This window comes from Manacus candei, unplaced genomic scaffold, assembly GCF_025592945.1.
Source record: "Manacus candei isolate 608988 ecotype Guabito, Panama unplaced genomic scaffold, ASM2559294v1 h1tg000041l, whole genome shotgun sequence".
NCBI lineage: Eukaryota > Metazoa > Chordata > Aves > Passeriformes > Pipridae > Manacus > Manacus candei.
In genome coordinates, this window is record NW_026138089.1 from 3,187,320 (window position 1) to 3,254,703 (window position 67,384).

A 67,384-nucleotide genomic window follows, 5' to 3' on the forward strand; every position below is an offset into this window, starting at 1 on the left:
ACAACCACCCCCCCCCGCGCGCCGCCATTTTGTCTCCTCCTCCAGACACCTCCGAACCCCCCCCGGCCGGGCCCGGGGCCCCTCACCGGCCCCGCTCGCCCCCTCTCGGGCCCGCAGCCACCCACCTCCACTCCGCGCTCCTCACGCCGCTCCCCCTGCCGCCCCGGGCCGCGCCGGGAGTGCGGGACCCGCCGGCAGGGAGCCCGCGGCCCGCTCCTGCAGCGGAGCCCTGGCGCGGCCTAGCTGCGGCCTCCTCGCGGCCTGCGCCGCGGCCTGCGCGGGCAGGGGGAGGCCTGGGCCGGGCGGGCGGCGGGGCCCGGCCCGTGGCTCTTACCTTGCGGGTGGCGGGCGGCGGCGCTCCCTCGGCGCGGCCTCTCTCAGCGCGACTGGGCCGAGCGCGGCGGCGGCGGCGGCGGCTGCGGCGGGGCGGGCGGGCGGGCGGGAGGGGAGGGAGGGGCCGAGCTCGGAGCTGAGTGGAAGCGGCCAAGCTCCCCGGGCCGGGCCCGCCGTCAGCACGTCACGTCACTGCCCGAGAGAGCCCAGGAGCAGGCGGAAGGGAGCGCGCCGCCGCCGCCGCCTCGGGCCGCCCGCCCGCCCGCGGGGGCCGGGGCGGCCGGGCGGGCCGGGGGCCTGTGTGCGGGGCGGGCGAGGCGGCGGTCGGGGCGACGGGGCGGGGGCGGCGCGGCGGCGCTCGGTCCCGCGGCTCCTCCTGCCGCCGCCTCCGCCGCGGCTCGGCCGCGCTGCGCCGCCCGGGGCTCGGCGTGCGCCCCCCGGAGCGCGGCGGTGCCCCGGGACCCCCGCCCCGCCCGGACCCTCCATGCCGGGCCAGTCCCCCCCGCGCTCCGCCAGGCCTGCGGCCCGGCCCGGCCCCGCCGTGCGTTCCGGGGACTCCGCGGCCCCGCCGCGGGGTTGGACTCGGGGCTACGCGGCGGGGAGCGGGTTCTTAGGGTGCGGGCTTTTAGGGTGCAGGTTTTTAGGGTGCGGGGGCTCTGCGCTGGGGCGGACGCGGGCCGAGGGCCGCGGGTTGCGCGGCCTCGGGTCACCCTGGCGCGGGGCGCGGCCGCCGACGGGAATTACTGGGAACAAAAAGGACAGCGGGAAGCAGCGGGGCACGGTGCTGGACCCCCAGTCCCCACGCAGAACGGGGCCCCTCCACGCATGGCGGGACGGCGCTGGCACTCACATAACAGCAGTACCAGGGCAGGGGGTGTCGCATTTTGTGGGCCATAGAAAATTGGAATTTATGTGGCGTCGAAACCCAAGCCCTTCCTAGAAGTGTTTTCTCATCCTTGTCATGAAAGTTAATCAAAATTAATTTTTTTTTTTTTTTAAGGAAAGAGTTGCTGTTCATCCATGAAAGATGCATCCTAAAGTTTTTGAGGCATTAGAAATTACGTAACCTCATGGAGATGAGGAGGTACCTTCAGATTGGTTGGTGTTCTTGTGTAGGGCTCGAGGAGGCTTTCTTGAGGGGTGTTATTAACATTTAAGTAAACTGGGAGGAAGTTGGCTGTTGCACTTATCAAATGATGCAAATGTGACTTATCTGGCTGAGAACAGCAAATGTGTGGTGTTTATGTTGCCAATGAACCTCCGTTTCAGCTTTGACTCCACTTTCATTTTACACACTGGACTTCTCTATCTTAACACACAGGCGTAAAATGTAATTTGGGCAATGCCTGTAGTTTATTTCAGTGTAGTGTTTGATAAACATGCACCCTGCAAGCTTTACCCAGGTGGGTTGACTGTGGCTGGATGTCACTCCCCTTCTCAGCTGGACAGGGGAGAGAAAGTATAACAAAGGTTCATGAGTTGAGATGAGGACCAGAAGAGATCAGTCACCAAATACCTAAGGGCAAAACAGACTCAGATTGGGGATGTTAATTGAATTTATTACTAACAATCAGAGCAGGATAATGAGAAGTAAAGTAAATTTTAAAAACACCTTCCCCCTACCCCTCCCTCCTTCCCAAGTTCTACCTCTTCCCCCTCCAGTGGCTCAGGGAGAGAGGGAATGAGAGTTACAGTCCGTTCATCACAGGTTGTTTCTGCCACTGCTCAGGGAGAGGAGACCTTCCCCTGCTCTAGCACGGTGTCCCTGCCATGGGAGACAGTTCTCCATGAACTTCTCCACAGGTTGCAGGGGAATCTCAGCTCTGGCATCTGGAGCACCTCCTCCCCCTCCTTCTCCACTGACCTTGGTGTCTGCAGAGTTGTTCACATGTTCTCACTCTGCTCTTCTCTGGCTGCAATTACATCTAGGAAATAATATTTTTTTCCTTCCTAAATGTTATCCCAGAGGTGTTACTGTCATTCCTGATGAGCTCACCTTGGCCAGCAGGGGGTTCATCCTGGAGTCACCTGGCATTGGCTCTGCTGGATGTGGGGGAAGCTCCTGGCAGCTTCTTACAGAAGCCACCTCTGTAACCCCTCCAACTACCAAAACCTGGCCATGCAAACCCAATACACCGTAATACCAAGACACCATAATACTTCAAAAATTATTTTATTCAGTTCCATGAAGATTGGAGTTAAACTTTTTGTAGAATCAAGCCCAGACCTGTGTTGCACGAGGGAGTCCTAAAATATTTACCTTAAAAAGATTTTCTGAGCTTGACCTTACATGTGATTCTAATGTAAAATAGTCATAAGTAAATATTCTCGTCAGGATGGAAGAGGCTAAAGGAACAAGCAGAGAAAGATGATGGTGGATACATTAGCAACAGCAAGATAAATATAATACAGAAAAATAAAAAAATGGGAAATTTATTTTTTTGTCCTTATCTTTAAGACTGTGAATTTATTCAAAACAGTGGAACAAATTTCCAAGAGAGATTGTGAAGGCTCTGTCTTTGGAGATACTCAAAACCCAACTAAACACAGCCTTGAGCAACTTGCTGTAGCTGACCCTGCTCTGAGCAGGAGGGTTGGATGAGACAATCTGCAGAAGGACCTTCCAACTTGAATAATTCTATGCTTTTTAAGCCAGTTTTTTCAACAAATGTAAAGTGCATAGAAAATTATAATGAACAGCAGGATGTCCTGTAAGCTCTTTGGTTCCAAGGACCTTTTATTCTATTTTTCATTCACATAGGGAATGGAAATTCAGAATACAGGGCACATTGCCCTCAGAGATTCAGCGTATCTAGTTGTCATGTCGTTGCAGGGAAAGACCTCCAGAAAACTGTAATGCCATTAAAAGGCAAATGGCTGGATGTTTTGCAATACCTGAATCTCAACTTCTCGACTGGCTGGCCATTTACCCTGTAAATATATAATGTTTCACCTCAACCTCATCGTTCTTTACCACTCAGGAGCCAGATACCAGCAGATTTTGAGTCATCGGAGTCATTTGAGTAATTTTGTTCTGATGAAGCCATCACCTAAATGTTGTCCCCAGCCACTCTGGTTTCCAATAGGCCACAGACAACCTGGTGTGATCAGAAACAGGGTGACTCCCATGGGTGCAGCTGCCAGGAAGGAAGCTGTGTTTGCAGCTGATATTCACAGCCCTTTCTGCTCCCCCAGCCCACAGAGGTGTCCAAGGGCAGAGCGCACTTGGAAGCTGCAGATACAGTAGGTGTGCTCGCACAACTTTGCAACAACACAGGTTAACTTGCAGGAATGTTTTTGTAACTTGCACCTTTTGAAGAGTTCAGTAGGCAAAGGGTAAAACTATATTGTAACCAATAAGATTTCTGGCCTTGATTAGTGGTTGGATTGTGTCAGTTTTGATACACCAGAGACAGAATACAGCTTGTATATAAGTTTATAGCTTGTATATAAGTTTATAGCTTGTATATAAGTTTATAGCTCAGTTGTTCAGTCCTGTGAACAAAACTGTTGCGTTCCACCTCTAATTTTACCTGTGATCCACTGTTCCTTTATACTTTTCCCTAGAGTTTGTTTTGGTGTCACTCAGCAGTAGGTATCTCTTTCCTCACAAAGGCAAATGAAGCTGGTGGCTTTTGCTGAGTATCCTCTTAAAATTATACTGGAATTTAGCAGTCATAGTTCTGTAGATACCTGCTCATAATTCCATACTCGGACACTTAGTTATCCCATTGGCTATTACAATGTTGCCGTCAGGTTCCATCTAGGTGATAGTAAAAGGAGTTGGTGTGTCTGTCAAGTCATGAAAAACTGGTACAGCTGTAAGTCAGTGAGGCTGATAATCCATTCATCTCATTGACAATGTACTTGAGAATAAATTGTAAAAATTGGTAAAGAGCCATTTTCAGTCACAGTTCCTTCCTGTTTATCTTGTGTCTTATTTAGATCCTTTCTGAGGTATTGGCAACATCTGTAGCAAACACCAGTGTGCGGACTAACGCTCCCAGATTTCTTGAGCTGAAGCTCCTGTTTTGTTAAGCCTGAGGTTATAAGAGGCTAAGTTGAGGGTTGTCAGCTTTATGATGCCTGGTTTAAAGGCCTTTGGGTAGAGATGTGTTTGCTTCTTGATCTACAATGAAATAGTTACTTTATCATCCAGTTACGTGATCCTGTTTTAGCAGCCACTCTTCAACCTTGATGAACCCATCAGGTGGCAGTGAAGGGTCATTTTGAGTTGATTCAAGGTTACTCCACTGTCCAGTAAACATACTGAGCCTGATGAAATGATCTTTTCGTATTCTTCCTATGCAGCCACAGTGATGAAGGGGAATTAGAGACTGGGTAGGAAAGAAAGTGAAGGGAGGTTGTTTTAATTTCTCCCAGAATAGTCCCCTGTTAATATATTCTCATGAAAATGCTTGAATAGTTTTTCTGTCTTCCAGCTTCTATTTGAAACTCATCTATAAAAAGGAAATACTGCCATCTTATCCAAGGATCTAATGTCTTCCATAACATTCTCTTTTAGTTGTTAATAGTATTGCACATGCACCAATGTTTACCCACAGTCATTGGACTAAAAAGGAAGGAGTAAGAAGGATTACCTAACAGTAGTAAAAGTGTTTACTTCATGACTGTAGTAGCTGCTGACTTTCATGCATGGTGTATTTGGGACAGTTACACTGAAAAGGAATCCTTGTAAAAATATGTCCCAAAGCGGAGGAAGTATGAGGGATAAGCAGTCATTCTATTGATAGTTTAATCTGCAGGTCCAAATAGCCCTGGAGTCTTAAAAATGAGTGTAACAAAGGAAAAGCTGTCAGAACAAAGGTCTGTTAGACCTCATAATCTGTTTCTGGACACTAATCAGTAGGAAATGCCTAGTGAGAAGTAAAGCTATGGGGAAAATGTAGAGTGATACACACCTCAAAGTGCACTCCTGCTGGCCTTTGTCAGCAGAGGAGGTGGCTGGTTCATTTACAACAATAAATGTAGATCTAAAAAGGCTTAAGCCATTTCAGAAAGGGTGATATCAGCCAGGTCCCATTTGTCTAAGCCAGCCCATCATGTTAAAAGTCAGTCCTAATCAAAATAATGGAAAAGAAAACATGATTTCTTTGATAAGGAATAAAAGGGTAGTAATATAACCAGAACCAGTACATGTGGGTTAAGGAAAAAAGATCTTGGGAAACACACCAAACTTCATTGCTTGAGTAGGTGAGAAGGTTCAGCACAATTGTGTAGAGGGAGCAGACTTCGGTAACGTGCTTCATACTGCACACACCAAGTCTCCCTTAGTCTCCCAATATCATGTTAAATGGCTTAAAAGTTGATGGACTAACAGTTCTAAAGAAATACGTTAACATTGCAGAAATAACCAAATGGATTATTTGCAGAGTTGGAACCTCAGTTAAGGCCCAACAGTTCCATTGTGGTCTAGAAGTCATAGTAGTGTTGCCACTGATTTTATTTGTGGCTGTGACAAAGTTGTTGGAGTGAGTACATGAGGAAAAGACAATAATGCAGAACCATCACACAGAGTGGATTACTTCATAAATTGAAAAATTTAAATAAGTTGTGTCTTAATGTGTCCAAATGCAGAATTATGTGGCTAGGGTTAATGAATGCAAGTAAGGTACCTAGAAGATACTCCTGAATCCTGGAAAGCAGAGACTTCAGAGAAGAATAAAGGGATGCAATGACAAGACACCTTAAAAAGAGCCTAGTATATGCATGGAGCAAAAAGGGGTAGTGCTGGTTGGGGGTGCTCACAGTGGAGTAGATAGTAGAAATAAGGTGAGTTTTTATCTGCTGGGTCCTGTTTTTTAAAGACATCAAAAACTGGAGAGGCCATGAGGAAGTAGAGAAGGATTCCAAGGCTTGAAAAATCTTTAGCTGCTTAATACCAACAAGAACAAAAAAATAGACATGAATCATATAGTGCTTTACTTGTAATGGGAATTCACTTTTGTCTAGAGAAAGACATAGCTGAAGTTGATAGCTGGTGTTTAAACAAGATGGATTCTATTAAAAAACTTAGACTTGACTTTCTAAATGGTAAAAGGTGATCAGCCACAAGCAAACCATAAGAGAGAGGATGGGTTCTCCTCCCTTCAATGCCTTCAGCTCCAGATTGGTTGGCTTTCTGGCATTTTTGCCCAAGTCCTTTGGTTCACAAAGAAGTGAGAGAAACTTAATGGCTTACACCACAGAGAGGTTCATATTGGGTCATCTGTGGCAATTCTCCCCTGCCCTTTAGAAGTGGAAGGAGGTAGAGGTATCTAGAAGAATATAATTTCTTGAAGTCCTATTTTTTAGAATTCTGATGTTTTCTATCTAAGAATAGTTTCAAATAATTTCTTTTGCTCTGTCAAGACATGCCCAGGTCTAGTTGCAGTGTAATAGACTGTGTAATAGATTTTCTTGTCTCATTTGTAGTCTCTGTAGGGCTGTTCAGAATTTCTCAAGAATTGTCCAGACAGTAATTTGTGTTTGTAAGTTAAACTAGTGTAATTATCTGTACAAACCTGTGGAGACACTGAATTCTGCAGAGTCCTCTACTGTCTATGCTGTGGTGCTTGCTCTCAGCCAGCAGTGCCTGTTTTTCCCCTCTTTCCATTCTCAGATATTACAGAATTGATATTTCCAAATATTGCCAAGCCTTTTACTGGCAGATTGACAGCCTATTCCTGTTTGTTGTTGCTGACTGGTTTAGGGAGGGATCTTTCTATGGCCACCACAAGAGTATCGCTCCCAAGCTGCCATCACTAGTCCTTCATTATCTCTTAGTAACCACTTGGTCCTTCACCAGAAATATCCCAGGCTAGATGGTCTCAAGGGTTTCCATGGAAACATCCAGTGAAGAGTGGGCTGTGACCCACAGAAGGAAATTGTTGGCTTTCAGCCCCTAAAAGGGGTCTGAGAAGGAGGTTCTTTACCTCCTCTCACTTGAGGCAAAAATCATGGTGAAAAAACAGTTGTTGGAACATCCCAACACAGTGCTGGTTATTGCTCTGTGACAGAGGCATGTGGCCACACACAAAATCTCAGTGGGTGAAGCAGAACCCCTTGAAACTCCCTATGGAAAAATGATGACAAGTCATCTGGAATCAACAGGATGTTTTATCCACAGTATAAAGCATTACATCATATTATGGCCAAGGAACCAACATCATGAAATTAAGCAAAATCACAGCATAGGACAGGTGCAGTCAGACAAAAAGTACATGAGGTGCTCCAAGGTGTGAAGCAATGTCTTGGAATTCATAGTGGACAGGGGAATGAGAGATGTATATGATTAATCCTTGTGGGTAGGAGATCACAAGCCTATAAAACTGCCCAGGTCTCACTAGGTGTATGAGGCACCAAGGGGCAAGTGCTTTATAGCCTTGCATTCTCCAAAGGCATGGTTCATGGAATCACAGAATAGTTTGCATTGGAAGGGACCTTAAGAATCATCTAGTTCCAACCCCACTGCCATGGGCAGGGACACCTTCCACTAGACCAGGTTGTTTGGCATTATTGGTGGCAGGCTGCACACAAACAGAGGCTTCCCTGTTCTACATCCTTCTCTGTTAGTTATCTGCCTCAGTAAAGACAGGATAAAATCAGCACAGGACTCCAGGACAGTCACCTGCTGTATCCCCTTCTGCAACTAGAAGTCCTGAGTTTGCTGCAGGACCTGCTCCCACCTGGCGGTATCCTCATCACAGAGCTCAAGCACCAGCTACTGCTGCAGCTTGGTTTGCTGCCCATCACTGTCCCTTGGGAGGCTGTGGAAGGGCTTTGACCCATCCATCTGCACTTTTCCAATCACTGCTGGTCTTCAGGATGCTTCCTGAGAGACCTGAAGAGAGAACTGTCTTGGTGTTGGCAAGAAGCTTCTTACAGTTTCTGAGAAACAAGGCTTGGAAACATGACCTGGGCTGGAAAGAGGGCCAGGCTGCCACAGTGCCTGGCTTTTGGGAGTAGCACCTGGCCTGATGTCTGTCAGAACAAACGGCTGGGCCGCTGAGACGGGCACATTACAACCCACACTAACAAAGGAGCACAAAGCCACCAACTTCAGCCCCTGGAGCTTAGGGGCAAAAGTGCCATACCCCCTCATCTCCAAATCTAGGACAAACTTAAATAACCCAAGTTGTGATGCTTGCTGAACTGCTCATGGATCCAAGCAGCCAAAATGCTTGGGAGCCAAAGGCCTGAGTGCAAAGGAAGATAAATGAAGCCGTAAGAAATACTTTGTTTTGACAAGAAAACTTGTTGCAATGAATGAAGTAATGGAACTAAGACTGATTCTTTTGTAGAAATTGCCATTAAAAATGCATATTAAATAAACCAAAGGTCTTTCAGAGAAGGTTTTCATGGCATTATAAAACATAATTTTCTCAAGTCTCAACATAGATATTGCTGGGATCTGTGCAGTGCTGGAAAATAACATATCGGAGGAAAATCTGTGAAAGAAGTATGGCAACATGTTCATTTAGAGAAATTTCATCATGAAAAGGCTGGGATATTGAATAACAAAGGAGTGGGAAAGGCTAAACAATGAAATATGATCTAAGAATCCTTATTTGTTGCTTGTGTCTGAAAAATGTATTTGGATTTAGATCTTCTAATGGTCCCTACTTACAAAAAAAGGGTATTTTAAAAAACGTGTTCAGATATACCAGGCTGACAACTGACTTACCTGCTTTTTATTCAGATATTATCATGTATCTTAGAGAACTGTGTCCAACGTAAATAACCTTCTGGTTGTTGGGACCCAGAAGAGGAATGCAAAGCTCTTTTGTTTGCTCTACCTGTGCTGTGCTACACAAGATAGTTGTAGAGAAAGATCAGAAGAGGGTCCAGATATTCACAGGCTTTGCCTTTTCTCTTTCAGTTATACAAAGGCGATAGGTTTGAACTGACCTAATAGGTTTAAATCAGTGAAAATGTTGTAAGGCCATTATGAAATCTCTACAGCTCTAGGATAACCTCTCTAATTAAAAATACTAGCAATGTGCAGGGTAGTGTCACTTACTTTGAAGCTGCCTGACATTTTGCATTATACAGGTTTTTAGCTGCTTGTATAACTTTGCCAGCTTTCACAAGTTTGAAACTTTCCCTAAGGGGTATTGGCCTCAAACTGAATTTTTCTGGAAGATTCCAGACACAGTTTTTTCAGCTGCCTCAGATCAAAATGCAGATTATTTGCCCTTGTAGAGAAGAAAAGGAAAGGGAAAGGGAAAGGGAAAGGGAAAGGGAAAGGGAAAGGGAAAGGGAAGAAAGGAAAGGAAAGGAAAGGAAAGGAAAGGAAAGGAAAGGAAAGGAAAGGAAAGGAAAGGAAAGGAAAGGAAAGGAAAGGAAAGGAAAGGAAAGGAAAGGAAAGGAAAGGAAAGGAAAGGAAAGGAAAGGAAAGGAAAGGAAAGGAAAGGAAAGGAAAGGAAAAAAGAAAAGAGAAAAGAAAAGGAAAAAGAAGAAAAAAGAAGAAAAAAGAAGAAAAAGAAAAAGTTGTGGTTTTTTTTTTTTTAATTGAAAAGCTAAATACATAAAAAAAGATTAAAACAGATCTTACATTTAAACAGCAGGGTGGTCCTTGTGTTGGGCAGTAGTCCCTTGCATCCTGTGGAGAACTGGTAAGTTATTTGTCTGCATTAAAATCTTGGAAATATCTTGGTTTACAAGTACTCAGTAGACTTCTTAATAGTTAGTTGTTAAAGGAAGAGTTTCATAGGCAATTTTATTTCTAATGCTTCCTTATTAAGTGCTGTGCAAGCTTAAAGGAATTTTTAATTGGGTAGGAAAGTTAATTATTTATTCTACAATTTCAAATAATATCCTCTTAGTTTAAACTCTCATTCATGAGGGAGGACATGAAAAAAAAAGTCCATGGTTTACTCTATAATTCTGTAAGTTCGCATTTCAGTTGCCTTATTTGTCCATGAATCAAAGATAGGGCCTTCAGAGTTGTTGATGGGTACATGTAATAAAGGTAAAAGGGGTAGTAAATGTTCAATCTGATAACATTGTTGGAAGTCAGCACCGATGGACCTTGAAAAACAAAGAGTAGAGAAGATTCAAAGCACTAAAAGGTATTTCTATTTTCTCTTCTTGGCTAATGGAGTTGCAGATGGCCCTGAGGGTTATCTGCCTCGGTGACTGTATAAGCATTGTGTTTTGAAATAGGACTGTGCCAGCCCCTCCCTGTTTCTCTGGGAGGACATTAAAAAACAACCCATTACACTGAGGAACCAACCTTATTTGGGGGGAGAATTTAGTAGGACAACACTGATTTTTAGGGTTGTATTTGCAGGTTCAAAGCTCTGTTATTTGGTCTCTTTCCAACAAAACTCTTGTGTAGCCACCTTAACTGTGTCCTGAGTGAGCCACAAGGATGCTTTGAAACCAACCCATAGGTGAAAGTTCCTGTGTTAAACTGAAAGCTGAGTTCCCCTGGTACCGTATAAGCCAACCTCTTTTCTAATCTTTACGTACAAATAAATGTGATACAGGATTGGACTCATGGGACTTGAATTAAGAATGGAGCAAAACTAGGAACCAAAGCAAATTAAATTTAAATTTCTAAAACTGAAGGATTCTCTGAAGAAGGCCCACATCTCTCCCTGTCCTCACCTGACTTGTGGTGTGGAGTCTGTACTCAAATGGATGGGAGCTGGTGATCTGCTCCTACCTGGAACAGCTTTTCAGTAGTCCATGAGCTGCCAGGTTGCACTGGTATGTACCCAGAGTCCATTTTCCTGTGACATTATGTGTCAAAACAGACACATTCCCATAAGGCTCAAAATGCTTTCCAAGACAAATGTCAAGCTTTAACTGCAAAAATTAATTCCCAGTGTGAACATACACTGTGGTGGAATAGCAACAGCGTGAAGTAGCAAGTAATGTAAAGGAAGAATTAAGCTTTCAGGAAAATGGAAGTAATTTAAGATCACAGTTTCCAAAACACTTAAAGCACAAGCTCACCTTTACGTGCATAATGGCCCCACTAGTGTTAACAGGACACTGTGTGCCTAAAGACACAGGTACGTGGTTTGCAGGGCTGTGCCAGTGTTTGCTGGCTCAGCATGTTTAATACATGTTAACAGACAACTAGGCAAGAGGCAAGAAGCCAAACCATATGGAGAATGTGAGTACTTGTGATTGCAGTGGAAGGACTAATTACACCCCCATAACTCTTTTTGGTGAGAAGTGTGGCTCCATGTTAGATTTATAAAGGATTATGTTGTATGCAATTACTGCCAAAGCAATAAATGGGACCCAAATTAAAGAAATAAAAATACTTGTTGTTAAACTTTATGTTATCAACAGCATTTTGGCTGTAGCCCAGGAAAAGTACAAAAAATTATGCTATTTCTGTATGCCCAGTGCTAGTCCCCAAGGTAAAAAAAGCTGCTTTAATGAAAACTTTCAAAAGTTGTGGCTTAATTCTGTTGTGTGGTAGTGAGGACGACATTGCAAATGAAATGTTTTCAGATACGTAATGGATTACATAATCAAATAGATGATTAAGCAAAACCAGGAAGAAAAATGAGTTAGAGAACCTTAAGGCGTATTTGTAGGAGAAAACACTTTTCAGATCTTCATTGAAAACTAAATAAACCAAAATAACTAAACATAGAAGGGTGTAATGTTTGGCAGGGGAAGGGGCTTTCCAAATGACATAAGGAATCCAGTCTAGTATGTTGGGTTTCTTTACAAATGCCAACACAGAGGCTCTAAACAAGAGCTGGTGGCCCAATTCATTTGAATCCTTAGGATTGTGTAACACAAGACTTAATTAAGTGAATCTTAATTTTTTTTTCCCAAATGTACTGAAATACTAAAAAAGTGTACTAGGCTTTAGAAAGCAACTGCTTGAACTGGTGTTTTATAAATGCATATCCTGCAATTTCTTAATGAAATTTTCCTCAACACAAGTAAATATCATATATATTAACTTCAGCTAAAATATTTCAGCAGTTTTCACCCATTCTTGGGCATGGTTGTTTTATAAAAGTTATTGAAGAATATGTATTTATTTAAATATTTGAGGTAATTCCTTCAACAAGATGTCTGTTCCTTGGCAACAAAATTCTCTTGCTTACTCATTCTTCATTACATACTGCCCATGTAATTGAGATCTGTTTGTTTTGTTTGGGTTTTAATCTTTTCAAGGCAAGAAAGGGGAAGACTTATTTACATACTTGTATCACTTACATACAGTTTTTGACTGTCACAGCTGATATGTTATTCACCATATACCCAAATCTCTGTAAAAACATTTATTCTACCTGGTTTTAGTCTGGAAAGGTGTGAAACATGCACTTTTACTATGCCAGTGGGATGGACTGGAGATGTATGGAAGATAAGATGAGCATGTACAGATGTAGCTTTACACAAACAAAAGCAGCAACACGAAGACAGGGCACTTTAGTAATTTTAGCATTATGGTAAGTGAACATCAGCCATCAATCCAGCTGTGCCAAAAGAATTGTGGCAATGGAAGAACTGATCAATGAAGAGTGTTGTCCACAGGGTCTGGGATGTCAGTCAAAGGCAACTGAACATGTCATGGATGCACAAGGGCCTTGGCAGGGCCAGGAGGCTGCGGGGGCTGGGAACCAGCAGTCGGTGCTCTGTGGCTGGGCAGGGGGTGATGGTGTTAAGGAAGGGCTGGTGTTTGAAACTTTATAAATGTTTAGCCCCAGCCTGGCAGCAAGAACTGACCCAGAACAGCAGGGGCAGCGTAGCTGGGACTTTACACTGGCAGGAGCACTGATGGGAAACCAGCCTGGGAACAAGGCCGGGGCTGTAGCTTAAACCTTTCCTGCAGGCAGTCTGCGGGCTCATCAACATGACTCAGCATGGAAAAACAGCAGGAACTCTCTTTTGCAGTGAGCTAGAAGGAAGCAGTTTTGAAAGTGCTATAAAACAAATGCCATTAAAACATAGCTTAAAAATTATTTTAAATTTCGTATGTACTAGAACAAAATCGACAAAGATGTTCATGTAAAGTTCATGCTTCATCCCTTCAGAACAAAATCTGAGATTTGGCTGGTAATGGTGTTTCCCAAATACACACTGAAGTCTCAGAAATAATTACTGACACAGCACTTTAACTTTGTACCATTGCACAAGATATCTACTTGTTTGTGTTAAAGCAGCAGGATGTATTCATCATGCTGCCTTCTTAAAATTGAAATAATGCATGGTAGAGCCAAGGTGGTTAAAGGAGCAGTATCTTTTTGGCTTTATAGCTATGATTACAAAACAATTTTTCCCAAATCCTCTCTTTTGAAAGTATACAATGCAACAATTTTTGTTGAGTCTAAGCCTACACATCCTTTTGATATTATATCTTCCTTGGTGTTCTAAAGCTGTTTCTTCAAAGAATGAACCTCAACAAGCATCATGCAGTAGAAGCTCTTACCTTTTCTTCATCACAGAATTGCTCTGTTTAGTTTCTGCTCAACCATTCACTGATCTCTCTAGTGAGGTAGTGTTGTTTATATGCAAGTGTAAGTAATGTAAGTATGTATGTACTTAGAGGAAGCTTCAGTATGAAATTCAGATAGTGACTCCCCACATTTTCATGAAACCAGGGCTTTGAAAGCCAATGTTGATAAAATCAAAGAATAAACTCAAACCTGGTAGTAGTTGTTAACTTGCACTAGTCTGGTAGGTTTCTTACATACCAGAAGTCTTTTGTGAAATACTTTTCGAGGTGATATTCTTTCCTCCCCATAGTGAAGAGGTACCATATTCTGACAGATCATGGGAAGAGGTACAGTTACCTACATGCAGGTGCTGGTGCCACCCTGGGTACCTGCTCTGTCCAGCTACTGCTCCATAATGGGAAAAGTGTGACAGCTGCTGATAGCTTGGCTATCCAGCCCATTTGAAGTGCAACTGCACACCTACCTTCAGGCAGCTAAATCTGACCCATGAAGGGCAAAAAAATAAAAATAAAATCACTCTGAAACAAATAATTGGTAAAGTGAGAGAGCTCACTGTTCATCTGTTACTGTTTTCGTCCTGACCAGGAAAATTCAAATAATTTTCAGCTTCCTTAGTTGTATATGGCATCGCTTTTGCTTGTCATTCAGCTGCATCTCAGCATCACAATTCAGTGACTGCAGAGTGGGTAGTACAGACACACCAGCACATAATATATTTACAGTTACACTGTTCATACCTGGCTCTCCGATGCTGCAGAGTCATGTGCTTCATGTGTTCATTCAAGTCCCAAAATCGCATTATTCATCCCATTACTCTTTACTCATGCCAGCAGTCAAAGCTTTCCAGTTAGAGAAAATGTAACATTTTGGTGGCAAAAAAAGAATTCCACACGTGACCTGCTTCCAGCCCCTAACCCTGGTGTGGCAGGATATGCAGCACACTGTTTATATACATCACAGCTGAGACCTCAGATTGTACCTACCCATGCCCCTAACATCCCTCCTCCTCTTGGAAAGGATCAGGAACAGACTGGGTCAGACCCTGTTCCACAGGCACCACACCACTCCTGGGCAGCGCTGTGTGGCACAGTGTGCACGCACAAGTAACAGCTGTAGGTCCACCACAAGAAGGAAGCAGAGAACAGTCCAGAGTATGAGAAACTGCCTTGGGAGAGGGCTGCAGCTGCTCCAAGAGCCTTGCCCAGCTTGGAAGTGCCCCTGTGAAAGCAGGCTGATGCACAACTCGGTCAGAAGCAGAATTCACTTCCCTGCTGCTACTCTCTCTCTAGTTCCCACCAGTCCCCAGGCACCCCATGAGAAAAACAAAGGGAACAAGGCACTTCGCATTTCTTAGTGTTACTGATATCAGCTTTATCAGGTAGGTATGTGTTATCAACCACAGAGGTATCAAGTCACTTTGTAGACCTAAATTAAGTAATGATCTGGGGCTGTTTAGCTGGAAGGATGAACCAGGATGATACTAGTACTTTGCATGTGTTAACTACCCAAGTGAAGGAGTACATTAAATGCTTTGGAAAGATTATGGCACTTGTATTCTTTAAATTGCAGAACAAGAGATTAAGGCCTAATCTCAAAAATACTGGAATGCCTAAAAACATCTATGGGTGCTTAACCAGTTTCTCAGAAGCATTTCAGCATGTGTGTTTCATTAGACCCACAGATGCAGTGCACCGAGAAAGAACTTTCTGGGCTAGATTTCACCCTGGTGGTGCCATCCAAGCATTCTGTGGTGGCTCACTTTCCCTTTTGTGCTCACCCTCATGGCTCCCACACTAGGTAAGGCTTAAATTAACTCTATTTCCTAGAGTTCAGAGTTACAGAAATTAACTTCCAAAGCATGGAACATGCAGTTCTTGAAACAGGCACATTTAAGACTGTAGACTGGTCAAGTACCAAGAGAGTGAGAGAGAACTACAGCTGACTCTTGCTTTTAAAATGGAGAAGGACTATACAAAAATTAATGTATTTACTCTCAGCACCATGCGAGGTAGATGTACTTTACAAATGGAGAAACCGAGTACAGGAATGTAGACGGAATAAGGGAACACGAAATACAGTGCAAAATCAGGAACAAAACTCAAGCTTTTTCATTGAAGTCCACCACTTTGATGAGTGAAATGGTGTTTACCTTTAGAAAGCCCTTGAAGATATTGAATACAACCGAAACCAAGCTTTGAAAACAAACACCCTTTGTATAAAAATATGGAAAGTAGCATGACTTGCTAAACTAAAATAGCTAGAACTATATATATTAGTACAAATGAAGAAATGAAATCTAAATGGATTAAAGTATTAGCACCCTACAGTAAGTTTATTACATTGTTTTCTCCTGAGGAGTGTGATTCAGGCTAGCTGAGCAAAAGTGGTTTTACACCTTTTTTCCTTATCTTATTCAGAATTCCACCACCACTACCCCACCCTCATCCCAAATCATTCCCTTCTACAGGCTGTTCCAGATATTTCATATTTGCTCAACATAATTTTGAAGTAAGTAGTTTATTCCTGCTGTATAAAGAGCTCCCAGGTCACCCACACAGAGTTCCATGATGACAATTATGTTTCAAATTAATCACATTCTTTTCATAAATCCATACTAAAATAGGCAAAAAACCAGTACTGCCAGTTCAGATCCAGTTTACTTATAGTTTTTCTTTGGGGGTTTAAGAAAACATGTTGTAATATCAGAAGTGACAACATTGCCATCCTAATTACAAGGTGTAATACTGTAGATTCCTAAAATCAGAACCATAGAAACAAAACTAGAAATTTTTTTGCTGTAAACAGCTGTCTAAGCAAAATAAGATGTTGTGCAGAAAAGGTACTAGTTCTCCAAGAAGTATTTGGTTTTTTGCTTTTAATTCTTGTACTGGTTGAACAATCACTGCAGTCTTTTGTTACTCAGAAAAACTGTATGAATTAATGAAAATAAGCAATATTTTATTTCAATACCAGATTTATGGTTTGTGTGTTACACTGGGGCTGGTTTGACTGATATTAAACAGATATGTCTGAAACACAAAATAACATAAATTAGACATGCCATGAGACATGTACAATTAATTTTTACTAAAATGTGGATAATTAAACCCACTTCTACGCCAATTCTTTTACACTTTTAATGGTGATAGTGACTAGTATTTTAGTAAGAGGGTAAAATTCAATAAAATGTACAAGGACAGCCATACAACTCAAAAATACTGTTTGCACAGCTTCCAATTCCACTGTGAAAATACACCCCCTTCAAAATAGAAATAGGCACTTCATCTTTAAAAATGAAGCACTCTTTTGTTCTTCAGTCATCATCAACAGTTGGCTTGATTGTCACTCCTCTTCTGATCTGACCCCAACCAATTAAACTGCAAACAGAAAAACAGTTTATATTACTTTTAATAGTAGGCAGAAATATCCTGGATAAGTCAACATCCTTCTGTTGTTCTTATGCCTTCAGTTCTTACATTTTGCATTTTCTCCACTTGTCTCCCACCCAAAACATCCTATAGGATCTAAGACTGGTTAGTGGAAACACAGAATAGAAAAGGGTGAGAGACAGAAGAGATTTGTAACCAGCTAAGGATGTACCCTTGAACAATAAGATGAAAATCTGAAAGTTATAACTTATGCTGTCCTGGTGGACTGTAAATCTATTCACAACTTGATCTCTTTGCCCTATGCCTGAAGTGCCGCATTACTTTCAAATAGAAATGAAAATGAAAATTCAGACAAGATGAGCAGTAAGAATACAAACAGCTGTAACTCTAAATCAACATGTAACCTGTGATGGTAACTCAACTCTCAGGCAAGTTCTACTATTTATACTCAGTAAAATTAAGGCCTTTTTTATAGGCCACTGTTGCCTCAGAAAAATATGCTTGTAAAAAAATAATTCAGAATATGTCCATTTCCACAGTCAGCAGGCAGTCCATATTATTAATACAACTGTCTTCAACACCTTTCCAGTTTCTGGGAAGGAGATACACATCTCAATTGCATCTCTAACTTGCTAAGCAGTAGAGCCTGTCTTGGGACACCACCAAAGGAACTGAAGTATATTAACTCAGCATTTCCCACTTTTTTGTACCGTATCCATAGGTCATAACTTGTCAATCTTTAAGATAACTCATCCTTGGAACCACTAGTGTATCCCATTTGCTGTTTAACCTCTTTCTATGCCTCTATATATATATATATGCCTCTCTCTCTCTCTCTCTCTCTATTTATATATATATATATATATACTGTCTATTTTATACCTATTTTTTGCCTCTTGCTTTCTCTTCCCAGTTTGCCTTATTTCCCTTTTCTCAACTTCTAGTTTCCTTACATTGTCTCTTTGTCTTTTTGATACAGTATAGGAGTCAACTTTTCATAACTATCTTTACAGCAGGCTGCCATTACTTGCCCACCCCATAATCCAGAGACAGGTAGGCTTTGAGACAAAATATGGTTATGTTTTTCAACTGGGAAGTAACCTACAGAAGCAATAAAAGACATATTAAAATCTGCACAGGCTATCAGTCTATAGCTCAAAAAAAAGAGGCATAATTTCCAATATAGTTTTTCTCTTCCTTTTGCTTTACTTGATTTAATTTGGGTCCTCCTTTTTTTATCCCCCCTCCTGTTCAAGACATTTTATCTTTTGCCTTGGTTTGGCTTGTTTTTCAGGGAAAAATCTCTTCCCTAATTTGTCATCTTGCTGAGACAGCAAGCACTAAGTTCCTGTCTACGCTTTCTTGTTATCTGAAAAAGAAACATGCATCCATGGATATTTAAAGCTCGGTTCCTTTTCATAGAGATTTCTTGTAAAAATGGCTATGCTCTCTTATACTACAAGGGTTGTGCAGAGCCAACAAATCTAAATATCCTTATGTTCTTATTCACGGAGGCTTATGGAACATGTAACAGGTACAGTATCGTAATCATCTAAAAAAAGAGTCTGGCACTATGATTAAAATGAATCATAACCAATTCTGTTCATAATTGTCAGCCTCCAGATGCTTCTGTGTAGTCAGACATTTTATATTTGTAATTTGAATGGGTCAATCCAGTTGAGAATTTATTTCTCTGCTCATAGTACATAAAATGCCTGAACCTTAGAACATCCCTTCTCCATTCCCCCGCTGCTACTTCCAGGTTGCACTGAAAATCACGTCCAGCTCCACGGGTAGAACATCACAGATTGAGGTGTGTATAAAGACAGGCTTTGGCTTAGCATTATTAGAACTTTCAACTCCCTCTGCCAAGATTGCCTGCTGTGAGCTCAATTCACAGCATGGCAGTTTTGGCAACAAACCAGGACCCTGAGGTGTTTCCTTGTCTGTTAACTAATATGTACCCACCCAATCATAATGTTTGTTTAAAAAAAAAGAGGCCACCAATGAAAGGAAGCATTCCATGATAATGGTGCCAATATGTTAGGAGAATCCAGAGGAATTTTTAAAACAGACATGCACTTACCTATTCCAGAAGAAAACCAGATCCATGTATTTTTTTGTTAACAATATAGCAACCAGGTACTCTACCAATTTAGCACCAACTTACCGCCAGTGTTTCTCAACTCTTCGACTCAGGGCAATTTTTTCTCCCACTTCTGTGCATACAGGGTTAGTTAGCACAATCTTCCCCAAATCAGCCTTTACTGCACTGACTCTCCCTCCAGTAGATAAGGATCCTATGTTTACCATTAAAACTTCATTCTTCGATAATTTTTGCACCTGAAGACAGACACACAAAACTCTGAAACATAAGCTTTAGTACTAAAAAAAAAATACCACGGACAGTCTCGAGCATCTTCTGTTACCTTCTTGCCACAAAAAAAGGTATAGCTGAGAAATACTGTAAATATACACACACACAAACCATGCACAGCACTGTCAGTGCATAAAGATTTATATGCAAAAGGACAAACACATAACGATGTTGTACATGTAGTTCTTTGGGTTCTTGGTATGATGTATTCTCTTGGGATTTCTCTATATTTTCTATAAAATATACTGATGATTGCACATACTGTATTAAAAGCACAGTCACAGACATTGCTACAAACTGTGATGTTATACCATTCTTTTAATTAGTTTGTATATTCTCACCTTATGCCTACATACAAAAAAATTATCAAAAATGATTCATTTCACAGGATAAGGCAGCACTGAACCACTTCACTTACTGTGGCATGAGGCAGTTTATAGATTTAAATGCTAACAGGGGAAACTATGATCTTTTAGTTGATTTGTGTAAAACGGATCATGTTACAGAAGTCTGTGCTGTACCTCAAGTTCAGTTTCTTTTCAACTACAGTATTTCAAAAATACTTAGCTTTAAAAAGTTCTTCAGAGAGAAAATCTACAAAAAGCATGTAAGTAGGAAGTAGATCACTATGTGTATTGCACAAATGAACAGGGTGATAGCAAATAGTAGTATGTCTAGAAGAACATTTAGACACATAAATACTTTATGCTACTTTAAATTACTCTGATATGGATTCCTTCTCCTCTGAAAAGCATTCTTGTAATAAAGAAGCAGATTAGTTTAGTGAGAAGCTTATATCAAAGGGGAGACAAAACTGCTATATAAGATGAAAGAAATGTATTCAGTAACGAAACTTAGCACAAGCAGCAAAATCAGGAAAAACAAAAGAGGGGTACAGACCTTTGCAGCTTTCTTGTCTCCTTCAGTGCGCACCCCTAAGAGTCGCCTCAGCAAGAAATAGGAAATTTCTAGCTCGGTAAATATTTCTGGCAGTGCCCCAACTGCACCAAGCACTTGGCCTACCATTCGGTCAGCTCGGCACAGAGTTGGGTCAATCTTAGTGCCAACACCTGCAACACAACAAGGAAAGGCACAAGGAGTAACTGAGAGGTAGCTGTCACTTTTATGTATTAAAATGTTTGAAGGAGATCTAAAATCAGCAAACTGAAAATGTACTGGGAATTCCCTGTAACCTGGACAGCATTTTCAGAATGTCAGCAAGACTGTGAGCTCTGTCTAAACAGATGAAGAAATATTCTACTGTTAAAGCCAGTACAACTAACAGTGCAAATTGATCTGCATTGGCCAGTGACATTCAGGAAAATTATTTATAGTTTAAATATCCAATTTTCACACCAACCCTATCTGTCTCTATATGAATTATTTAAAATTGCTCATAGTATCTTTGTTGATTAACTGAAATTCATTGCTGAATGAAATCAAGTGTTTTCAATAAGCATGAAGGAATAAATCTTTTAATGAGATAATATTCTTACCTATAAGACCTCCTGGAGCAGCATATTGTAGATCATTGTGTTCAGCAAAGAGTGACACAATTTTGGAAAAGATTGGCTTGCACATGAGTTTCCCTTCACTGTCCTTGGATACAATACCAGGCCGCACCTCAATTTCCTGGCCCACCTAATTACAAATGTGAAAAAGGGATTAACTGGCTATTTCACAGGAACACAAAACTAACTAGTCACAGATAAAACTTACATATCCCAAGATCTATTTTTTATACAAGTCCTTTGCTGTGGGCTACTGTAGAACTCCTAGGATTTCTGTTGTACTGTTAACTGCAAATTGAACAATACTTGCAGCCAATGTAACAACTGATTTTCTTTTCAATACAATTTGTAAAATTGCTTTAGGAAAGAATCTTTATCTGCAATAATTCCAACATATAAATTTTAGTTAAATTTTTAAACACTGTATTTAATTTAGAAGTATTTCAGCCCTGAGAGACATTAATTCACTCAATTAACTGATCAGCATCAATACACTGCAAAGCAAAGAAAACACAAGCTGTATAAACGTTCGAAGATGCAGTTTGCCCTCCAGCCTACAAGAGCAACTTTTAAAATTTCCATCTATTGATGGAAAGCAAGCAAAATAAAAAAATTAAAATATACAGAATACTTAAGTGGGGAAGTGAGACCTGTGAGAACCCACACATATTCCTGAGGTACTTGTGGAGTTCTTTTGCTCTTTTCTGCCCTGCAATAATTGATCAAGTAAAAGTGGTAGGACAGGAAAAAAAAAATAGCTCCTTCAATTTTGTAAGTGATTAAATCAGTATAGTTATTAGCAACAGGTTAGATTACAATAACAAAAATATATTTAAAAAATTAAAACAAGTGCTTCTTGTTCTGGTATCTTAAAACTTGAAAGTAAAAATGAGGTACAGACAGGAAGGATAAGTGCCACCTGACTGTATTTGAGTTTTAAAAACCAAATTCACTATATAGATTCATTTTGTACTAAGCATGGAAAAACTCTACTCGTTATTGTAATTAAAAATCTCCAGTCAAGAAAGAGAAAAGGTTACCTTTAAGACACCCTTTAGAATACTGCCACCAGCTACTCCTCCCTTAAGGTCATCAACTTCACAGCCAGGCTTGTTGACATCGAAAGATCTAATTACTGAAAAGAATAGACCATGACCAGATTTATTTTTAATATCAGATTTTTAAATAGTGTCTTTCTTTAGCAACTCTGATTGCTTCTCTATTCTTATGAAAGTATACAATTGTAATATTTATAAAAATGTGTAATGATGAACATTTTATTCCCAATTTTTAGGTATACAGTTGATTTTGTTCTCAAAACCATTTAAGCTGCTCATATACATAAACTTTTGTTTGCCTAGCAGGAAGCAACTTAACCATCAGTATCTAAAAAAGAAAGTAACAATCAACTATATTACAAAACCCCTGCAATATTCACAATGCCAATTGTGAATACCAGAACCTTCATTCAATGTAGTCATAGTGAATACTGTGACCTTGATTTAATGTGGTCAATTTTTAAGCACTCTAAGTATGTTTTGTAGGACTCTATTATAGTTTATTTGGAAAAAAAAGACAAATTAATTCATTGTAGTGGAACTGAATTTCCTAAGACGCTGGAAAAGAACTGAGACTTTGACAATTATATCCAGGGAACAAGAGACTAACACAAAAAATCTGACCAACCTATCTAAAAGATTTTCATGGAAATCATTTAATTATCAAATTCATCAGTTTTTCTGTACTTTTAAAATCAAAATTAAATTCATAACAATGAAAGGAATGTTTTTAAGATACAGATAAATTTCTCATCTCTATTGCATTTTAGTGCTGTCATATGCACAGAATACACACAAACCCAACAGCAATTAAGAGAACAAACAATACAGCTTCCAGAAAATATGCAAGTTTTAAAATAAGAGCGCCCTAAATACTCTTTTAGAATCCACCTCTTTTTAGGGCACTCAGCAAGATGACATTCTAAGTGTAGACACCTTCAGTCAGTGGTTGGCCACAAAAGCCCAGACCTGAGCATTTACATACCAATAAGCCTTGGTTCAGATGTGAAGTCTCGCAAAGGGACTGGGATTTTCTTCACTATGTACTCACAAACTACCTCAATGTTGTATTTCAACTGTGCTGAGATTGGAATTATTGGAGCCCCTTCTGCAACTGTACCTAAAACAAAATCAAGTTCAACATCAAGCTTTAAGAAGAGTATTTACAGCAACACAGCCAAACGATTTGTGATTGTTAAAAACACCAGTGAATTTCATGGCGTGTTTTGTGTGTATTTATCCTTCCCTTCAATGTTTTAACTCAAACTAGCCACACCTTTTCAAGGCATTCTGAACACTGTGACAGATAATTTTCCACTCTAGGGGAAAATTCACTTCCTACATTGTGATCAGAAATATTCTTAAGATTTCCTTGGAGAGATTTGATATCTCAGTGTTTGACACATCTGTACTCATGTTACAGTCAGATTTCATTCTGACAAACTAAGTTTCCTGTCAATTTAATGATCTGTTTTCCCAGTTTTGCAACGCAAGTATGTATTTTAGAAAAATCCTAATTTTATGAAAGGATGCATTTAGTTTTCCAGGTTTGTTAAATTATTACTAGTTTTAATTATATCTGTGTTTCTTGTGCTAACTTCAGTTCTCAAACTCCAAATTTACACATCAAGCCATCTGACAGAGCTGTTATGAACAGTTTTTGCAAGGAAACAATTATGAATTACAAAAGAAGAAAGAGCCATTGGCTACTTCTGAGGGTGACAATCCAGTTTTGCAGCTTGTCACATACCTCAGCTAATGCAGATAAATGGAAAGCAGTGGAAGCTCCCAGGAAAGATGAAACCCAGAGCACTAAAGTTCAGCAGAACTTTACAGACAGAGTAGGATAACACTGCCCAAACTGGATTTACAGAGACAGATGAAAGACCAATCTTTTGTGATTAGATAAAAGAAATTAACACATCTACACCTACAAGGTGCCTCTAGCAAGTATTGCTTCCTTCTTTCCTGTGCTGCACTAAAATTACAGTAAAATCTCTACCAAAGAAACAAGCCAAGAAGAAACCACAAATGCAGTGAAAGCTACTAGATAAGAGCCATTGCTATCGGTTTTGCATCAAGAGCTCTGACCAACAGCATTACCACTCTTGTACTTAATCAGTCTGAAATGGGTAAGAAGCACAACCCCAGTGGTCTAGTTTCCATATTAACAGATTATGTACATTGGCATTGTCTAAGAGAAGCTTTTCTATAAACCTAGAAAATCCACTGTATCCATGTCTCAACAATGAATTTCAACCACTGACTGGATTTCTGCTCTTGAAAACTTACCTTGTACAAATGCAAGGATCTGCTCATACTGTTCTTTAGCCTGGCTCTCCTTCACCAAATCAATCTTATTCTGTAGAATCAAAATGTGCTTCAGTTTCATGATTTCTATAGCAGCTAGATGTTCTGAGGTCTGAGGTTGAGGGCATGACTCATTACCAGCTGAAAGAAGAGAAGTGACTGCAATATAGAAACTATAAAGATAGAAAAAACTTCTACAGTTAGGACATCTACTTTCTACTGCATCTGTATAAAAACAAACAAACAAACAAACAAACAAACAAACAAGACAGTTGTCTCTCAGTAAGCTACATGTGAAGCAACCAAGTCAATAAGCACCTATTCTCCCCCATAACTGCTGGTTGTACCATCGGCACAAGGTATGACAGGTGAGAGGTTGCCAGAGTGGCTCCCTCCTTCCACTTGCTCCCAGAAGAAACACCCATCTACAGTTTCCAAAGATATTAACAGGCTAACTTGTGTCTACTTGACTTATTCCATCCTTTGGCTCTTCAGACATCTCAGTACTGACTGTAGCATAACAGACAATTCACAGTTTAAGAAAAATCTTACAACTTCCTTATCAGTAAAGCCATAAAAATGCCAAGATCCCCAAACTCTGTAATACAATAATTAGATCAACTATGTGAATAGGGTTGCCATCGGTATGGTTTGGATTTCAGCCATCTAAGAAGTCAGCTTTGGCCTGATGTGCCATAATGGTGGTTAATCTCACTTGAAGTTTGGTCTATCGCGCTTTTTAGAGCTAAAGAGGCAGAAGAAAGGACTAATGTTCTAAAGACATACAAAAATCAGAGCTAAAATTGTCTGAATCAAATCTCCTGTACCTTAATTTTGCCTGTATTCCTCTGGGTTTACTGTTTCTACTGTTGTTTGTGGACTCTCCTGGATAGCAAAGACTACATAACATATTTAAAGGAAACTGAACCTGCAGAGAAACTCAAAATGTACTTCCAGCTAATCTATCTCCATAAAAAGATATAAATTTTACTGTACTATACTCAAGGTTTCATCTTACCTAAATAATCTTCCCATGGGGCCAGCTACCAGACTAGTTTAAAACAACCCAGTTTGCTAAAGTACATTGTCTTTGTAGCATCACTTTATTTTCTTTAACACATCCCAACTGCATTCACTTAACTGCTCACCACATCCCAACAGATTTTAAAGCCCATATAAAGTTGCTTCATGATACTAAAAACCAGAGCTCTGCTTTTGTGTAGCAATTGTTACCTATCAACAGTAAAGCTGCATCCATTACTGCTGCACCGTTCAACATTGTAGCCATCAAAATATCATGGCCAGGACAATCCACAAAAGAGACATGCCTGTTGTAGGAGAAGGTGAAAAAGAAGTCCAAAAGCCAATTACCAACGGTTCCTCTGACTGATTTATGTGAGTGAATAGGCAGACACAGAAGTTAAAAGCATCCTTAAAATAGACAGATAAACATTTTGAGACAGATGCTGAGAAGCAATACCTTAAAAGTATTTTCAAGAAGTCCTATTTTCAAGTAGTCCAAAGACTACTGAATGGCTACTGAATACTTTTTCTGAGTTTTTAAGATTCAATACCATATATCCATATTAGGTACTGCTTTAATATTTCACCAATTTACCTGTAAATTAGACTAGAGTTAAATGCACCAGAATAAAAAAACCAAAACCAACCTACCACCATCCACCCAAAACCCAACAAACACACCACATGGGATTTCCCTTATCTCTTTTAAAAGACATCTCCCATTCTCCAATTTTAGGAAATCATGCATCTTTAGTTACATACTTATAACTGCACTTCACTTCGAAGATTTATCTACAGAAACAATGTTACATTTCCAACCTTATGATTTTACTGTGCAGACCATAATAGTTGAGTTGCTATGTTCCTTCCTGAACCTATCCAGTGAAGAATTCTTGTTTCCTAGTAGCATGCCACCAAAAACCAAGGGACTAATTTGCTTCTTTGCTGACAATGTTAAATATCTACTACAAGCAGAAAATCAGTGGGATAAAGAACACAGAGCTTTTAAGGGGTAGTTTTGCAATGGCTGCCTGCCTGCCACAGTTCATCTTGGTAAGCACTCCGTGTATTTTATCATAAGCATGAATTAAGAACCTTGTTGTATCACCCAAGGCAGCTTAGACAACACCTTAGATCAGGGGTGCCCCCACCTCAGAATGTGCTATAACAACCCATTTCAGCTCACAGCCCAATCCTGACTGTTCTCAGTTATGCAAAGGGAAGTAAAGACAATTTATTCCAGTCATTTACAGCTGTTACCTGACTAGCTTGAAGTTCCCTTTGGTGCCAGGAATATCTGTAGGGAACTCATCTGGGGTGCTACTTCCACAGGATCGGTAACACTCTGGTCGAGAACAGCTTGGGTCATCCAGCTTGTAAATCTGTGATGTTTTAGAATTGGAAAAAAGTTTAATTCCTCAAGGGTTAGTTACTTGTAAGCTCACATCCACCCTGAAATACATCTGTAATGTATTTGCTGCAGTAATGACTCACCTTTGCATTAGCATAACCCAGCTTGATTGTGATATTTCTTTCCAGTTCATTTTTAAATCTGACAGTATGAACTCCAGATATAGCTTTGACTACTGTCGACTTTCCATGGGCTACATGACCAATTGTACCTGTGTTTTAAAAGGAAATGTTTGTCAATAAACCATTGTTTAGTTTTGTGCAATGTTCCATTATTATCAACACACAATTACGCCAAATTCTTCACGGCAGGTAAGTCCAGAGCCCCCATCACAAGCACATACAGGGTTTGTCATCATTTTGGTTTTAAACAAACAAAAAAATTGAGCTCCCAATGGACAGACCTTGCATTTTTATGAAACTCGTTTCAATGCTCAATTTCAAGGTAAAATAAACTTTGCTCCCACTCCATTCAGCTGTGTTCCTGAAATAAAATCGGTGCTTTTTAAGTCAAAAGGGTTTGACATGTCTCTAAAACTACTATGTAACTGTTTCAGTAAGAAACTTTAAGGTGTTGCCATATAGGCACCATCTGCTACTGCAGGAGGACCAAAAAGAGTCACATTAATGCACCCCTGTTTTTTATAAGTTTGTTTTTACCTATATTAATTGTTGCTTGTCTGCTGATGACTTCTGGTGAAAGAGGCGTCAACTTGGTCACATCCTGTATAAGGGAGATTTTAGAATTTATTCATCTTGTATATAAGTGTTTAGAAAGTATTATGTGTATTTCCTTAAAAATTATCCAATAGTTCTATTCAGCAAAATCCAAGCAAGCTCCTTGAAATAATTCTAGATATGCATTCCAGCCTTTTATGTGTGTGAAATAAGGCAAAAAGCAAACCAAGTCCTGCCTGTAAATCAGCACAGGCTGCAACCCAAAGCCCTGACCATAAATCGGTATCGGCTGCAGGGTGTCACAGATGGGGTAAACAAAACAAAAAACCTCTAAAGAACCTCCAACAAAAAAAACCCAAACCCTTACATACTCCCAAACCTAAATGACACATACCAGGCAAATCCAAGTTAATTTTCAATGGGTTACATGATGACTTGCACTGATGTTTTAAAACCAAAGCTTTGTCAATAAACAGTTGTTTAATTGGTGTAAGGTCCCATTACAGCCAATATATAATTACAACTATCACTTTGGAGTCCATAGGTCCAGAGACTTCATTATTATCATGGATTTTTAATGGCTATTTTTTTCTCAAATACTGTTATTGCAACTTGAGGTACCAGACAGAAATTCTGCTGTTGTAAATAGTCTGTTGTATGAACCTACTGGTAGCCACAGTCACAGTAAAAAACTTACAAATACATTCTGTGTAGATAAAGAGATAACTCTGAATGAGTTGGTTTGGGTTTTTTTAAAGCTATTTGTCCAAATAATGGACAAGTGTTGAAATCCACTGAACTGTTGCTCTGTACTACTTTTGAAACTGTTAACAGCAACTTTCCATCCTGCTCTGAATTCATATGGATGAGGTGCTCAGTTCAAGGAACAATTCAGGATGGCAAAAGAGTCCTCAGTGCAGGACAAGACATAAATATTTTGCTAAGATACAAAAACATGCACACTAAATCACATATTGTTCACACTGTTACATGCATAATGATCAAATAAACACACCTCTGCAACAATGTAAGCTCACTCCTTTTGTTCTCAAGTTTTACACGAATAAAATGTTCACGTTCAATACAAACCAAGTCTTGAACGCTTAAGACACACAATTAAATGTGTATTTCTTGTATACCGAACTGAAAAGCACTGCCCTGCGATGGGAACGTGACCTGTAGATGGCACCATGTGGCCGGGGAACAAGCATGTCAGCGTGATGCAATTTCTGCCACCAGGAGAACTCTTCCTGTACAATTGTGCACGCAGGGAGAGTTTTTTTGGCAAGACTGGTACAAGGCCATGCTCAGCAATAAGCTGCAGTCAGCTGTAAGCACTCAAGGGCCCAAAAGGGGCAGGTGAGACCGTAAAGGTAATTCCTGCTGACTTCTTAGCTAGTCCTATCTGTGCCTTTTCCAACTGGGAAATGGGATGGTCAACAATGAGAGGAAGTAAAGAAACTTTCTGAGATGACCAACACGTTCACTATAGTACAAAGAGAATTCCCGTGCTAAAACCCGGAGAACATCGAACACTATTACTGTACACACAAATAGTCTGTTCTGGGCGGGCAGCAACAGGATTTTCGAGTAGTTTTGTCAGCACAGAGGTGTAATGAGTGAGACAGACCAGGAGAGACACTTAACAGGCAAGATCACCGCAGGCTGGACTCGATGATCTCAGAGGTCTTTTCCAATCTAACTGATGCTCTGATTTTTTGAACTGATTTTCTTGGTAGATCTTAATAACCAAGAAAATTTGCTTGGCAAAACAACCAAGGCAGGGTTGGCAGCCAATCCCTCGAGCCTGCTGGGGACACACATCAGCAAATTATGGTTCTACTTCGGAGAGAGAAGAGCCTTTAGTACCACAGAACAGGACAGCCCTTAGAAGGGGAAAAGCGCACCCACCACTGAGACATAAAAGGTCTGCTCGCACAGGTGGGACGCCGAGACTCTCACTCGCCTCACCCGGGCGCCCCACACCCACTGCGACCGGCCCGACCTGCTCCCAGCACCGCCGCTCCGACCGCGCCTGCCGCCCCGGCCCGGCCTCGCCGCTCTGCCCCTCGGCCCAGCCCTGCGGTGCTGCCCCCTCGGCCCAGCCCCAGAGCGCTGTCCCTCGGGCTCCCGCGCCCCCTCAGGGCGGCACGGCCGCCGCGGGGCCGGCAGGCGTCTCGGAACCTCTCGGCCCGCACCCCCCCCACCACCCATCCGGAGCGGCCCGGCTGTCCCCGCCGAGCCCCGGCAGCCGCCCCGGCGCCCCGCGGGTCTCACCAGCGTGCCCAGGTCCTGCCGGCTGAGGTGCGGCTGCCCCAGAGTCACTCCCGCCTCGTCCCCCGCCATCTTGGCCCGAGCAGGAAGTGAGGAGTCCCGCGCGGTCGCCTGATCGCCGGCTCCGCTCGGCGCCTCCGCCGCCGCCCCGCAGCCCCCAGCGCCCTCTGGCCCGCAGCACGGCACCGGCCGGCCCGGGGACGGGCACTGGGCTGGGGAAACGACCGCGATCGGCGCTGCGGGGACACGGCCGGAGCCGCCGCGGGGAGGCAGCAGCTCAGGCGCGCCGCTGGGCAGCCCTGGGAAAGGTCCCCGCGGCCGCCCTCGCGCCGGGTGATGCAACCGGGGCCTGCGGCGGGGGCCTGCGCCGCGTGCGGCGGCGCGCGGGGCAGGGAGCGCGCGTGCGCGAGCGGCGGGTAACGGGGGCGCGCGCTTGGGGGGGACCTGCGGCGCGGCCCCGGGAGCGCGCGGCGGGCACGCGCAGCTCGGCCTCGGCTGCCACCGGGAGCGTGCGGGGACCGACATCCCGGGAGAGCCGCGACAGAGCGCCGGGAGCCTGCGAGACGGGAGCGCCTGCCGGCACAGCCCGGCTGGGACCCCGTGCTGGTGCAGCGCGTACGTGAAACAGCACCGTGCGCTCGGGACGGGACCCGGTCCGGCGACAGACGCGCCGGAGGCGGGAAGTTCGCCCGGGGTTTGCGGTCTGCTGTGCGTGTACGCCGGTAGCGCGGGGTTATTCGAGTGTCGGGGGGGTGCGATGCAGAAAGGCACGGGGGGGGAGAACTGAGACACGGTGCTTGCGTGTACGAAATGAGTGTCGGTGTCTGATCGGCTGATCTGCCTCAACAGTGACATGTCACATCCGTGTGTTAGTAATCTCTGCTGCCCATCAGCCTGATAATGGTTTTTGAATTTCAGCCCTTTTTCTTGTTGCTCTCTTTTATAGGCTGGGCACTTATTATTTGGGAGACCACTTGGATATGAGACTGTGCCCCAAGATACGAGCAGCCTGAATGTTTTGTATGAAACAGGTAAAAAAATCACACGTGCTGTGTTCAGAGTTGAGTGTGACATAAATGCTTTAAAAACTGAATGAATAAAATCCCCAATGCAGTGATGAGAGCCAGTTTAGAGGTTCAGCGGAGATTAAAGGCCAAATTCCCTACTCTTCCCTGTGGGAAATTGAATTGACTTCTTCATGGGAACTTCTTTAAGGCATAGAAGATGTGGCTAATAGTATTTTCTCTGTGATCAGGGATACAGGTTTCAGTGCCAGTAACCAGTTATGTCAAATATGTGTGCATTGTGCCAACAACAGGAGCTTTGTCTGCTGGAAACATGTTGGTTCTCAGACTTTGCCCGGGCAACTGCTTGTGTGAAAAAAAACCCAGGTTTGGAGCAGACAACCACGTGATTGAAATGCGATGATGGAAATCTGTGTGAAACTGGTGTGCCTGGTTTAACAGTGCTGGTAACCTCCCACTTCTGTAAATACTACTATTGCCGTCCTTTCCTGGAACAAGAGTTCGGAGTGAGTTCTGCTGGATAGACGCAGAGAACACATTGCCGGTGTTCTTGTTCTGAATAAATGATTAGGAACACTTAAGAAGCCTTACAGCATCTGTAATGGTGTTGGCAGAGACAAAATGTATATTTGTCTTGCAACCCAATCATGTTGCACGTTGGTCTGGAATATCAATTTTCATATCTAATCTTTCCTCAGGCCACATTGTGTTTTCAATTTTGTATAAAATATCTCACTTCTGGGAAAAACAAGATACACGAAGTGTAGTGGGAACATGATGCAATACTTGGTTGTAGTTGCCTCGATGTCCAGGCATGTATAATCACTCTTTTATGAAAATGAACTGAAAACACTAGACTCTGTACTTACTTAGCTGTTTAAATTATGCAGTAATGCAGTGCAGTGTAAAATTATGGAAACAGCTTTTGTCACATTTGCATCAGCCTTTAGAAAGGATTTAATCTTTGCCAAACACCCTGTCAGGAATATGAAAAAAAGTACACAAACTGTTGCTTCTATTTTAACAGTACGATTGCACATTTTACATATTCTGAGGTAGTCTTGTTCCTTTAATTCACTTATTTAGAGATATTTGTAATATAAAGAAAACCCAGAAAAGTCTCAAGACTGCAAATGTCTAATTACTGTAGAACAGCAGAATGGTTTGGGTTGGAAGGGACCTTAAAGATCATCTAGTTCCAATCCCCCTGCCATGGGCAGGAACAGCTTCCACTAGACCAGGTTGCTCAGAGCCCCATCCAACCTGGTCTTCAACACTGGGGCATCCACAGCTTTTCTGGGCAACCTGTTCCAGTGCCTCACCACCCTCACAGTAAAAAATTTCTTCTTAATATCCAATCTAAACCTACCCTCTTTCAGTTTAAAGCCATTCCCCCTTGTCCTGTCACTACATCCCCTTGTGAAAAGGCCCTTTCCCAGCCTTCTTATGGGCCTCCTTTAGGCAGTGGAAACTGCTATAAGGTTTCCCCAGAGCCTTCTCTTCTTCAGGCTGAACAACCCCAACTAAAGTAGGTAAGAACATTTCTAGGAGTTGATATTATGTCAATATATGTCCATTGTACCTATATGTATTAATTAAATAAAGTCTAAAATTATTCAAATTGAATGGTAACTAGTGTATTAATATAACTCAAAAACCTATGCCCAGAATTTTATTCATTGCAATAGTCTCATTTTAGCCAGTGGTAACTACTTAGTAAATGCCTAAATCAGAGGGGTCAGTCCAAATCTCTATGTAAATTAATATTAGCTAAGGTAATGTTGATACCAGTGGTCATTGTCAGAGGCCTAAATTTAATTTTATTCAGGAGACTAGAATTGAGGCATTATTAACATATTTTGATTTTTCATTAGAAGCAAATTGTCCAGTGTGAAAGAGAAGGGGACTTTTTTTGTGCTTTTAAATGTTGAGATGTTTTAAATGTCAAAGCTATTGTGTTTTGGTTTGTTGGTGGTTTTTTTTTTGGTTTTTGGTTTTTTTTTTGTGGCTAGGTTTGAGGTCCTCTTCTGTGGCAGTGTGTAGGAGAGACCTGAAGATCATCTTATGCTTCAGCTTGCCACAAACAGCAGACAGCAAAATGACAGTCAGGTAAAACCTAAACAGTCTTGGTTAGCTTTTTCCACCTTCACTGACATATGAAGGTCAAAAGTCTGAGGAGGGCAGGATGCATTAAGTTTTGGTTGTATCATTTCTGTGTATGAGAAACTTAGTTTCTACTCCAGTTTCATTTTGTTGAAGCATTAGATAGGGGTGAGTACAGGTACATGCTTGGTGCAGCAGGAGACATATCCTGTGAGAATGGGAATGTCTTTCCTTTAGACTTAGGTATAGTAGGAACAGTTGCTGCTTTGGCAGTCAGTCTGTTAAGGGCACTTGTTTCACCCCAAGTGCAGGAGTAACAGGTGGAGATGGGGCAAATTTACTGCATGAGTAAGTGGGTGACATGGGATAGTAAGAAGTTTACCAAGTAGAGAGAGGTCAGGCCATTGGGATGAAGGACTGAATGGGAGCAGGTTGATTGTAGTGAGAGGGAGCAGTGGAAGGGCAGTTGAACAGTGGAAATAGCAGTGTGAAGTCTTTTGTGAAGCACTGCATGGTATAGCTGGTTCATTGTGTGAAGCTGTGAAAGACGTTCAGCTTGGGGGTGGCAGCTATAGAGAAGGTACACTCTTGTTTTATAGATCAAGAATGGGGAGGGGGTGGTAATGAGAGACTGAAAATAGGCTGTGAAGGGAATGGAAACAGCAATAAACAGGGAGAGGATGGCAGCGAGTGGCTTGCTATTTAAAGTGAGTGCCACAGAAGGTGACAAGGAGGTACGTAGAAGGTAGTGAATGGTTTGGGGCTGGCACTGGCAAATGCAAGGACCACGTAGTTCAGTTCACCTCTTACAATGAAGTCAGAGTTTTCCAGGCAAAGGTAAGACAGCAAGAGCAAAGGGGGTGATGTTTGTGCCAAGGCAAAGCCTTGCTAATCCATCCCGTGCAGGGCTGCGGTTCCACTCGAGCTGTGAGCAGGTGTTTCGGCTCAGGGGCTGCTCTGCTGAGCGCCTGTGGCGGACGGCCCGACCCCACGGGCTCCGGTAACCCGGTTTCCAGAGCGGCCGGCAAGGCAGGCTGTGGCTAGCAGGGAGCTGGGATCATCCCGCAGCACCTGCGGCTGGCCGCTGTCCGGGAGGAGCTCAGCCAGCGCCGAGCAAGGGATGCTGCTGCCGGGGGCAGCTGCCCGAGAAACCCGAGAGCTGCGACAGTCTCGGTGAAAGGGACCTGGACTGGAGGCGGAGGGGTGGGAGAGAAGAGCGCAGCCCCGACCCTCCCAACGCGGACGCGTGTGGATGCGCGTCCTTACGGGCCGGACGCGGGTGATGCTGCTCCGTGCCGCTCTCCCCGGCCATGCGCAGCCCCCGCTGGGCTCCGGTGAGGGTCTCCCCTCCTCGGGGCATGCCGGAGCTCCGGCGTCCGGCAGGCCCTGCACGGGGCAGGGCGGGGGCTGGCGAGGGTGCCGGCGGTGCCCGGTGTCGGTGCCGGCCGCGGTCGCGCCCCCCGCCCCAGGTGCGGCGGAAGTGACGGGCGGCGCGGCGCTGCCGGCGGAACATGGCGGCCGCGGCCGTGCGGGGCAGCGCGGAAGGTAAACAAGCGTGAGGGCAGCGGGGACCGCGGGGCAGAGCCCGGGCCGCGCTGCGAGCGCCGGTGGCCCGGCGTGGGGCGGCTCCCACCTCCCCCCGAGCGCGGCCCGCCGGGAGGAGGGAGCCCAGGATCCCCCCTTCCTCCGCCTCCTCCTCCTCCCGGCTTCGCCTCAGCCATTGCCCCTCTCCGCAGCCCCCCGGCGCCTCCCTCCGCCGCCCCCGGCTGTATGGTACGCGGAGCCAGGGCCCCTCTCCGCCGCGCCAGCGGGAGGAGCCGCGTCCTCAGCGTCGCCGCTGCCGAGAGGTGGGTGAAGGATCCGGCGGGTCCTCCTTGGGCGGCCCGGCCGCCCTCCCGGCCGTCAGGGACCCCCGGCCCCGGGCTTGGGGGGGCGGCCGGATGCCCGCGGGCGGCAGGCGGGGGGCAGGTGGGCTGTGGGGGGGGGGTCGGGCACGGCCGCACCGAGAGCTGCCGGGTCCGGGGCGTTCGCAGCCCCCGCCGGGCGCCCCGGGCAGCTGCGGCCGCGCGGCGCCGACTCCGGGCCCGCCTGCCCCGCTCGCTCGGGGGCTCGGCCTGCGAGCTCCGCTCCCTGTCTGCGAGCACACGGGCTGAAGTGGGTCATCTGAGTTCCTGCCCCCAAAATGGCCATTTCTCCTTGATCGCGAAAAAATGTGTCTCTGATCTGAGCGAGCAGGGCTACCCAGGATTGGTACTGGCGCTTTGACCTATTTGGTAAATACTGAAATGTCACTTAAAAAATTAAAGTTCTTGGGTTTTTGTTGTTTGGGGCTTCTCCCCACTCCTTCAAAAGAAGAATAGGGGAACCATAAAGCTATTAGTGGATAAAAGGACAAAACTACTGAAGTTCTGGCTTCCCATGGACTTCTTTGTTATGTGTACTCGTCCTTAAGATGATAACCCAGCTCCAGAGGGTCACCAATGGTGACCACCATTGCCCCAGCTCACATTCAGATCCCCTGAGCATACCACCATGCACCAACATAATTCCTGTCTTTTCCCTCCCAACACCTAGCAAATGTGTTTAATTTCTACCACATGCTCTATAAACTCTCTCACTAACACTCATCTCCTTTCACTTTCCTTAATTATACCCTGTGGCTGGTTTGAATCTACACGTGTTGATTTGCCTTTCAGCAAGCAAAGCAGAACAGATAACCATTGAGCTCACACTGGAGACATCAGACCTTTTTCATTCATCTAGCTGTCAATTTGAGGGATATGTGTAGAAATTAAATATGAGATTTTTGTCTTTCTGAAAAATGTGGTTGGCGTTTGGCAGTGAGGTCAAAAGATGTGTGTCTTGAACAAAGGGCACAATTAATCTCATTTTCTGAGAAGGTGCTAACTTAATTAGCAATAAAGATACAGATAATAACAAAAAGACAAATGTAAGGGATAGTTCAGCAATCTTAATTTAGATTAAAAATGTTTTTACTGCTATAGTTTAAATATTACTTGTAGCTCATTACCTTATTGTGCTAAAAATTTTATGTCGTAAGTCAAAAAAAGATAGGATTAGATTTTTTATTACTAAGAAATACTTAACCTGCCATTTTTGTATATAAAATACATCATGATTTCCTTGATAAGTATCTACAATGAGAAAATCAGTCTTTATTAATATGTTTTTCTTACATTTGAAAAAATTAATCATTTTCTAAGCCACAAATATTATATATGTATATATATAAAAGAGTGTTTTAACTCGGGATAGTGCAGTCCTGTCCACTTAGAGGACAGTGGCAAATCCACAGTTTTCAACGCTACCACCATTGAACTTTTAGGTATTAGTAATACAAGTTTTCCCAGTTAAACACAATTCTCATTTACAAGGAGATATCAAATATTTTACACTGAGGCCCCTGTTCTGGTATCAGTAAATGTAATTGGAAGAGCACTGAGCTGAACTGGCTCTGTGTCTGGGAGCAGGTTTTTCTGTGCAGGTGTAGTGATGCAATAACCTTTTAGCCAGATGGTTTAAGCTGTCTTGGTGTCTGTGAGGTGCAGTTACAGCATCTGCATAATGAACTAATTCAAGGGGAAGCTCATGTACATCTCACTGATGCTAACTCATGAGACAGGCTGGGTTTAGATTCGCTTAGGTGAAGTTAAACTGGTCAAGTAACAACAGCTGATGCGTTTGTCTGAAATGCTTATCAAGCATGTGCTTTCATCAGAATCCTTTTGATAGTCATCCTAAAGCTTGATCTAGGGGCTGAGCTGGGAAGCATATCTTATTCTCTGATGGCTAGTCTTCAAAATAGGGAGTTTCTAACATACTGGTCTTCATCTAAATTGAACACGTGAAAACTGTACTTTTCAACAGTATTTTAAAACAAAATGGTTTTGATTTTTTTGTGTGTGTGCTTATAGCACATGGGTCATTTCTTCTGTGCAGAAAGGCTAAATCGGGTTATAACATATCTATATGATATATATGTATATATATAACTTAGACATACCTGGTTTTAGGAACAGAGAGTAACATCAGCTGAGAAACTATGAATGTGAGAGCACCACCACATCTGCCTGAGTTACGTTTCTCAAAAAGAAAATGGAACAAAGCACTCTCTCCAGTACTGTACTCCATTTAGAATGAAGAATAGCCATGCTGAGCTGAGACACTGAAGCCATACTGAGTTTTAGTAGGTCTGGTTGTGCCTAGTTCTGATAATGCTTCTGGCATAACCATAATGGCCTCAGAGACCACTGGTGTTATAAAGTGGCACTGCTGCTGTGAACTGGTGCAGGTGGCTCAGATTGTAAGAGGAGCTCTCATGGTCAGGTGTGTGCTCCTAAGAAATCGAGTGAGGGCAGCTTTCAGGAGTAGCCGAGTTTTAATTTCTGGAGTTCCGGCAGAGTGGTTTCTCTGACTGTCAGTGGTTCAACTCCCAACTTCTTGCTTCCAAAGTAGTCCAGTGCTTTTGGAATTCCCAAGACGGATTGGGTGAAGTCGTCAGCATGAACATACTGATGTGTTTAAGATAAATTGTTTCCTGAACTTAGAATATTAATTAGAAAGGATTTTAGATAAAATACAGGGAAACGGGATGGGTTTCTTTGTTCCCTACATTTGCAATTGTTGTAGCAGTGGAAAGTTTCGATATCCATTGATTATTGATCTATCCCATTTTTACATCACTCTTTCTTTTGCTGTTAGTGGGGAATTATGATGCAAAATGGTGGTTTGGACAAGGTTTAATGGTTTTATTGCATTTGTAGTGTAGTGCTCTGCATTCCAAGGCCCAGCCTTCAGCCATGTGTGCAGTTGTGAATGTTTCTTGTGCATGCAAATGCCTGTTGTGTTGTATTTTCACAAATATGCATAGCATTTGACTAGGAGAAAAATCTTATTTGTGCAGAAAAGTGTTTTAACAAAATTAGGGTCAAATAGTTCTGCTCTAAGCAGTCTTTGCTCTGCACCTCACCAAATAAAAACGTTTAATGGCTTTAAAATTTGCATTTTAATGCTTGCGTTTGATGGATGGAAGGAAGGGGATAGATGGAACAGATTAATGGATTTTAAGCTCTATTTCAGTATTTTGTGCAACCAAAGCATGGTTTTGTATGTCTGGTGAAATATTTTGTGGTTTAACTCATAGATAGTAGTGATTTATTATGTGAAAATTCGTTGTGCAGCTGTGTTCATGTGAGTGATTTCTCAGGAGATCTGTGGGGTAGGTAGAATGAACAAGTACTTCATAATCAATAAACAAAGGAACTTGCTGATTCTGTCTCAGCATCTCAAATGAGTTAAGGAACAACAGTAAAGGAAAGCAGAAATCTGCCTTTGAGCTGGTGTGGTAGACTTGCTATTGTCAATACTTTGCTAGAACAATACATTTCTGTCCCTAGAAAGTGCATATAAGCTTTCATATTGCATGAAGGCATTTATTTAAGGGGCGCTTTTTAGGAAATGCTGCTTTTGGATAGATTTTAAATCTAAGAGGGCATGAGTCAAGAGCAGGTATTCCATAACTTCCTTCTCGGTAGCCAGTGCATTTAGACTCCATTTCTTCTGCTTGTGACTAAGAGCTGCAGACGCACTGAGGAAAGAAGGTTCTCCTTGTTTAGCAAGAAAAAGCAGTCTGGAACAGGGTTTTCAGACTTTTATTACAGCTGCAGAATAAAGATGAGAAATCAGTGTTCCAAATAAGTGGTTTTACAGTCCCGGCACAGGAGACTCTAATGCATTATGTGCTAAAAGAGGAAGAAATGTCAGGAACAGCTAATAAGGTTAAATGTGCTTCTCTTTTGGCTTTTCAGCAGAGTCTTTACTTCCTGTGCTGCATTGCCCCGATCAGCTCTGTGTGCACAGAACAATGCCCAACGTCAGTGTAGGTTGCCCACCCCCAGTATTGTTTATACATTAGAATTTTTTTGTTCCAGTTTCATACAGACCACTGTAGGCTGCACGTCTGCCTTAGGATTGCGTGTGCTGCTGTGATTCGCATGAGTGAAGAAAATCCAAGTGAATTTTGCATTTTTATCGAAAGCATGAAAAAAAAAAATTCGTTATGTATTGTCCTCTGGGAAATAAGCTGCAGTATTTGAATAGTGCATAGAATTACATCCAAGATTGCGAGTGTGTGTGTGGGAGGATTGGCATAGCTATGCTTTAGAAAAATTACTTCATTTGAGAGTGTTTTATATTGCTTTTTTTAATATTTGAGCTACTGTGTTGCTATTTGCTTTTGATGGAGGATATTAGCTTTAGAAATGAAGATTTTTACCCGTTGAGCGTAATATGCATTTAACTGTCTAGTTTCCCAGTTTTTGTACTATTTTAACCCTCTTCTGTATTTACACTGGCCAATGCATTTTTTTGTTTTAAAGAAAAATTTATCCGCTGATATTGTCTATGACTTCATGCCAAAACAAGGGTATTTTCTCCTTTTATTTAATGCAGAAAGACAAGCAGTCCTTTGCTTTTCAGTCACAGAATTCTGAAGCTTCTTTAGACAGTGTAGGGAGAACTCTTACTGGTTTTGTGTCTACTTAAATAATCCATTAAATGCTGTCTCAGGTTTGGGAGGAAAAATATTTTGATGTTGAAAACTGTAGATTTACTAGGAATGAAATGAGCAGGGATGTGAGAAGAAGGATTAAGTGACTTAAACCCCCACACTTTTAAAACATTTAGAAATAATAATTTGAAAGTGTGTATGCCTTTGTTACCATTGTTACCATTTGTGGCTGACTTAGAGTTTGAAATATCTTATGGAATAGCCAGTTTTAGGGAGGTGTAAAAATTGGAACCTTTAAAGATGTCCCCTAAATGCAGGTGGTTTTTATTTTTTAATATTTCAGTGATTCCTGCCACCGTATTTTTTGTTAGATTTAAAATTTGAAGGATAGTAGCTTATATATGATTTTTTTTTTTTGGCTTATGTGAATGTGTCTCTTTAATCAGAATTAGAAGGACGGTCACAAAAAAATTGGTCACCCAATTACAGACTAGTTGAGGTTATAAGTGACCTCTGGAGGCCATTGGTCCATTTGCAAGGCCACCTGGAGGCAGTTGCCCAAGACTCTATGCTGGTTGTTTGGGTGGTGTTTGGTTGGTTTTGTAGAGGTTTTTTTGTTGTTTTTGTTTAGAGTATTATTCGTTTCGATCCTTTAAAGGAACACTGGAGGTGCTCCTCTGGATTTGGTGCATCTGTCATCTGTCTCTGCTTAACTTCACTTGCCAACTTTTCCTTTTTGCTTCTTTGCGGGTGATGAAAGAAGCTTTTTCTTTTAGGGCTATCCTATGTAAAAGTTAATTTCTCTCCTTTTATTTGTGGAGTGTCTGTAATGTGATTATCTTTCTCAAGGTAAGGGCAAAGATCCCAGTGTGTGTTTGGAGGTTGCTGGTTTTTCCACGTTGTTCAGGTACACAGTAATGCATGTATTGTTTTGAAGAAATCCCTTCCGTGAGATTGCTGTCTGCATAAGCCTGTGTGATGTTAGATCTCATTGTTTTCAGATTAATCTATGTTTCTTCAGTCACCTGAAAAATATTGCTTCATTTCTGACTCTTTTTTCCATCCAATATATTGTTGTGTTATTCTGTTCACATTCTCACATTTGCAAAGTCCAACTGTCCCATCACATTTTTAACACCAGTCGTGGAACTGAAGCTGAGCCAAGTCTTAGTGGATCTCCTAAAGAAATGTAACTTACACAGTTGTACTGTCTGAGAATCCTGGTAACCTTTGAAACTTGGCTGATTTCAGACAGAATTGAGAGTTGTTTCAAGTTGCTGTATGTTTTATGAAAATGAATGGCCATTTAAAGGCAAATGATCATTAAATCTCAAACAGGAAAGACTGAGGTATGAGCTCAGTTATTATTAAACACCAGAGAACTGGGGATGGGGAGGGGAGGAGTTACAAGTGCTCCAGTGAAAGAAGAAAAAAAAAAGCTAATATTAGTGTTACCTTTTTTATTTGCTATCAGAAATCCAATTAGAAAGCAAAATCTTGTAAAGTCAGGCTTTATGCTTCCTGTTCAGTTGGTTGCTTCTTTTTGAGGTGGTAAGTTACTAAAGTAGTTCTGTCCTCATATGCCTTTGTGTAAGAATTGACAACAATTAAGAAGAATATTTGATGGTAATTTTTCTTTCTGGTATTTAATGTTGAGGAATAAGAGACTCACAATATGTAGCTCCAGAGCAGTTTGCATGTTCTCTCTGTCTTCAGTGACATTGAGGGGAATGAGCTGTCATGGATACTGGTGAGAAAGCAATTGGATTGTCATCTTTGTTCTTTTGCTCCTGCTCTTACTTTCAGGAATTTGAATTTTGTCATAAGGCCATAGTTGTAATGAACACTCCCAGCATTGACTTTATTGTGCACAGACCCCATCATCAGGCTTCAACAGTGTGGGAGCGGTGCTAATTCCGTGAGGTGTGGCTACAAACACCCACTCACCATTTCAGTTTTGCATAGACAAAGAGTATCTCCAAAGAGTTCTGTTTTCCAGGATGTGTGCTGATGAATGAAGGAGATGATTATCCATTAATGGAGTCTAATAAAATGCATTCCAGTTAAATGGCAGCAGGCAGAATGTGGTGCTTGAGGAAGTGGGAGTAAGTGGTAACTGCTCTCTGAAGTTGTGAAACAAGGGCCACCCTAGAGTTACTTCTGGGTCCACATACTTGTGTGAAGTTTTATGACCTTGAAAATCTGCAGGTTTTTTAATGTGTTGATATTATTCAGCCGTTCGTGTGGGTTACCAGTAGCAAAACATGATTAGCTTTAATTTCAATAGGAAATTCAGAGTCAAATGCACAAATATCTGAGAGAATGTTGCAGTGTAATTAAAGGTGGGATAAAGTGGAACAAGAGTAGTTGAACCAATTCTACTAGCAAATTAATGCCAGACAGGGAAGTTGTTGCTCTTTTTCTTTGTTCCTGCCCAAGTATGTGTCCTGCTCTCTGCATCGGGTTGGTTCTTGGGTCAAAGCCCCACAGTGTCAGAAATCAGATCACTGGGAAGCAGAAAGTTCTCTGATCTTGAGGTTTCGTGCATGCTGGGGGGAGCAGGAAGGGGTGGTTGTGTTTGTGTCCCATGTCTTTTTCAGGTCTGTCCCTCTCTGCTCTTGGTTTATTTTCTGTCAGGTTTGAGTGGAATTTGCTTTCTAGAGAAGTCAAATGAGCCCCAGAAGTGGCTCAAAGTAGGCAGCAGGAGCTCAGACCCCAGAATGAGGACAGAGTAGGGGAATGGAATGTGCTGTTGTCCTTTGACTTTGATAAATCATTAGATTGGTTCAAGCTGCCTTGTGCAACTTCACCCTGCCTAAACCCAAGGAAGTTGGGCAAGATTTTGAGAAATTTGTGGATTTTGAATAGTTTTGGTTGTTTGTTTGGGGTTTTTTTGTTGAATATTTATCTTCCTTAACTTTAACAGGGTGGGATCCTGGTACTCTTTGTTTTCTTTTTGGTTTATTTACAGTTTGATTATAGCTTGCACGTAAGTAACTGTATCTGCAAATGTTCAAATACTTAATGAACAATTCAGCTTCACTAAACCCAGTATACAGAATATTATTTATTGTGACCTATTCTTGTCAGTGATTCTTATTGTGTTAGTATTTTGCACTTTATAAATCTCATGACCTAATATTAATCACTGTAGTAAGAAATGGGGGGGAACGTGGTGGGAGTTTGTTGTTACAGGAGAAGTGAAATACACAATCTTAAATGGTATCTCTGAAAACGTTTGGTTGTGTCAAGTGAATTGACATATAGTTTTAAACCTAATAAATTTTTATTTTTTTTAATTATACCATGTACAGATCTACTGGAACTTGTTAAGGAAGTTTAGCTTCCTTTCTGAAACCTTTTGATATTCAAGAGTGGGTGTTTTATTGCTCCCCTGAGATAAATTCTTTAGAAAGATTGAGGGGGGTAGAGGGAAAAAAACATGACAACCTTTTCAGTTCATTATCTGACCATGAATTAACTTGAAGTGAGAAATTGTTTTGGCAGTATTGCATAGTTATTTTTGTTGATTACCCTGTCTGTAAAATGAGAATATTTTGCAGGGGGGAAATATTTAAAGTTGATATTTTGTTTCCTAAGTTGATTTTTCAGCTGGACAGAAAACAAAAAGGATGGTGAAGACTTTTAAGTCTTAATAAAAGCAATCTCAGTTAGGATTTATCTGGTCAGGAACGGCTTGTAATATGTTATTAGAAATTACAATTTATTTTCATTTTTATTTATTTATTTTTTCTTCCCCCCCCAGGTGATTCATGGCAGGGGACGTGGAAGGGTTTAGCTCCTCCATCCATGACACCAGTGTCTCTGCAGGATTCAGAGCACTGTATGAGGAGGGATTGCTTCTTGATGTCACACTTGTCATTGAAGACCACCAATTTCAGGCCCATAAAGCTCTGCTTGCCACCCAGAGTGATTACTTCAGGATTATGTTCACAGCTGACATGCGAGAACGAGATCAGGACAAAATCCATTTGAAAGGTCTGACAGCTACAGGCTTCAGTCATGTTCTCCAATTCATGTACTATGGAACTATTGAACTGAGTATGAACACTGTTCATGAAATCCTTCAGGCTGCCATGTATGTCCAGCTTATAGAGGTGGTAAAGTTTTGCTGCTCTTTTCTCTTAGCTAAAATCTGCTTAGAAAACTGTGCAGAAATTATGAGACTTCTGGATGATTTTGGTGTAAACATCGAAGGAGTCAGGGAAAAACTGGATTCCTTTCTGCTAGAGAATTTTGTGCCACTCATGTCCAGACCTGACTTCCTTTCATATCTGAGCTTTGAGAAGCTCATGTCTTACTTGGATAATGATCATCTGAGCAGGTTTCCAGAGATAGAGCTGTATGAAGCTGTTCAGGCCTGGCTGCGCCATGATAGAAGACGCTGGAGGCATACGGACACCATCATTCAGAACATCAGGTTTTGTTTGATGACACCATCCAGTGTTTTTGAGAAGGTTGGTGCATTTGAAAAGCAATAGGCAGGATTCATCATTTAGCTAGGGCAGCATGCCATTAAATAGGTAAGATTCCCCAACCTATTAGGAGGGACAAAATTATAGCATTTATTTTCTAATAAACCCATAGAAGGCAAACAACTACAAGTATTGTCTTTTGGTTATTAGACAAGAGCACATACAGTGACTGGAGAACAGGTGGGTTTGCAATACATGTTTATAAGGGGCTTTATATGAAAAAGACATTTTAAAATAAGGTCACTTGTATCTGGTTTGTTTTCAAATGTTCTTACTGTTGTCCGCAAGTTGCTTCTTGCTTTAGAGCTGCACACAGTATGTAGGGTATATGTCATGATAATTGTTATCAATATAATCAAAAAATAGTGACAGTAGATCTTACATGGTTTAAGTACAGGAGGTTTTTTATTTGCAAATGACAACTAGCATCTGCTCTTAAGTCTGCAGCCTTTTTGTTGTTGTATCTTCGGTGGTTGTGCTGTTACACAGCAGTTGGAAGTAAGCCCTGATCCTGCAGAGTTACACACACACTTGTTTCTATACAAGGCACATAATCAATCAAAAATTATTTACAGTATGAAATGTAATGATTTACTTTAAATATCAGAGGAATTTTTGTAATAGTTGATCTAAAGTTCAACTGATCACTGTGTGTAGTAAGAGGTTAAAACCAAACTTGCTTTTTCTACTCTTCTGTTGAAGAACAGACAGAAAAGTTGTTTTCTAGTTCTTTAGGCTCTGAACATTTGTCAACAGTAGAGGATTACTTTGTAAGCAACTCTGTCACAGACCAGTAACAGTGTTCAGTTTAGCAATTACACTGTTAATTTTGTGTGATGAGATACAACTTTAACTTCTACTAATTCACTGTGAAGTGAAAAGTACAGGAGTTAAGACCTTGTGGTTTTTTTGTACTTCTTATAAATTAATTTCCCATATATTTTTACTTTGGTATCTAGTGAACATACAGATAAGGTTGTGTTGGTTTTGGTGGTTTTAAGGGCTACTGGGCCATTCGAGCAGTAATTCTTGTATGTATTCCTATTTGAAATTGTCAAAACTGTTAACTACTTCAGACCAGTGGGTTTCTATATTTTGGATTTTTTCTGTGTGTGTGAATTGAATAGAGGATGTAATAATACATAAAATATATTTATGATATTATATTAGACTATAGACATGAACAAAATAAATACCTAGGCATATTTTAGAACAGTACTGCAATGTTTATATAGGGTTAAAACATTTCCAACTAGTAAGAGCTGAACTCTGCAGGATACTGTGTAGTGTCTTGTTTTTAATAACACTTTTACCTTATTACTACATCATTTAATCCCTTCTAAGTAAAACTGATAGAATTCACAAAATATGCTTTTAAGGTTAATCTAATAGGGCAAGACTTGTTTGAGTCTGCTTCAGCTCTATGAGATTTGCGGATACAAGCTCAAGCATCGAGCTGTCCTCAGTTAAATTTCTCTAAGTGCAAGTCTATGTTAGTCTTCAGTGTTACATGTAGGTATAACTTCTGGAGCTGGTTTTGGCATCAGTGGTGTAAATCCTTCATACAGTGCTTCTCATATTTTTGTCTTGACAGCTTCCAAATGGCCCAATAGGTACAACTTCAGGAGAGAAGTCGCTGTAAAAGCTTCATCTGTGAATACCCTTTCTGTTAATTTGTATGTGGGAGCTCACTCTTGAAAAGGCAACGCAGAAAGAATCGTGTCTTGCAGAATATACCACCTAAGGAGTCTTTCTGCTGTGCCTTTTGCAACTGGACATGCCTGTCCCATATTGGCCTTTTTAGCCGCCAGCACGCTTGTAACAAACGTGGGTAGAGCCTTTCCCAGATCTTCGTTTGCAAAGCCCAGCCATGGTGATGTGGGAGCAGAGAGAAGCCAGTGTAGGTTATGGAGTGGGACAACTCAGCACAGGGAAGCACAGCTAATTATGTCATTTGTTGCTGCAACTAGGAATGCATTTGTGTTTTACCCTGGCTAGAGAGCATTGAGTTATCCAGCATGACAAGTGACAAAGGACAACTGCAGTTGGAGCCAACATCAGAATATAGAACACTTTTTTTTTTTAAATAAGAGAGCATGGCTATTCACTGTTCTGGCAGTAACCCAGGGAGAACCTCTTTCTTCTCTGTGTAGAAGGGGGAAGATATTGGTAAAACTGTGTTTTTTGGAGATCTACAGACAGAATTGAGCCTTGTCCTGAAGCCAGCACATACTAAACGTCTGCATGAATGTACCAAATACAGTCTGAGGTTGACTCTTCCAGTTCAGCAAACTCTGTATTTGCTATACACTGGCTGGCTTGTCGTATGTACTCTTACATAATCTTTGTGATACACATTTCTCAGATGCCTGTCCTTGTAGTATATAAATAGCTTATATGACTTAACTTTGCAAGTCATGGTAAAGATACTTTTGACCTCTTAAGCCATTATGTTTCGTACATCATTTTTTTGGGGAAGATGTACAGTGTGGGTGGGATGGCTTGTCCTTTCAGAAATGAAATGAGTGACTCCAGGTTAATACCTTGAGGCTGATGTGCATTTAGAGTGCACAAGGGAAGGTACAGCCCCTGTGCTTACTGCAAACTGGAAGAACGGATGCTGAGGTATGAATAGATACTGCTTTTGTTGCTCAGCCCTTAAAATACATGCTGATGTACGAGGGAAAATGGGAAGATAAATGAATTAAGGATTTGGGGAATAGTTAGAAACGAAAAGCAAAGTGTATGAGGAGAAGTACAAGTTTTGCTCTTGACGTTGTGTTTACCTTTTTTTGAGACCCATCCATGGCTCTATAAGTCTTGAGGAAGTTTGGAGATAGAAGTTAGAGGGCATTTCACCTGCCTCACTGAGTTAATCTCTGTGTTACTGGAGGCGACTGTGTCATGATTTCCCTTCATGTACTGTTTAAGCTCCATTTAGTTGCTGTGTACTACTCAGATTGAAATGTTGTTTCTAAACTTTAAAATCCAAAGGGCTTTTTTAATGTCCAGTGTGCAGGGTTTGTTATGACTAGCCCATGCTGATTTATAAATTGCCAGTATAAATTAGAAACTTACTAATCACTGCATTTTACTATAGTGGTAGGATGAATAGCACATTATTTTTGAGTATCTCTGCCCTGTGCCTAGAAAAGAGTAACTTTTGAGAAGATATCATTGTAATTTTATGTTATTGTGACTTTACCTTTCATAAAAGAATTTAATTTACTTTTTTTTTTTACATTTACCTCCATGTCTAGTAATGCATATGTATCTACTTCTGCAACTTGGTTTGCTGAAGCAACTTTGTTTGCTGAAGCTTAGAATAAGAAGTGTTTAGTGGATGAGGTTAGTGGGCCCCTGTTATCTTTAATAGGTGCTGCACTTGGTATTTTTGTCTCTCAGGGTTATTGCTCAGTTGGATAGGTTTGCTAGCAGTATTTATTTTGTACTGAACTTCTTAATTGTGGCATATAGATTGACTCCATTCTGATTTGAAAAATTAGATTTGAGTTAGACTTCAGCTTGACTTTGATAATTTCATTGGCCAGTTTCTGAAAAGGAACAGCCAAATAATCATTTTGAGAGCATTGTCCTTGCTCCACAGAGGCTGTGTCATCTTGTCTTTTTATGGTTAGGCTGAAAAACAGTAAGTGATTTGTAGCACATGCAGAATAGCCCTTCAGAGTCCTATACTGGTACCAGTCGGTTCTCATACTGGCTTATAGTTGTGCTTAAAATATGGCCAGAGATAAGTAGATCTGAAAATAATAAGGATCTGAGTTAGCAGAGTGGATGGATCTTTAGTTTGGATTCAGCTTAATCTTTAGTAAAATAACTTTTTTTTTTGCAAATAAAAGGAAGAATTTGCTCTCTAGAAGTCTGATACAGAGGCCATCATTATTCACTGAAAAGCTGTGGTGTAGCTGTTGTACTCCTGGTAGTTGAGTTTGAGTTGCATCACTTACACGTTCAGAATTGACAGTTTTAGAAAACTTAAGCACAATAAGTTATAAGCTCTGAAGTAGTTCTCTGCTTACGTGGCTAGAGATGATAGAGTCACATTATGAGCCACCTAGATTTTTGCTATTGACTGCTTGGGGGGGTGAGTAGAGGGGTGGATGTTTTTAATTATGTTTTAAATTATTTTTGCATCTTTTTTTAAATGGAGTGATACATTGGATTTTGTTTATGCTGTTCCCTGTCTGTGTAGCTGAAAGTCTGACTGTGAACCACAGTAACTGGTAGATATGCAATGAGATAGTTCTCATTCTCCATCTCTGGAGATCTTGAGGGAGCTCTTACCAGTAAGGCTGTGTCCTGGCAGAACCTCTGTAAGATTTTCTTCAGAAAATTAAAGAGAAAGAATTGGAAATAATGTAAAAAAAAAAAATCACATGAGCAAAACCTGAACACTTGGATTAAATTCCTTTTTTTTACAGTAAGACTGGGATTGGTAAGGAAGTCCAGCTAAACTGCCTTTAAGACCCTTCAGCAAGATAACAACAGGTTTTCTTTAAACTTTGAAAATGCTATGAAGCATTTAGTACTTTTATGAATTCGGAGTTGATGATGGACTCTTTAAGAATGCACATTTGTTTTACTTTGGGGTTCATAATGGTTAGTGTACATTTCCATCTGTTTTGCAGACACTTGCGAGTGTTCTGCTTGAGTATGTTGGTAATTAGGGGCACAGTCCTTCTAGAGCTTCTCCATTTGAACTTATCAGGAGAATTGGTCTGCTTAGATATTTGTTGGTCAGCTAAAAGCAGTGATATTTTTCCTCAACAGCCAAGTTTAGGAATGCTCCAGCTACCTTCTCTTACCAGAATTTAGGTGACCGGTCACTCTTGTTCTGTGGGATTTTTTTTCTGCCTATTGTACAACTTGCTAGTGCTTGTGCATTTTCGTGTTCAGCTCTCCAAACTTGTGTTTGTAGAAGCTTCCCCACAAACTTTAGTCAGAGAGGGGTTATAATAACTGGGAGTTGCATTTACTTCTTTATATCTTTTTGGTTTAAAGTAAGAGGTTGAGGCTTTGCTTTGGTGTTAGTGCCTTTGTCAAGATGAGCAGTAGTAAACTTCTGCTACTGATTCCCTGGTCTTGAGATTCTGTCTCTGGAATTAGAGATACTCCTTGTTTCCTTTTGCATGCTCTCATGGGGTGAGATTTGTGCTAAGTGAAGGAGTAGAGTGGTGAGGATATATGAGGCTTATTTTAATTCCAGTCTCTGGCTGGCATTTCGATTTCTAGATCTAACGACAGAGTTGTAAATGTTGAGGGGGAAAGAAAAGCATTTTCCATTTCTACCAGGCTTTGCTGGAATTCTTCATGTTGTAAGCATGTTGATCCTGATGTCTTTCACAATCATCCAAGAAAACTTGAACTGCATAGAGGTGGAACAAAGATAATTTATATTTTTATTTAATTCCAAAGATGATGGCTCTAGTTTGGGAATGCTTGAAGTAGTCCTACTGTTCTAGAATTTGAACGTTCGTTTTAAGGATAAAGTTACCCACCCACTATTCTTTGTTATTTTAACTTCCTTTTTCATTTTTTGTAACCTTTAAGGCTTTCTATATGTTATGTGGTGTGGTTCTCCCTGCCAGCATATTTTCTGTAATTTATGTTCACTCTTTTTAGTCAGGCAGGGTATGTGGTTTATTCTAACAAATGCAGCACAAGCAGATCTGTCTTTGTATGACATATTCTTTATTTGCAATAAGAAAATAGATCTTATTCCCACAAGAGTTGGACTTACTGTGGATATTTCATAAGCACTATGCCTGAGTAAACCTTTTTGCTCTGGTAAAAACAATAGAAAGAAGCTGGATGTTGCTGCAAGAATAATATATACATCCGCATGTGACTGTCCTCTTTTTCCAGACAGAGATAAGTTGAACTTGTCAAAATTAAGTGGGGGAAAGAAAAAGTGTAAATAAAAACACCAAATCACTGTAACTCTTGAGCTATACATTGCTTTACAGTAGTAGGTTAGTATTCAGGGGTTTTTTGAAATCTGGTGTGTAGAACTATCTCAATATCTGTGCAAAGTATGCCAAATAATAACAGTTCCAAAGATTTTTTGAAAAGATGCTTATCTGAATGTGTTAATTGTTATACAAGGAAGAGAAATTATTAATAGAAAGCTAACAAAACTTCAATAGTACATATTTATGGAACAAGCAACTACTGTATTCACAAGGTATAAAGGACATTAATTTCCAAATTGCTTTCCATATACATCGAAATTCATACCACCCCTGAGGTAAGGGGTGGTACAGACTTTTGTTCCTTGGGACGGGGAATAGGAGATGAGGTAACAGATACTCAAAAATGTTAGCTTCTGGTGTTACCTTGTGGTCACTTGAAATTTCAGAGTGACCTCACATTTCTTCAGAGCATTGCTTCTCATTTTGGAGCTGGTGGGAGCTAAAGGCATTTAGACTGTTTGCAAAGCAATCCAGTTTTATGTGAAAGAAACTGGAACCTTGGATCAAAGCTGATCGAGGATTTGTGGATTTGGCAATATCCAGCAGGTTTTTACTTGTTTTAGAAGTGTGATTCAGAAAGCTGTGTTAGACCAGATTGTACAGGAAGAGGGAAGCCTCTGAAGAGAATCCCACGGTGAGCTGAGGAATGCTTGGAGCTAGATGAGTTAAAACGTTCAGGACAGGGATGTGTTTTGGAATGGTTTCAGGACCAACCTGAGGAACTTAAGTTGCCTTAGATAGTAGGAAGGGTCCTGAAAAGGTAAATTCTTGTCATCTTCTCCCTCACCCACAACTCCAATAAAACTGAGCAGGGATAGCTCTTCTAACTGAGGTGTCACTTCACGGTGTGCTAATTCAAAGGTTGTAACTCTCACCTGGGAAGTGGAAGTTCAAACCTACCTCCACCATTTGTCAAAGAAATGCACAACCAAAGGATTATAGATGGAGATGTTTCCCTCTTGTGTTAAAGGCATTTGTTAACATGTGGAGACTCAGAGAGGGGAAACCATAAGGGGTAGCCATCATGATGAGTGGTTGGTGCAAGCACATGTTCTGAAGGAAGGAGGTTGGGTACCTTCCCTTCTCTTCCCCTTCCCTTCCCCGCCCCAATTAAATAGCTCTGTGAGCAGAGCTTAGCATTTGGCAATAACTGCTTAGGCTTGGCTGTGAGATTTCAGAAAAAATAGACCAGAGTAAACCTTGGTAAACACAGAGTGGGTGTGTAGAGTATCTTTCAAACTCAGGAAAATAGTGTATTTTTAACTAAGGTGCTTCATGGATAAAGCAGAAGAGTAACAGAGGCTTTTTGGGGGGAAAAGAATGATTTTTAGACTCGGGGATTTCAGTTGTGCCTAATTCCAGCATAAATTTTGCATGTGATTATTCTGCTGAAATTGTTAGTCACTGCTGTTAGTCACTAAATTGCCTTCTGGATTTTTGGTAACAATACACTAGTTCAAGCCTTCTTGCACAAATGCTATTGCTCTCAAGAGTGCCTGAATGAAACAAAGTAAAATAATCTAATGATACATAGTCATTTAGATTTTCTGGATTGTTTCTCTTGGTCAGAATCTTAATATCTTTTAAATGTATTCATAGGTAAAAACATCAGAATTTTATCGATACTCCCGGCAGCTGCGACATGAGGTTGACCAAGCCATGAATTACTTTCATAGCGTTCACCAGCAGCCTTTGATGGAAATGAAATCGAACAAAATTCGTTCTGCCAAACCCCAGACTGCAGTATTTAGAGGAATGATAGGACACAGTATGGTAAACAGTAAAATTCTTCTCTTGCACAAACCAAGGGTCTGGTGGGAACTAGAGGGTCCTCAAGTACCTTTACGACCAGACTGCCTTGCCATTGTAAATAACTTTGTGTTCTTACTAGGTGGGGAAGAACTGGGGCCAGATGGTGAGTTTCATGCTTCATCCAAAGTGTTTAGATATGACCCAAGACAGAACACTTGGTTACGAATGGCAGACATGTCTGTGCCACGCTCTGAGTTTGCTGTTGGAGTTATTGGGAGGTATGTTTATGCAGTGGCTGGGAGAACCAGGGATGAAACGTTTTACTCCACTGAACGGTACGATATTACTGAAGATAAGTGGGAATTTGTGGATCCCTATCCAGTCAATAAGTACGGACATGAAGGGACTGTGCTTGGTAACAAGTTGTATATCACTGGTGGAATTACATCATCTTCAACTTCTAAGCAAGTGTGTGTGTTTGATCCCAGTAAAGAAGGGACAGTAGAGCAGCGAACAAGGAGAACTCAAGTGGTCACTAACTGTTGGGAGAACAAATGCAAAATGAACTATGCAAGATGCTTTCACAAAATGATTTCTTATAATGGTAAGCTTTATGTCTTTGGTGGTGTCTGTGTGATCCTGAGGGCCTCCTTTGAATCTCAAGGATGTCCTTCTACAGAGGTGTATGACCCCGATACGGATCAATGGACTATATTGGCTTCTATGCCAATTGGTAGGAGCGGTCATGGTGTAGCTGTTTTGGACAAACAGATAATGGTTCTTGGAGGCCTTTGTTACAACGGTCATTACAGTGATTCAATTCTCACCTTTGATCCAGAGGAAAACAAATGGAAAGAGGATGAATATCCAAGGATGCCATGCAAGCTGGATGGCTTACAAGTCTGCAGCCTGCACTTCCCTGAGTATGTTTTGGAGCATGTTAGACGTTGCAGCTAAAACTGAGTGAACAACCCAGTGAAAGACAAAAAGCTATACCTAATTTGTTAAAAAAATACAAACCAATTAAATTCCTTCAGAGACATTTTCCTTGTGTGTAAGAACAAATGCTAAATGCTCAAGAGAAACAGGATGTACAGGGAGTGTACTTACCAAGTTTATTAGAAAAGCCAATAGTTAGTCTGACCTTGTAAAAGCTTTGTTGTTTTGGGTTTTTTTTAACATAACTGTAAGTACAAAAAAAATAAATTTTTGAGTGTGCTTGGGTTTTTTGTAATATTTTATGTCCGTAATATTTTCTCTTTTTTTTTTTAATGGCCATTATGCCATTATGCTTTTGAATTAAGTTGAGTTTGACAGAATATTTGTGAAAGGCAGAGAAGAAAGACTTGATTAGCAGTTTTTTGAGCATCAAAATAAACCTCATCATCTGTACTAGGGTACAGCTAGATCTAAGATAACAAAACCAAACCCTTTCTGTGTTTTATGTTGTTTTTTAGATGCTTTTCCCATTAACTGCAAAGAATTCTTAAATCTACTAGGTGTTTTGGTTTTCCCTTATTTACTTTGGAGAAGAATTTTAACCCCTTTGCATGACCTTTTTCCTGGTTTTGTATAGTGGTACCAGTAAGTCTGCCAAACTGCAAATTACACATTTTCTACTGAATTGAAAACAAAGCATTTTTATATTCAAAACACTGTTTCTATGCTGCCTTCTATTGTCTGCGTTGTGTTTGTTGGTGAGTAAAAAAAGTATATATACATGTGCATACACTGTAAAAACTGTATATAAATGCATCTTTTTATTTGCAGTTACAATATTATATTTTAACTAGTGCACAGATTCAGCCATATCTGTTGAATTTAAGGTATTCTTTAATAAGCTAAATAATTCAAAGTTCTTAAGTAACCAGAGGCCTCATTTGGTATCAAAGTATCTTATCTTTAGTATATACTGATTGATTCAGTAACTTTAAACTCTTTATATTGTTCCTACATAATGAACTGTTGATTATTTGTTATTTTATAAATTATTTTTTAAAAAGTAAATTCATCTTACCTGAATTTCTTTTCAATTTCAATGTGCTGCCCAGTTTTCTTTTTTCATGAAAATGGAAAATATCAATAAGCAAATGCTCAGCACTGCTGTGACCCACAGTTATTTTTGGAACTGGATACTGGATATACTACAGTTTATTCTCAGTACTTTGCTTGTACTCACATTTCAGTATGAGTACTTGTATTGAAGTGGTGTAATCTTTTCATTATTATTATTTTAATTATTAACTGTTAAGAACTACTGTGTTTTGAAAATGTGGGGTTAGGTGATTGGATGGTTGATGTAATTTCTGTTTCTTTTGTAAAAAAACCTACACAACTATGGCTACTGACCTCAGAGTGCCTGAAACGAGATGTGTGGTCCTAGAGGGCTTTGAATAACTCCATTGAGTTTAACTTACAGATATAACTGACAGTAGATTGGTAAGAATTATCTACCAAGACATAAATAATAACAGTAATTGCATTTTGATTATCTTTATGGATGTGAAATAAGCCACTTCTAGAACCTAAAGGAGAAGTTGAAGGCTCACAGTTCAGATGCTGAAACAGGCAGCTGCATATTCTGTAAAATCTTATGCTGCTGTGTTTCACTTCAAGCAATAGACTTTACTTTATATGCGGCAATGCAAAACCACTTTATTCAGCATCTTCCAGTCAGAAATCACTGTAGAAAAGGAATGTACAGTACTCAGGGAGTTCAAAAGAATGCACTTACAAAGGGACCAAAATCACCCTAAATTTTCTATGTTAAAAATAACACCTATTGTCTAAATGAAGTTTGAAATAATAGGAGTTAAAACAACTTGTAAAAAGTCCTCATATTGTGTTTTGATATTTTTGTAGTAATTATGTTCTGGGTTGAAATGTGAGTATTTGGAGCTATATGGCAAGTCAGCATATTTTTTGGTTTTTTTTCATTATTAGAAATGATTTATTGATCAAGTATTTTCTTTTCATATGTTTTAAAATAAAGAGGTAATGCATGCCATCATAGCTATAGTGATAAGCTATTTACATCAGAAGTGACTGGACCAAATACTGATATTCAGCCTTCTGATGCAGGCTAGTTTGCAGTTAAATTTGTCTTTTTTAATAAGAATTCAGTTGACTGAATTAGAAACCTAATTTACTTTCTTGATAGCTTAAGTTAAAGCTGGTGTGGCTTACACTAAAACCTCAGTTTCACTACATCACCCTGTGTGGGTACAGAGAGAGACTGACTCCAGTAGGTGCTGGCTCTGTGCTGACTGTACATAGTTCATGGAATATTGAGGCACAAGAGAAAAAACAAGGAGTTTTAAATTTTTTTTTTTCATTATTCTGTTTTCCACCAGCTCATTTCTCAGTAAGTTAATGGGGCAGCAAAAACTAATCCTGCCTGAGAAGGCTTTCATGGGCACGTTCTGTATAGTACAGAGTACTTCACTTTTATCTGGGGCCAGTGTGGGGAATGAACATGATTCTGGATATCTGGTGTTCAGGATTCAAATGTCTTAAAGAGACATGGCCAAGACTTTATTAAAACTAATAGTAAAGATGGGGGCGTCTTAAGTTACGTTCTGGATTTGAGCACCTTCCGAGGTTCTGTGTACAGGGCACCAGCCTCTAAAGTCACTGCTGAGTACACTTGAAGAACCAGATTGTTTTTGGTGCTCTGCTTTTAAGTTTGTATCTATCTTCAGGTACCCAGTTCTGAAAGTTCTTGTTCAGGGTTGTAATAGTAATTGTTCTGTGAATTTTTAATTGAACTGTTGGTTTCGGCTTCCTTGAAAGCTGTGTCTCCATTGAGAAGCTGGCTGCTACCTTTCCAGCATTAGGAATGATTGGAATTTGCTTGGGTTTAGAATGTGTGGGGGTATGTGAGAGTGTTTTGTCAATTTACATTTCTACCATACTTTCACTGTTTCAGACATTAAATATAAAATTAACTCTACTTTCTCTTTTATGTTGCAATGGAACTTTTGAGGCAGTTATTTTTGTTACTTTATAAATCAGAGGGATTCTTTATTTTAATTGAGTTTGCTTTTGTTATTTAGCACCAGATAATTTAGTGTTTAAATAGAAACAAAACTAAACTGGGTAATAAGAATTGCCTATTACTATGAAATTTTGAGCATTATGATCAGATTAAGATGAGTTTTAAATAAAACACTTAAATGCCTCTCATTTGTCAAGGAAAAGGTAAGTTTCAGTCTTTGATTATTAAGTTTGGGGAGGTTCTCTTTCTATTCCCACCCCAACCATAACTGGAATACCAGCAAACCTAATGTCACCCACATATTTAAAATTCAATGCATGACCTGCTTTGAAAAGAAAGTGTACTTGCCTCTTGCCTTTTTTTTTAAAAAGTGGACATAGTGAGTTACAATATAGGGTGGTGGATTTTTTTTCACATCTATAGAAAAAATATATCAGCTTCATTTCTTAGTTTAGCAACCAACTCCAGCAGGAAAGTTTCTTTTCAGATGAAGTAATGTACAATAAGCACAGTGCTCCTGTAGAGGGACCAGACACTGCCAGTTCCCATTTCACATGCTACTGTGCCTATTTTTAGGGGACAGGGTTTTTTTAAAGTACTGCATAAGGAAAAAAATCATTTATTTTCCCCCCACAAAATGTTGGTGGTTTCATAGTGGGAAGTATTAGGTGGCAAAAAACTTCTGAAGTTTTTTTCCCCGTGAATTCGGCTGGAGGAAGGCAATACTTGGTTTTACAAAGGCCCTGCTGTTTCAGAAAGCACTGCTGGCAAGTGGCAGCATATGAGCTACCTGGCAACCTGCTTTTATGTTACTTCCTTTTGAAAAGTGTGGATGTCCTACTTTCTGCAGTATGATAGCAGTCCTGTTAGAATTAGATCCAAGGGTTTGACTTGAATATTTCCCTGGTTTCTGAGGTTTGCAGCCATTTTTTCTTGAGGCCCTCCTGCCTTAGAAACCCAAGTGCTGCATTTCCTCTTGCTGATAAGATGGTAACTGCTTGTGTTAGGGATGAAGTGTCACTCAACACTCAGGAAGCAAAGATAAAATTCATGAGGTACAAATTCAAATTATTTAAAAAAAAACCCCCACATTGCTTAACTCATTATGTCCATTCTGTAGCAAAAGAAGGGTAAGCATTATGGGGAGATGCTAACAGTTCTTTAAACTTCAAGCTTGTGTCAGCCTGTATATGATAAAGTCTTTCTAAAAAAGAGTACATTTGTAGAGGTATTTTGCCTTTTTGATGTATTTTTCCTTAAAAAAAAAAAAAGAGTGACTTGGACCCCAGATTCTTTTAACACTTAAATGTGTACTTCGCATATGTGAATTAGTCCAGTATAAAGAAAACAGAGAACTGTAAGGTACTTAAAACATAGAAGCACATGTGTTACTAAGCCTGTGCTTAAGTGTTTATAGGATTTGGGACATCAAAGAAAACACCCCTACTGCTCTTCTCCTGTTTATAAAAATATAGCTGGTGAAGTTACTTGAACAAGCATCTGTCACTCATGGCTGAGCTCACTGAAGGAGAGCAGGAAAGAACATAACTGGAAAGCACGAGTCATCTATTTAAACAGAGTTTGCTGGTGTCCTGTAGCTCACATTCTGAGATTGTTCATGCTTGTTAAACAACTTGAAGCTGCTTGAAATAAATACTAATGACTACTTTTACATCTGTATTCTATTTTTGAAAGTTGGTGAGTAACTTGAAAATTTCCATTTGTATGAGTAAACTTCGTAAAACGTAGTTGTATGTGGCAGGAAAACTGATTTGTTTTGACAACAGCTTTCCTGTATGTCCCTCTACTAAATTTTTATTCACTTCCTGAATTTCAATTAATGTTTATATAGTCTTTTAAAAATAGCTTTCAAAAACCAATTTCAAATGTCTTTGGATTAATATTAAGTTGGTAGCTAAGGGAAAATCACTTCTATTTGCAGATAGTAGTTTTTATTTATGGCTCTGGTAGAAAACCTTACTGTAAGTCTAGAAAATGAGGTGTTCTGTAGGACTGAAAGGTTACTTAGGGGGCTTTTATTACCTCAGTGGGACCCACTTAACTTTTATGTCAGTTCTGGAACAGGTGAAGGGAAGAGTGAGCTATGTTTTTATTTTAAATATTTTCCCTATATATTGTTATTTTTGTAGATATTTTTAAAATAAATTATTATATGCTGGAGATTGCAATTCCACTATAATATCCCATGATTCCAGTGTACAATATCAGATTGTTTGTATTGCAAAGAATGTATTTGATAAGTTAACAGGAAAAGTTATTTTCAAACTGTGCTGTGTTTGTGTCTAGCAATTGGAAATACTTTTCCTATAGAAAATTAAAATTAAATGTATATGACCTCATATCTACATTTGGATTAATTGTCTAATAATTACCCAGGGCTGCTATAAACTTCCTAAATAATTTAAGAATTGCCTCTTTTTACTGTTTTAAAGCATTTTTTCTTGTCTTTTTTGGCAGAAAGTATTTTTCCCTTGCTATGGATACAGTATACTAGACTTGCATATGTGCTCTGTTTGGGTTTCAAACTGAAAAAAAATGTATAAAATGTGTATAAAGAAAAGTGTAAATAAAATATTTTTAATCTTTAAACACTCTTGTGTAAACTGTGTAATACTCAAAAGTGTGGTGGATCTGGATCACTTTCTATAGGACTTTGGAGTTTACTGAGTTAAGCAGCTCTTCAAAACGTGTGTTGCAATGATTCTGTAATGTTGTGTCAAAGTTATCCCATCAAGGAAAACTGGATGTGGTTCTGTAGACAACACCAAGCTCTTTTCTTCAGCTGTATTTTACAGTCTTCCTAATTTTAATTGCTGTAGCACATGAGTCTGATTACTCTGCACTTCAAGCTTGAAATATTGTTTGGAGTTGACTTTATTGTTACATTTTTAACCCGGTGCGATGGCATTTAACCTGGAAGACTGAACACTGAAGGCAGCCCTTGGTGTCAGTCAGCAGCCAGGAGAGACTGTTCCCTGCTCTCAGGTACATGGAATTGAGGGCTCTGCGACAGCGTGTGTTCATTGCACACTTGGACCTGAAAGTGCCAGAAGTCCAAGTCATACTGCTTAATGTTTCCTGTAACAGGAAGGGGAAACTTCATTTCAAGATTAAAGTGTCAGATTAGAACAACATTCAATACCAGGGAGGGGGAGTGGGGTGGGAGGGCAGGTAAAACAGGAGGCTGTAATCTTATTTTCTCAAGCAGTCCGCTGAAAGCCTTCCTTGTCAGTCCATTGCCACACTTCTCCTTTTCTCTGTCACTGTGTTTTGGCAAGTCTCTCTCAGATCAAAGCCCCTGGTTCAAAACTCTGCTGTCAAGAATGTTTGAAAATAACTGTGGTCTCCTTAATTTTTTTCAATATTGAATTCTAAAATAGCATTTTAATTTTATTTTAGTAATTCAAATTACTTTAAACTTTATTTGCATGAAGTAACCTCTGCCCCTCCCCCTTTTTGGTAACTTGGCTTCATCCTACACTGTGACTGTTTAATGGGAGAATGCTGTGGATGAATTTGTGCTGGTCCCAGTGGGAATTTGTCACAGGAGGAAGGGCCTATTTAATTGTGATATTGTCCCCATTTTGGGTTCAAAAGGGGACCAAATGCATTAGACTGACACAGTGGAAGAGAAGATGACAGCAATCTTTTCACACTGTGTTATTTACACTTCTTTTCCTTCGCCTTTTTAATTCCCCTTCCTTGTGAACCAGGTTGTGTTTTTGGCAATACCTTTCTCCCAAGATGTTACACTGACTGATGTGACTTACTTGTTATCACCTCTGTAGTTAATAGGCATCTCCAACAAAGTTTCCATTGTTTCACTAAGGAGAGCGCTCGCATTTTAGCTGGTTCATACCAAATTCTTCACTTTTTTTTTTAAATATATGGCCTTATTTTTTAGCACTAGTTCAGTAATCTGTGTTCACTTGTTCTGTGTGATATGAAGTTAATGTTATTTTGGCAAAGAGTTTTTTCAGTGAATTCTTTCTAGATTCTTTGGTATAATTTATCCACCCTTGTTGACTTGAAATTCTTAATTTCAACAGGTGTTCCCCCTTTGTTATGTGTTGGGGTTTTGGGGTTCTAGGTGTGGAAGCGTGTCAGGGGGCTTTTTGGTTGGTTGGTTTTCTGGGTTTTGTTTGTTTGTTTTGGGTTTTTTTGCCTTTTTATTTTATGACTCCATTGGCTTCTAACTGTGGAAAGGTGAAGCGTTGCTTTGGGTGTTGCACAGCCTCTGTATCAGTTCTGTACCTTTTGAGTTCCTAACATACTGGTGAACACGTGATCCCCCACCCAGCCTTTATTTACCCTGTCAAATCGTGCTGATGGTTGAGTGTCATCCTTTAGTTGAAGCGTCTTCTTGTCCAAGGCAACTTTCTTAGCATGTGCAAAGACTTCATTCAAGGGAGAGGATCAGGAATATGTGTTAAGGCACCTTTAATTTCTCGTTTTCATTAACACTTTCCACTTGATTCTGTAGTTACAATGGCAGGTGCTTTAGGTAATGTTTCCAGGTGAAAATAAACCTCATCATAATATCTGTTTAAGCACCCAGTGACTGGTCAGTCATCTATCCATTGGAATGAATGCCAGCATTAAACATCACATGCTGAGCACAAAGCATTCTAGATTGATGCTATGTGGTACTTAAGGAACTAAAATAAAAAAAAATACTCTTTTTGCCATGTATCTGATGTCTGTCAAATGTATCTCCTGGTGATGTCACCCTTGCTGGCAGTTCTCCTGTATGAAGGATAAATGTTGTTCGATAAGTGGTGCTGAATAAAATATTTGTTTCCTAATGAGATAGATGGCTTTAATGGTTAATCCTTTTATTGCACTATTTAATTTTACTAGACAGATATGTCTGTCTTTGGCTTAAACTGGCAGCCTTCTTTCCCACAACCATTTCAGTATGTCCTCAGGCACGTTCTAAACATTGGTTTGCTGGGAGGGTTTTGTCATGTGGTTCAGCTCATCAGTTTGATTTACACCAACCATGTAATTATCTTTTCTGTGTGAGTGTCTTTGTTTCCTGTGGTGAATTGTGCATTCTGTGTATCTGTTTGTGTGTACTATTGATTAGATTTTCTGACTTTCCCATCCCTTCTTTGTCAAAAGAATTGCATAATGCCAACTGAAACTAACTCTTTCCTCCTTGTTTAAGTTCCATAGTCTTGGGGGGAAAAATACTAGGGTGGTCAGTGTATTTCTTTCATGTTTACCTTCCCAGATTGCTGAAGTCATACAAAATGCATGGGATCGTGCTGACACTGGTGTCGATATAAGGCATGGCTTGAGTGCCTTCCCTTATGTTGGTATAGTGATGCCCTTCATTTTCACTCCTGGAAAGCAGGGAATTGCTGTGCTATCATCTTCCACCTCTCAGAAAGCCCTCTTGGCTAATCTATGCCCAGGAAAGAGTCCTTAGTTGGCTGGAGGATGTTCCTTAGGATTTGTGTCATGTCACACATGCTCTCCATTCTTCCTCTGGCTCTTACAGGCAGTTCTGCAAGGATTTTTTTATCTGACACAGGTGGCAACTTGATACCAAGAGCTTGTTTTAACTTATGAAATCCAAAATATCATAGTACAGAAGAAGACATTTTAGAGGGCAAAACCTTTTTTTTTTAATATGTATATTTCTTCTCCTCTTAATTTTGAGTTCATTTATTGCAATAGGAAGTTACTGTCAACTAATAACTTTTCCTCCACTGTTTCTCCTGTCAGATTATCAAAAACACTGAAAAGAATTATGTAGTCAGAAAAAAAAAAGTGATTAATACAATTAACTGAACTGTAGCTTTTAATTGAAGGACTTTTCATGGTCTTAAAGTTGGGAATTGGTCCAGTTAAAAATCTTCTTGGAAGTGTTTTAGCTTGTTTCTGAAAGAGCTGGATTTTGGCTCAGTACTGTTCTCTGAAAACAAGGGGACTGAGACTGACCTCTACATAAGTTAAATAAACTAAATGCCTCAGCCAAGGAAATATCGGTACAAAATTGTTAACACCCAGATAATCAACCAGCTGTACTCTGCAGAAGTTAGGAACCTTACAAGTGATCACAGTTTCTCAGTTTGAGTTTTGTCCTAGCTTTGTCGTGCAGAGATTTTTATTTTTCCCATGGTAAAAATTAATTACAAGAATGTATGTTTTGCTAAACTTGTTAAACTGGTTGAGGGAAGCTGTGCTCTTGGGTCTGCTACCTTGTTCAAAGCAGGGCAGAACACATTAAAATGACTGGAAAGATTAGCAATTTTCCAGTGCCTTAACTTCTGATGATTTATGCATCTGCTGTGAATGGAAATCATCCAGTATCCTCCAGAGATAATGTCTGGAACCAGGCATGCAATTTACCTGCTTCATATTCCCATTCTTCTGTAACAATGGATTGATCCCTCCAGCTTTTCAATTCATGAAATTGCCATCTCTTGATATTCAGTGAAGTTGCTCCTATTTGTAACATCCAGTTTCTGGGCCCGTACAAAACCCTGCATTGTTACACACAGATGGGAATAAGAACCTGTTCCATCACACTTGAGAAATGTGACATATTTTTCATCTATACAACAGCCAAAGCAAGCTAAGGCATTGTTTTTAACCTCTGCCAGCACCACACTGTACTAATTGATGAGACCAAAGAGGTAGTTTCAAATGCTGTGCTAGATGGAAGTTGTTAAAAGTAAAGATGGTGTTGGTCTGTGCACCACTACCTGTGCCCCTTAAGTGGCAATGATGCCAACCATAGACCGTCTCTAGAGGGAAGGGGGGCACAAACATAAAAGTCTTCTCTTTACAAGAAGTAGTAGGTGATAACACACTTTAAACATGTAAGAGATCACTGGGGGAAACTATCTACATTACAGCTTTCATTAGTGATTGTTGAGAGACCCCTGAAATGTGTCCTAGAATTTCCTAAACACACTTCAGGATTAAGCACATGTAAGGTTGGGTGTTGCTCCTTTGTGGAAAATGCTTCCAGAATGGAAGCAGTAGTTGAAGGTACCAGGCAAGGGTGGGTTTTAATGAATATGAGGCAAAGGAATGGAAAGTTGCCAAACCAGCCTGAACAAATGCCGTGGTGCCAAAGAGCAAGGAACTGTAGGAGGACTTCCTGGCTAATGAGTGCTCTGCACAGAAACACAGGATTATGTCCCAAAAAGGGCATTTTGCTTCCAGTTTTGCCTCATAGCTCTCATTCTCTCTGAAACAAATATGCCTTCTTCATTTTTGTGATCTCCTGTTGAGCTTGAGAAGAGCAACATGTTGGCTGCATGGACACTGCATGGACCCACTGTAGTGAGTCAGTAAGAGTAAAATGAAGAGGTGACTAGTGAATTGTATGGAAAGGATAATCTAGAGAAACAAAAACATTTAAGGCTTTTCCCCTCAAAAAGGGTTTCACTCGAGATTGAACAAGTAAAGCCTGAAATGAAAATCTGCCTTCTAGAAATAGAGTAATAAATGTTTTCCCTTTCACTCTTCTATTACATCAAATGATGGTGGCAGCACCAGTGAAGAAGAAATCTGTGTGACTCTTCATGTGCAGTTCAGCTCTGTCTCTCCTCTTGTGCAGGATCTGCAGCAAACCCCTGCAAAATTTTCTGCTGTTCTTCTGGTCCCCAGGATCCTGTAAGGCTTCAAACCCCAGCCTAATGGCTTAATGGGGAAGCAAATCCAAGAGTTAACCAAAAGTGTAAGTATGGGCTTCACTACCCAAGTACACAAATTCTCAGTGCCTTGTACCATGTGAGATGTTGCACAGAAGGTAGTGGTACCTTCTCCAGCTGCTCTGTGTGTCTGTGTAAGTTCTGTGGACCTCACTGTAACTCCTCTCATTCTTACAGTGTGTGTGGATTAGAAGCATTAAAATGCAATTTCCTAACAGCAAGAATGAAGACACTAAAACATTTTTGGTAATGGACTGTGATAATCATGGTATGGTCTATGTATATATAGTAAGCATTCTCAGTCAAGGGAGAGCTACATCATGTGCCCTCGTAGAAAGTGAAACATAAAATAAAGCCCTTCAAAAAATGACATCCTAGAAGTCAGTTATAAGTAACAAAAGTAAGCTCAGCATGTCACTGTTGTTTATTAAGGAGGCAGCACAGTAAAAGAAGGAATGTGTACCTTTAATTGGAATTTATTTGACAGACCTAGAGACTGTCATTTAGGTAAATAACGTACTACATTTAATATATATATTTATGAACATGGATTTATAGGCAAATGAGGTAAAGGTTTTCACATCATCTTGCTAGGAAATTAAGGATTACTGTGAAAATAATTTTAATGTAAAAAAATTGATGCACTAAATATGTAAAGACTGGCAACAGATGCAAGACCTTTCACCTTTTAGCCTCAGTTGATTTCCAAGATGTATCCTGCTCAACCAAAATCTGAGCCCAACTTTAAAAGGAGTTGGTCTTTGTTGTGGTGGGTGCTTAAGGACATCAGAAAGGTGTTTGTGTTCTCACTAATACTGGTAGCACCTATCTGTGCTTTAGAAGGCATTGCTACACCAAGTATCTCTGTTGGTGGTATCCACAACTTGTTAACAGAAGAATTATTCACTGGAGATGGAAGGAGTAATTGAAAAACATGGAATCAGAGCTGTTGATGGCTTCAGTGAGAAGCCAAGGATTTGAATTAGGGAAGGAATGTCTGGCTGTTTAATAGTGGTGATATCAAAAATGAATAAATATGCAGTTGTATAACACTGGTTTTTTTGCATGATATGTTTCTGTTTTCTACCTGTCCAAGAACATAGAATCTTTATTTGGAAAGCACTTAGTGTATTTTGGATGTTGTCAAAATGTGACAAACCTGGTAAGACAACAGGTGCTGAAATTCAAGTCCTGGTTTACCCCAGATGTGAATGCAGCAGTTGAAGGTAGGTCATTGGGAAAGCACAAAGAGCTCTGCAGTGGCATCTGTCCTTAAAATTCAATTTGCTTTCTGAATGTGTGACTTCAGACCTCGTAGCTGCCAACAGAGCACCTCTGACAAACATTGAGAAACGACTCACCTTAAATATAAAAGGAGAAAGCACAAGGTAAGTTTCACTTCAAATAAAACAGTATTGTTAAATATAAAAATCTGTTCAATCCCTCCTTTTATTTTTCAAGGTAGGAAGTGAATAAAGGAGAAAGGATGAAAGAGTATTCTTATGGCTGTGCCAGTTACTCCCCCTTCCCAAAGGCACTGTGAAAGGTCCATCATCACGCTCTCCTATAAACCAGTTCAATTAGCTGCTTAACAAATAGGTGCTAAAAGTGACAGGAATATGAGAAATGGATCATGTGCTTTGGAGGCCAACCTGGAAAAGCTGTGTACCTGCCATGTCACCTCTGACTGAGCTTCGTGGGGAGCTTTTAGAGTGCCAGGCTCACAGTGTTAGGTGAAGCTGCTTAACTGATGGTTGAGTTTACTGAAGCCCTTGTGGTTATGTATTTTCTATTAACTACATATTTTCAAAAGAACTTGAGAGATCTGCCAAACAGCATTCTTTCAACTTAAAACAGTGCAGACAAAAAGCTGTAGGAGGCAGAATAGCAGTTTATTTTATAAAGACATAAAAAATACTAAACAGACTGGCAAAACTGTAGTGGCAAGTCATGGTATTTAGAAAAGTATTTTAGTGAAAAAAATGCAGGGAAAACCGAGTTTTTTTCCATATTAGGTTTTTTGTTTGTTTATTTTAATAGGCAAGAAGTTTTACCAGGAAGGAGAACATCAAAACAAGCCAGCCTTTCAGAATTACAGTATTTTCCAGTGATCAGTTTGAGTAGGTAACTGTACTGATATTTAATGGGCAGATGTTACAAACTCACATTTTAACAGTAATGTGCAACAAATCAATTTTTTTCTATCCTTAAAAAACTATGGCAAATAACTGCAATTTCATTGCTAGTAAAGGACTGTTCTTATTTCCCTGACCAAAAAATAAACCATAAACAAGCAATCTAATACAACATTATGAAAGCTTATGGCTAAAGCAAAGCAAAGGATTAGAGATCAAGTTTCTTAAATTGTATTTTTGCCTGGGCTGACATAGTTTATGAACTGTGGCAACGCTTTCAAGCTTCTCTGAGCTGCAGCTTTCTAAAGAAAATGTGTCTTTCACGGGTGTTTAGAAAAGCCAATTACCAAAGAGGGAGAAAAGTACTGGCATGCAAAATAGAACTGAAATTTGATAGATGTTCTTACATTAGAGACAGCCAGGAGTCAATCATGCCAAAGCTCTTTATTCTGTGGCCTCAGCAGCAGAACCTTCAGCGCCTCTTTAAGCCTGTCTGACAGTGTTTTGGACTGTGCATAATCCATTATGGCATATATTATCCTTGTCCCAGGGAAATTTTGCAGAGACAACCTCCTCCGGCATAAGAGAACAATACACCTACGTGAAAGCTAAGATATTTGTATTGTTCTTCTCTATAAGGGTTTTCACATTCTTTTCAATCAGTCTTTTCAATAATTTTAAAGATTAACTTCCACATTAAAGGAAAAAATGCACTAACGATGCCAGAGCTAATAAAATTATTTGGATTAAAAAATTTTCTGAAACAACCATTTGTTCTTCAGATATTTATATCCGTGTTACATAATTGTATCAATAATTGCTGTATAGCTACTGAATATGAATTAATAACAAAAATATGTATTTTTATTGTATACACCATTGTATGTACAGAAACAATTAGATTTTTCTTTACTATTCATGTACCAAACTTAAAAAGAGAATGTATTTGAAATATTCTTACATCTGTCCTCTGCAAAACTGGGGAACAGTCAATCCTACCCACAGCCTGGGACTTGAGAACTCACCAGAGCAGGCATTGTTATTCACCTCGATGCCATCACACCTCTTGTGGGCTCTCCTGTCATTTTGAGCTTTGAACATTTTCTTTCTGTAACTCCTCAAGAATTAATAAGATGCATCAAGAAATGCGGCTGCTTTGCAAACTCCCCAGTCGCTCCCCACGTGCTCACAAAGCTGCCATAAAATGCTGCAAGATTGATTTTCCACAAACAGTTGCCTCACTCTGGCTGCTTATATTCCACAAATATAACTGACTGTGCAAAGCACAGTGCAATGGAGAAAGAGGCCTATTAGTGTTTTTCACTCACTGGTCACTTACGTACATTTTAGGTATAACTCTTCCTTGCTAAAGAAGGAATCTTTATAACCAAATCCATATTGTTATTTTCTGTTATCCTGTAGTTTGGGTACTGAAGCTCATCTCATACCATTTGTTCATGATATTTCTGCTATCCCATTAACTTTGCAAGCAGCCTGTTGAGAAGCATTGCCCGGTTCTGCAACACGGTGGTTAAACATCCCCATTAGTATGGAAAATACTTGTTTCTGCTATAGCTGCTTTTATCAGGTCTGTAAAGAGACCGCAATAAAGAAATGTAGGAATTTTCTTTAGGAGCAAACAACAAAAATTATCATCACAAAGAAAATGTAAGGTTATACAAGGGTGCTTATCTCATCTGCCTTTCCACAATGCTGCTCCTGATAAACTGTTTTCTACCATATTCTTCAGGTGCTTTACATTTTGCATGGATATTATTTTAATAACATTTTCCAGAATTAATAAGGTGCTGTTCTGAATATTCTAAAATCAATATTGACTGTTTTAAATTGTTACAGT

General features: G+C 40.5%; 3 protein-coding genes across 12 annotated transcripts in view; 1 reads left to right on the forward strand and 2 right to left on the reverse strand.

Moving 5' to 3' along the window:
• Window positions 1-582, reverse strand: part of ZFX (zinc finger protein X-linked) — a 24,453-nt gene extending 23,871 nt beyond the window's left edge. Inside the window, exon 1 of one of the 2 annotated variants that reach the window (XM_051795082.1) lies at window positions 335-582. The gene's annotated coding sequence lies outside the window, so the exon portion shown is untranslated. The remainder of the gene's footprint in view (window positions 1-334) is intronic. The other variant, XM_051795081.1, reaches the window with a different exon arrangement.
• Window positions 583-16,270: 15,688 nt separating this feature from the next.
• On the reverse strand, window positions 16,271-29,954 carry EIF2S3 (eukaryotic translation initiation factor 2 subunit gamma). The gene is made up of 12 exons (XM_051795083.1): window positions 29,806-29,954; window positions 27,511-27,574; window positions 26,935-27,062; window positions 26,701-26,822; window positions 25,651-25,745; window positions 24,400-24,558; window positions 23,093-23,227; window positions 22,090-22,184; window positions 21,035-21,179; window positions 20,439-20,608; window positions 19,332-19,504; window positions 16,271-17,149 (listed from the first exon to the last, which is right to left on the reverse strand). The coding sequence occupies exons 1-12, from the start codon at window positions 29,872-29,874 to the stop codon at window positions 17,086-17,088; spliced, it is 1,419 nt and encodes a 472-aa protein (XP_051651043.1). The 5' UTR covers window positions 29,875-29,954; the 3' UTR covers window positions 16,271-17,085.
• Window positions 29,955-30,223: 269 nt separating this feature from the next.
• On the forward strand, window positions 30,224-57,020 carry KLHL15 (kelch like family member 15). 9 transcript variants are annotated; one of them, XM_051795090.1, is made up of 5 exons: window positions 30,224-30,510; window positions 30,749-30,833; window positions 31,058-32,936; window positions 43,226-43,937; window positions 51,548-57,020. In XM_051795090.1, exons 4-5 carry the CDS (start codon window positions 43,233-43,235, stop codon window positions 52,655-52,657), a joined length of 1,815 nt encoding a protein of 604 aa, XP_051651050.1. In that variant the 5' UTR covers window positions 30,224-30,510; window positions 30,749-30,833; window positions 31,058-32,936; window positions 43,226-43,232; the 3' UTR covers window positions 52,658-57,020. The 9 variants fall into 9 exon arrangements, with proteins under 9 accessions (XP_051651050.1, XP_051651045.1, XP_051651046.1 ...); XM_051795085.1 differs by having other exon boundaries at window positions 31,121-32,936; XM_051795086.1 differs by having other exon boundaries at window positions 30,224-30,417.
• Window positions 57,021-67,384: the final 10,364 nt, after the last annotated feature.

Bases quoted from the DNA above. Each gene is read 5' to 3' on its own strand.
- EIF2S3 (XM_051795083.1), bottom strand. From the start codon at position 29,874: ATGGCGGGGGACGAGGCGGGAGTGACTCTGGGGCAGCCGCACCTCAGC. The intron at 26,823-26,934 runs GTGAGTCATTAC...AAAACATCACAG, and splicing joins TGGGTTATGCTAATGCAAAG to ATTTACAAGCTGGATGACCC. The intron at 24,559-25,650 runs GTAACAATTGCT...CTCTTCTTTCAG, and splicing joins TGCAGCTTTACTGTTGATAG to CTGGTAATGAGTCATGCCCT.
- KLHL15 (XM_051795090.1), top strand. From the start codon at position 43,233: ATGGCAGGGGACGTGGAAGGGTTTAGCTCCTCCATCCATGACACCAGT. The intron at 43,938-51,547 runs GTTGGTGCATTT...ATGTATTCATAG, and splicing joins CATCCAGTGTTTTTGAGAAG to GTAAAAACATCAGAATTTTA.